We start from the raw sequence: 67,252 nt of genomic DNA, 5'->3' as shown, positions 1-67,252 counted from the left end.
TGGGGAGGGTTTGGATGCTGCAGATCCGCTCAGTTTTCACCCAGTTGGAGCTCTTCCTCCAACGTGGGAAGGGTCCTCTAGCACGAAAAGGGTCCATCCGCACCCAGTGCATAAAGGGATGCAGTCAGGCAGCCCTCAGTTCGTAGCTCACACAGTGACTTTGCAGCAGTTGTTTTGGGTTTTTTTTTTCTCTAGTTAATTATTCCAAGAATAATTATTAATTATCCTGGCTGCTCTAAAGCAGAACCATTTGCTGAGCTGCACAGGGGCCCAAGCAATCCCCACCAGGACCCCCACATCCAGGTCACCCCACGAGCCCCGGGGGGGAAGGATGAGGTCAGAGCTGCATCCCACACCATTGGGAATCCCAACCGTCAGCAAACACGGAGGAGAGGAGGGCACGGGAGGAGCTGAACCACCGAGCAGGAACAAGAGCTGATTTTTTCTTTATTTTTGTCAAAATGATGAATTGCCCTTGGCAGGCCAGGTGCTATTTTAAAGTCACCTGACTGCGCCAGCAATTTCTCCCCTAATTTCCTCTCCTTGCGCAGCCCAGCCAATTCCGTGGACTCTTCCATTGTCTCCTGCTTCCCGCTGGCAGAGACAAATGGCAGCACGGAGGAGAGTTCCCTACCAGGCGTATTTGTAGGGCCCTGCTAATTAGCAAACAGCAATCGGGTGCAATGGAGAGTGCTGCTCCCCTCCTTGCTTTGCTTCCCATGGAGCGATGCCCACAGCCCCGGAAGCATTTTGGGACAGTACAGGACCAGATCGGTCTCCATTCCAGAGGTCTTAATAAACTCAATGTGAGCATCCCAGCCAGTGTGGGCATCCCAACTTGATGTGGGCATCTCAACACGGATGATCGCAAGCACCCGCCTGCATTAACAGATCCCAATTAAAAGTCAAAGCACGACACCCTTCCCTTCGTTTTGCCCCATGCAAACTCCCAGTTCCTGCACCCCATAGGTAAACCCGTATGCACCCCCACCAGCATCCCTGAGCTGCTCTCAGGATGCCACCAAGTGTCACCTGTGTGATGAATGCCCCACATGGGAGCAGGGCGAGGAGCTCAACACGCGCAAAGTGAGTCCTTATGAGATATGATTTATAAGCAGATCTGCCTTGAAAAATAGTGCGAGAAGCAGGACGGTTGTCTGAGCTAAGAGAGACGTTTTAGTTGGAGAGGAGAGGAATAAAGCTGTGAGAGGGGGAGGAAGGAGCAAAGATGAGACACAGAGGGCTTTGCAGGCCCAGAACGGGGTTGGGGCCGGAATTTGACTGCAGGAGCCCGCCAACCCTGCCGTGCAATGGGTTCCCTCCAACTGAGGATGGAGGCAGCTCATGACGCTGATGCCAGCAGAACAGAAAGGGGAAAAGGATTTGAAGAGGATGGGGGAAACGTGGCCCTCCTTCCTGCTTCAGGTCAGCTCCTGCTCGGCTCTGGGATTCACGGAGCACCCGTGGGCTCTGTGCAAAGCGCCGATTTACTGCCTAATCCTCGCGAGCAGCTGCTGCCCTGCCCCGGATCTGCAGGGACCTGGCTGCATGCTAATGGAGCGGCTGCTCTGGAGCGCAGCGTTTCTGGGGAGCTCATTAATAAAGCACAAGCATGAAAATTTCATGAGGCAGAAAGGGAAGAAGGGCCGCGGAGTGCTGGGGGACGCGGTGCCACCGGCCGACCCCTGGGCATAGGATGGAGATGGGGGAAGGAGGAAGAGGGGTGAGGAAGGCAGCGCTGCTCCGTGATGCCCATTGCTTTTGTGGGACGACCCCAAAGCTTCCAAGCAAAGTTCTGATCCCGAATGGCAGCTGCGTGAAGCAGAGCCGTGCAAACCCTGGCACCGAGCCGCGCTCCCCACGCAGCCCTGGGCAAAGCACTTGATCCTGCTGCTCCAATTCCCCCTTCATGCCAGCAACCAGAGCTGAGGTTTTTCCCTCCTTCCCCGCTCCTGCTTTGCATGCAGGGCTGCCGCTTCTGCAGGGCGCTCTGCGAGCATCCTCACCTCATCCTCTGCCTCGCGGGACCCCCAGCCTCCCGCTCCCCCCCTTATGCCCACACAGAGCATCGCTCCCTGCTTCCCCAGCCCCTTCCTTCCAGCAGGGTAATGTAATCCCCCGCTATCCCCATAGGCAATTAGCAGCGTGCCGGCTCAGCCTTGTTATCCAGAAACAACAAGAGCAGCTCATTTGCTTCGAGCACACGGGCTGCAGGTCGGGGCTCCCGGCTGCCCTCACCCCCAGCCTTGCTTAAATCCTGCATGGGAGAGGGATGGAGAAGGGCTGGGATGGGAGCAGCAAGCCCACCCCCACGGCCATGGTGGAACATCCCATTCCCCTTCCCCAAAAGGCAGAGAGGTTTTCCTTCTGCTCTCGCTTTGCTTTTATGAATAAATCAGCCCGTGAGCATTTAATCCCCCGCTCCAGACGCTCCTCTTCTCATACTTTCCAGCAGCTAAAATATTTCCTTGATGGTAATGTAATCCAAAAAGGCGTGCGGGAGATGGGAGGAAGTGGCATCGCCTCCTGATCCAGTGCTGAGCACCCAAACCCTTCAGGCGATGGCAAAAAGGGTCCTCCAAGGCGTGGAGGGGTCCCAGGGATCATGCAGGGTCCTCAAAGCCCCCACCTGGCTCTGAAGAAAAGGGTTCAGAGGAGAAGGAGAAGCCACAGAGCTGCTGACCTAAATTTGAAAGAGGGTTGTCATGGAAATAGATGGCAAAAAGGAAATTCCTAATGGACCCGTGCGGGGTTTGGGTTCCCAAGAGCTCCGAGAGGCTCTGAGCAGCATCTCTGGGGCTGAGACAGCAAGCATGGCCCCTCAGCACCAGCTCTGCCAGCAGAGAGATGCCCAAAGCGTGAGGGAGATGCGAATGGGGGAGTGGGGAGGGCTGGAGATGCCGTGGACCCAACCACGGCTGCGGGTCTCATTGCCACGGAGCTCAGCTGCAAGATGCATTCATGGGTGAGGGAGGATAAAGCAGGGGCTGGATGGATTACCTGAGAAAATTGAAGCGAGTCTGAATATATCAGAGAGACGAGAGGTGATCGGCTCGTAGGGGGAAGCTTCGTAAAACTCTTCTCCTGGAGTGGGGCGGGGAGGAAGAGAAAAGGGAGAGAAAGCAAATGAAAGACCCCAAAAGGCAAATGAAAGACCCCAAAAGGCAAACGAAAGACCCCAAAAGGCAAACGAAAGAGAAGGAGCGCAGCCACTCCGAGCATCTCCCTCCTGCAGGAAGGGCAGAGCAAATAAAGGGGCTTGGGGGCTCTGCAGGGGCGGGGGGCCCTTGTGGGGCTGCTCAGGTCAGCTTGGTGCAGGCAGCTGCCTGGTGTCCGGGTTTGGGTTTGGCAGAGGCTCAGTGCATCCCTTCTGTTCAGAGCGAAAGGTCGGCGCTCCTGCTGCAGGATGGAGGTTTGGGGCCTGCGCTCGGTGCTGGATGAGTAATTCTTTTCCTTTTTTTTTTTTTTGTATGGGGAAAAAAATATATTAAAAACAAAAAAAAAAAGCACAAAAAAAGCATTTCCTTACTCAAAGCAAAGCACTGCCGTGAAATGCTTTCCACCCTGCTCTTGGTGCAGCCCCACATGAGGATGTCAGGAGAGCCGCCCGCAGCTGCAGCCAGAGGAAACGCTCTCCTCCGAGCCCATCGGCCACAAGGTTTAAAGAATAATCACATACACAAATATGCCTACCAAAAAGAAATCGATGGCCAGGCTGGGAAAGCCCGGCCTGAGGTTGACCTGCAGCCCAGAGCATTGATTTCCAGGAGGCCTTTGGGCAGAGTTCTGCCCCCTGTGGTGACGCTGGGCGCTGCTATGGGGCAGGGGACGATTCTGCTGTCGCTGCTGGTGGGGAAGCAGTGCGCTCTGAGCTCCGTTCTGCTGGGTTTCCCAATGCCCCGATGACAAATTGCACCTTTATTAAAGTGCATTTAGGAAACGCTGTAACCTCTCGCTATATTGCTTTGCCGATGCAATAAATAATTAAATACCAGCTGAACCCTGCTGCTCGCTAGGAAAATTAGCCAGCATTAGAAGGGCAGTGGACTTTTCTTGAGCTCACCGAGATGCAATTAACCTCCAGGAGTGGAAGCAGCACTCCTTAATGGCAGCGGCTGCCCGAGGGCTGGGATGCAGCACGCTTCTGAGAGGCACCAGGTTGGGCTCTGCCTTGGGCTCCATGCAGTTTTGCACCCCCTGCTCCGCGCACGCAGCCCCCACCTCTCCTCCAGAAACGGGACATCTCCCATTTTCCCGTCCCCATCGAGACCCCTCCGTTCCCTCTGACTCTCCTGAAGGAAGGGGCAGGGAGAAATTAGCAGCAATTCTTGCTCTGGGCCGTTTTTGGGATTGCCCAGCTCAGAGGGATGCTCTGCCCTCAACCAGGACGGGCTGCTCCTGTGCCAGAGTGCGTTTTGCCCCCCAAAATCGGAAGGAAGTGGCTCAGAACCACCCAGCACCCGCCAGCAGGGCAAAGCACGGCGATCACAGAGGGGTGAGGGCTGAGCCCCACTGCCTCCAGGCAGCAGATAACGCTGCCTTCTGTGAACAAACCAGCGCTGCTCTGGCAAAATTCAATTTCAATTACCTGCGCTGCTCTGGTCTCTGATTTATGCCTCCAATGGGCTGCAATCAGGACTGCCTCCGAGGGCTGCAATATCCCTCTGCTTCCACCCCTTCTGAGTGAGGTTAGAGGGGGATGGGGGCAACCATGGGGGTCAAATCCTTCCCCCAGGGGGGCCCATGGACCCCGCAGTGCTGCGAGGACCTCAGTCTCAGCACTGGGCTCTCTGAGAAGGGTGAGCAGCAGAGGAAGGGGAAATGATCTCAGGAAACCCTCACCTGCCCTTTACCTCTGCAGAACTCAGGGTGCTTTAAAATGGAAACGGCAGACACGGGGATTGCCCAAATCCACGGGAAAAAGCCCCATTTCCTCCAGCGTTTACAGCAAGAGAGATCTGGAGCAGCTGCCCTCATTCCAGGCAGCAGAGAAGGGCCCCCAACCTCTTGCAGGCTGGAATGAGGGAAGAGCATCCTCACATCCTCCCCCACCAGCATCCTCCGAGCGCTCTCCCCATGCAACCGCATGCAAATCCAACGTCCCATACCTTCGGCCAGCCCGAGGTGTATACTCCAGTAGATCTGAAGGCACTGAAGCTCCTTTTTCATGCCCCTCTTGCAATGGCAGTCGTACAGTGGGCTCTCCTGCAGCACCTCCAGGGCCGCCTGGCACTCCTTGTTGGCCAGCATGGTGTTGCGGTCTCGTCCCGCCAGGCACTGCCGCAGGGTTCGGTACCTGGAGCTGCAGCTGCCCTCGGATGCACACAGCTCACTGGCACGCACGCAGTCCACCGGCACCCGCCAGCCCTGTGGGTCCTGCCCTGGGGGGGACGGGGGGGCGGCCAGAGAGCGGAGGGTCTCATCTGAGCGTGGGGAGATGAGGGGAGAGATGAGGGCAAAGAGAGGTGAGGGGGAGCTGGGAGGGGAGGGCTTCGTTCCCGGTGCCCCTTCTCCAACCCCATCCATTGGCCTCCGTCCCGGTGCAGGAGGACGGGCTGATCCTTGTCCTCACACCTGAGGGATTTGGGAGCCTCTTTTGTGGGTGCTTCCCATCACACTCAGCCTTTTGGAAACCACGCGCTGCTCCGGAAACGGAGCGCATCCCATCGCTTTCTCCCCAATTCTGAGCATCCTTCCGCTTCTTCCCAACGCCGCTGTGTCCTCTGCAGACAGCAGCCTCAGGAGGCGGGGGGGGGATGGGAAGGGGGTCTGCAAAAGGGGTCTGCAAAACACGGCCGTATGTGACGGATGGGCCGGAGGGAGCAGCGGGGCTCTGTGCAACCGCTGTGCCCCTACAGCAAGGCCATGCCATAGCCATGGGAGCGGGGTGAGCGCGTTGCACCAGGACGTGGGGCCTCTCTGCTCGTATCGAAAGCCAACAGCAGCGAAACGCAGCGTGCTCCCAGCCCCGGTGATGGGGAGGCAACGCGCCGTGCTTGACCTCTGCAGAGTCAAGGGAAGCAGCGCGTGGATCTGACCCCCCCCCCCCCTGCTGTGTGCTGCTGTTTTTAGTTCGCAGCTCGGCGTTTGCAGCCCTGCCATGGGATTTTTAGGGCATCTGACTCATGGTTCTGAGCGCTCGGGTTTGGCAGGGCTGTGGCTTGGCGTGGTGCAAGCTGTGCCCCCAGCAAGGCCCCCCGCCTGCCTACGGGATGTGGCCGTGCTCCAGCCCCATCCTTGCACGGCCACTGCCTCCATTGGCCACCCTCCCTGTGCCCTCCCCTCACTAAAAGCCATTCCCTGTGCTCCCAGCTGGGTTTTGTTCTTTTGGTTTTGTTTTTTGCTTTCCAAATTATTCTCACTGTCTCGGCCCCAGGAAGGGCCGCGATCTGCTCACATCGTGCATCTCCAAAGCCACAGCGGAGACAGGGAGGAGAATGCAGAGCTTCCACCATTCCTGAGCCCACCTGCAACCTCGGGATGGACGCAGTGGGACCTGGAGGGTCCCCATGGAGGGACACCCCGCCTGGTGCCCCGCTGTGCCCTGCTTTGGGAACAGCCGACATCGGCCTCCAGCTCCAAGCCCCCGAGCTCGGCCGGGTACTGCGTGGGGACAGTGACACCTACAGGCATGTGACAAGGGCCACCTGTGTCCACTCGGCCACGCGGGTTGCTCCACGTCCCCAGCAGCGTGCCACAGAGCCAATGCAAGGCCATGGGGGGGGATAAGGGGCACTGAGGTCTACGTGGCTCTTGGAGCAAGGTGGGGGGTGGGCACGGGGCAGCGCCGCCCTGTGGGAGCACATCTGCTGCCCGCCATCCGGCCGTGGAATGATGCCATCCTGCTGGGCTCCATCCGACGTCCCCGAGAGAAATCCCACGTTACATCCAATGCAGGGCGGCACGCGGCCGGTCACGATTATATTCCACAGGGGAGGTGGGCAGGATCTGCACACCAAAGGGGGAGAAGGTGGCATCCCAAATGCTCCCTGAGGCAGAAACGCAGCGAGGTGGGCAGCCACACGAGCTCTTGGCCATGAGACGGGTGAGGTTGTGGCGCTCTGATCAACACGGGGCCGGCACCGCATCCTCGCAGATGGGGAAACTGCAGCTTGGCACTGAGCTGGGACACGCTGCTGCTGCTTCACGACGTGCAGAGCCATCCCACAGCTCAGCTTCTCCGGTTGCACGTCCTTCCAGCTCCTGTGCAAACCCACAGCTCAGCTGCACGTTTTTCTGCTGATGCCACGAAGCCTCTTTGCACGCCCTTGGTGTGAAGCCTCTCCTCCGGCCGCGCTCCCACCTCTTTGCTCCTCATGCTGGGATGATGCAGGAAAGACGACAGCATTGCTCCGGTGCAAAAGGCGCTGGGGCATCACGGAGCATCCTCACAAGGGTCGGTGGCACCCTGGGCAGCGAGGTGCTGGGGTGGGCATCCAGAGGTTCCAGGCGAGGAGCTCAGCAGTAAATCCACCCACTGACCGCACGCCGCGCTCCCAAGGCCCCAGGGCACAACCCCGGCAGCTTCCAATCGCCGTCCCCTTTTGGCAGCGCCTAAAACCCACTAATAAACCCACTGGATCAGAAGACACGGAGGCTTCTTTTTTTTCCCCTTGCACTTCACCTCCCGCCGCCTCACGGCACCACCGCCAAGCAGGGCAAAAGCCCCGAACCTCCCCCGAGCTGCGAGGTTGGGATGGAGGAGCACGCGCTCGCCAAACTCACATCAATAAAACCTAATCCCATCCGTCCCTGGGGTGCCGCTGGAGCACCACGCGGGGTTTGCAGGCGGATGCACGAGGCTCCAGCATTCAGCAAGCAGCGCGACCGCCCCGCTGTGCTCTGCAGCCTCTTTTCTCCCCTCTTTGCGATGCGCGTTTCCTTTTGGCGGCTGTGCCAGAGACCTCCGGGCGCAGGCAGCGTTAGGAGGTGAATGTTTATCCTCACAACTTGGCGATAAATAAAAGGCGCTGCTGAGGAGCACGCAGCCTCGCTCCTGTTATCGCCAACCAAAAGGGATTTTTTTTTGCCTCTCCGGGAAGAAAAGAAGCTGACGCTGAGAGCTGGGCTCCCTCCTGCCCACCCCAAGGCATGGGGATGGAGGCAGAGGGTCCGGCTTTCAGATACCCCGACGCCTCAAGGATGCACCCAGTGCTCCCCATCCCGCAGGTGCCCATCCTTTGGAAGCTCCTCATCCGACATCTCCGACTGAGCCCAAGGAGCATCCAAACCGCCGCCCCCCAGCAGCCCCCCATCTCACCCCACCTCTCACTGCCTGGCTGGGAAGCCTCACGCTCCCCCCACCCAACAGCCTTACAAGGGAAGGACGCCCCAAATCAGGGCTCTGATTTCTCCCACCCCACACAGCAGCACGGGACCCGCAGCCCCCCGGCAGCATGGCTCTCCTTCCCCGTCTCACAACGGGGACGGCGCATCCCCGCAGCCGCTCATCCCCGGCGATGCCGAGCACCGCGCACCCAAGGGCTCCCCGCACACACGGGGGGCTCCGCCGGGAGCTCTGTGTGCCGAAATCCACCTCTCCCATCCCTTCACCCCGCGCTCCGTTACAGCAGGGCGATGGGATGGCGGTTGAGTGCTGGAGCGCAGCTGGAGCGCAGCACGCAACCAAACCGCGTTCCTACGGATTTCAGGACAGAAACGCGCTCTCCTGATTCCCTCTTCCTGATTTTCTCCCTTCTCACCCCTCGGCCTCTGACTTTTCTCCCTTCCCTCCGCTTTCTTTTGGCTGTGCCGTCCTCGGCTCCGCGCTGGGCTGCCCTACAGCCCCTCCTGGCACAGCCGGAGCTCCGAACAACGCGGACACGGACGAAAGCAGAGCGCACGGATTGCAGCAGCGGGGACGGCAATTCCCTGCGCTCTCACACAAGCAATCGGCTCAACTTTCCCGAGCGACTCTGAACGCTGCTCTTGGAAGGCATTGCAAGGAACGGGGGGAACGAAGGCAGAGGGGGGAAAGCAGAACCCAAAATGCAAAGACAGCGCTGCGGGGAGAGGGGACGGGAGGCTGCCGCGCGCCGATGGCTGATCCCGCTGCTCGCTGGGGCACGGCCCTGCGAAGCCGGGCTTTATCCCCGCCTGAAGTTGGATGGAGATGGGGAAAATCGAGCTGCCCTCGGCTGAATTCCTGCTCCCGGTGCAGGCGCAGAGCGCGGAGGGGAGGAATCGCACCGCTGCCCTCCGTCCCCGGTGCCACTCACCTACAAAGAGGACGATGCAGAAGGCGTTGGCCAAAATCATGTTAGTACATCCACGAGTTCCTCCACGTGCGTTAAAAAAAAATAAGGGAAAAAAAGAAAAAAAAAAAAATGGGGAGGGGGGGAGGAGGGGGAAAGGGGGAGGAAAAAAAAAGGAAGAAAACGAAGACAATTCCCAACGCGATCCTCCAGGTAGATCCCAAATCCGGGTGAGGAGCGCTGCGGAGGAGCGCGGTGTGCGCTGAGCCCGTTGCGGGGCCGCTCAGCCCCGTCCCGCCGCCTCCCGCATCCCCATCGCCTCCCGCAGCCCCCGGCCCCGCTGCTCTCGCCGAGCGCCGGCGGCGGAGGAGAAGGGGCAGAGCCGGCAGTGCCGCCCGTCCCTCCCTCCCTCCCGCCCCGGCCCGGCCCTCCCCGCCGCTCTCCGCCCCTCCGCGGGGTTCGGGCGCAGCGCAGCGCGGGGGGAGCGCGGCCGCGGACGCCCTTCCGTCGCCCTTCTGTAGGGCTGGGGACGGGGCTGCGCCCAGAGCGCGACTGGGGGACGCCCGGCTCTCCTTCCCCCATCCCTGCACCGCCGTGTCCCTCCAACCTTTCCTCCCTCCGTCCCTCCATCCCCACTCCTTGTGATCCTCCATCCCCGTCCCTCCACCCCCCATCCCTCCATCCCTGTATCGCTCCATCCCTCAATCCCTGCGTCCCAGTGTTACTCTGGCCCCATATCTCCTCATCCATGTGCCCCCAACATTCCCCCCCCCTCCCAGCCCCCCATCCCTCCACCCCCCCTGCAGCTGCAAAGCCTGTGCACAGTGGGGGACCCGAGGTGACTCCTTTGTGGTGCAGACCCCCATCTCCCCCCGTTCCCCTTCTCCCTCCCCAGCCCCCGTCCCTGCACCATGGGGGTGGCGATGGGGGGACCTGGTGGGTCATGGGGTCTGATGGGATCGGGGTGGGATGGGGATGGGGATGGGGATGGGGATGGGGATGGGGATGGGGATGGGGATGGGGATGGGGTGGGATGGGGTGGGATGGGAGTGAGGATAGGATGGGGATAGGAATCAGGATGGGGACGGGGATGGGAATGAAGGTGGAATGGGGATGGGATGGGATGGGATGGGATGGGATGGGATGGGATGGGATGGGGTTGAGATGGAGATGATGGAGATGGGGGTGGGGTTGGGAGCACCTCTCTGCCTCTACCTGGAGCTGACAAGGGATCTCCCCACACAGCCTTGCCCCTGACAGCGAGGTGCTGGCACAGCTCACCGTGCTGGGTGAAGATGCAGAAAGGAAGACAAGGATGGCACGAACAACAGATAGAGCAATAATCGTTAGCGAGGCTTCCTGTTTAACATCCCTTCCTATTCTTCTCCTGTTCTTTGCTCTCCTTTGCTTGTCTTTGCTTTTTTCTTTTTTTTTAATTAAAAAAAAAAAGAAAGCCAAACACCAAAAAAGCGCACAGCAGCTTAGCAGGATGTGACTGCGCTTCACGGAGCCTAAATGCAGCCAGCAGTGCCAAGCAGTGTCCTTAACTGCCCGGCATCGCTTTGATTTTGTCAGCTCTGGTCTCACCGTGTTCTCACACTTGTCTTCCTGCTGCAGGGTTACCCCCAGCGCCAGTCCTGAGGAGACAAAACCACGTCTCTCTTCGTTCCTTGTCCCCGTATCCCTGCCCTAAATCCCCGAGCTGAAGGATGGCTGCTTTGTGTGCGGTTTGATGCAGGGACCTGTGGGGTTTAATCTCACCCCTCTCCTTGCCAGGGAGGATTTCAGGCCCTCGGAGCCCCTCCAGCCAAGGGGGGCCCTGAGTGTGAAGCTGCGACTGGGGGTCGGGCCGGGTGGCACCGTGCTGTAGAGGGAGATGCGACACACAAGGAGGCTTTTGGGGATGCGGGATGCAGGAGGGAGGCTGAGGCTTCAGGGAGGGCTGATTTGGGATCAGAGGAGCGTTCACTAATGCAGCCCTGCACACATTTGTGTATGGAAAGCAAACGAGCTCATTATGCCGCAGCGCAGAGCAAACGGAACGACAGCACAACGTCACCGAAAGGCCCCATCCTGGTGTCCCCTCCCACGGCCAGGACAGCCATCGAGTTACATCCACGCGTTGCCTCCTGCATGCCATGGGCTGCACCATGTGCTCTGCTCCTTTTCTGCTCCAAAGCTCCAGGATTTTTCCCATTCAGGGCAGGGGATGCAGACCCAGAAGTGCACGGATCGCCTTTGCCATCCGAAAGGCTGCAACCGACCATCAGAGCACCAAACTGCCCTCGGCCTTCTGCTGGGGCAGCACTTGGTCTCCATCTTCCTCCCCGCATCCGGGTGCCCTCCAAGAACAGATCCCAGGGCTGCACCGCAGCGTGGCACCGTCACCCCTCTCTCCCTTTGGGAATCTCATCTCCTTAGGGATCCTGTTTGCAGGGCTGCTGACAGCAGCTGCTCGTAGCCACTGGCTATGGGAGTCCTTGCTGCACCCCGACGCTGATGGACCCCGACAGCTCCATGCACACGCGGGCTATTTTTTCCCTCGCTGCTGTTTCCAGAGCTGATCCTCCCTCTTTAACCTCTGCCAGGGAAAACTTATCCCTCCCTCGTCCCCTCATTTGGGCGCAGAGCTGCAGGGGTTTGGGAGCAACGCAGGGCGAAGCCGTCCTCAAAATCCGAGCCCACGTGGACCAGGGGACCCCGCAAAGCTGGTTTCTGTGTGCCCATGGCGTTTTGCTCCCTCTGTGCCAGGATGGAGGGGAGGGTGGCAGGAAAAAGAAATGGGGCTTTGCAGATGGATGTAGGGGAGAGCAGGAGGGGGGGGGAGGTTGCAGCGTCGCAGCATCAGGCAGCGATGACATCAGGCTTCACTCAAAGCTCCCCCCACACACTGGTGCTGGGGAATGAGATTTCCAGCTCCTCGTCGGTCATTGCCATGGATTGCGTTGGGGCAGGGAGGGCTTGAGTGGATCTGACATAATCGAATGAAGCTTCCCGTTAGCAGGACGGGGCCCTGTGGCAGGAAGCAGCCTCGCGTTCCTACAGATCAAGGCGAGGGTGGGGAGGGGGGGCAGAGGGGCTCCGATGGGGTGGGGGGGCTCTGAGTGACCTCACTGCACCATGCAATGTGCCGGGGGGGGGGGGATGAGCAAAGCAGGAGGTGTCCAGGCAGCAGGAATGATGCACTGCAAACCCCCTGCAATTGGGTTCAGCCTCACAGCCCCGCTACGGAGCAGCGGCATCGCGAGAGATGCCCACAGCCGTGCAACGATCCCTGCCACGTCCCCACATCCCCCCATTCCTTTTCTTGTCTGCCTTGCACTCTGAGCCCTGCTTGCTGTGTCAGCACCGTATTTATAGCTGCTCTGCTCTCGGCCCGACGGCGGCTCATCCCTTCCCCATCTGATCCCTACCTGGCCCTGCAGGCAGCACCCACCTCCATCCCCCCCCCCAGAACAGCACCACATCTCTAACAAAACGCTCAGGACAACGTTTCTCGCTGAGCAGCTTCACTTTCTGTACCCCCATCCCGAGCTGGGGGGGCACACAGTGTTTGAGGGGTGCAAATCTCGCTGCCAATCCTTGCAGAGAGCGACAGGAATGCTGCGAATCATCAAAGCCCTCCGTGAGCTGCAGATGCTGCCAGCACAGAGCGAGCATCCTGTGGGAAAGGCATTGCAAAACCCCATCACAAAACCCAGCTCTGTGCCTGCCAGGAAACTTCCCCCCTTTCTCTCCCCCCCTCCCTCAGACCCCAACCCCTCAAATCCCTCCTCGTTTTTTGTTTATAAGCCAAATGCCAATGGCAAAATACGAATCAGCTGTGAAGGCAGAGTGCTTTCCCCTCTGAGATGTTCAGAGCCGGACGTGCATCCCCCCCTGCGCTGCTCTGCATCCCAAGCTCCAGCTGCAAAGCACCCCCCCATGCATGCGCTGCAGGAATGCTTTGCTCTCAGGCGCCCCCGCTGCATGCTGCATGCTGCATGCCCTGCCTTTGCTCTGGAGGAATGCAGCAGGCCGGATTTGGGAAGCCAGGCAAACTGTTGCATGGAGTTTGCAGTGGAGCAGATCAGCTCAGCAAAGCGCTGATCCCCACAGCCTGCTTTTGAGGCGGTGTTTGGCTGCTGCAGCATCCCTTGCAGTGCTGCAATGGGAGCGCTGGGATCTGCTGAGCCCTGACGGAGCTCCCCAAGGCTGCAAGCACAGATCGGATGTGTCCAGCTTGGAAACCAGGCAGCTCCCAGTTTCTCCCATGCATCCTGTATCTTCATTAGGCCAATTAGCACAGGGCCTCTCATTAGCACTACTCGACGTGCCGGGAGCTGCAAGGACCAAACCTGGAAGCTGAGGTGGCTCCTCCAAATCCCTCTGCAATGGGCTGGTGGGGGGCATCCCCCTCTTTGCAGCTTGATTTCCCTTCCCATCTTGAAGGGAGCTCCTTCTTCTCCCCCTAAATGAGCCCTGCCTGCTTTCACCCCTGACCCGGTGCTTTTTGGCCCCTGCTGTCCCCTCAGCCCCCCATGCAAGGGCAGCAGCAGAGCCCTGGATGGGCAGAGCAGCAGTGGGAGATGTGGATGCAGTCGACTTGCTCTGGGTAATATCTCCTGATTATTTGGCTGCCGCATGCTGAGGCTGCGGAGTAATCGAATTAGGCAAATATTATGGGGAAGAAATGGGCAGATAAGTAGCTTAAAGTGATCGAAATGACCTGGAGGTGGCCATGCAAATGGTCTGGATAATATCCTGTAATAACCCCGGCCAGGCAGCTGCTGGGAGATGGGATTCCAGTAACAGGGCGGCTGGGGGGGCTGATGGGAGCGAGGTGGGGGGCAGAGCAGGGTGCCCCCCATTCCCCTCCATGGCAGCAGCATCCAGGCTGAGATGCATTGGGTTGTGCTGCAAGGTCAGGGTCAGGGTTGGGGTCAGGGTTGGGGTCCTTCTCTTTGCCCCCCAGGGATGATAAATAGAGTCAGGCTCAGCCCAACACCCCTCGTGCCAAGCCTGGTACCTCCATGGAAGAGAGGATGAGATGGGGACAGGACACACTGATGCAGGATTGATGTGGGATTGATGTGGGGTGGATGGGGGGCTGATACGGGATTGCTACGCGATCCATATGGGATCGATAGGAGGTTGATGTGAGATTGATATGGGATCGATACGGGATCAATGTGGGATCGATGTGGGACGCCTGGGAGCTGCAGAGCCCTGCATCGTCCCAAAGCAATGCAGGATCACAGCGGGTGAAAATGGGGTGAAAAGCCCCCAAGCGCGTCCCAATGGGGCTGAGGGCTGTGCAGAAGGCAGCTCCCAGCCCTTCCCATCCCCTCCTGTCCCCCCATGCAGGTCGGGGAGCAGCAGCCACAACAGCAGAGGATAAAAATAAGGGCTGTGGTGCCAGATGAGGAAAGCAGCAAAGCTGTCAGCATTGAGCCTTCCTGGGAAGGATGGAGGGGAATGGAAGGGGAATGGGGATGGGAAAGGAGCTCACTGGGGGGGCCCTGAGTTCCTGCTCCGGGTTTCTGCATGCGGGAGTAATGAGAGTTAATGAAGGGGCTTCATTGCAGTGGGGTCAGGTGGTGTTTTCCCATCAGAGGAAGCAGAACATGATGGATACCCAAAGCCACGCGCGCTATAAAAGCACCACCCCAAATTGAGTTCCCCCACAGCAAAGGCATAAATGATGTATAATCCACTCCGCTCGGGGAAGCGGCTCCTGAAAGAGATTGAGTCTGACAGCCCAATAAATGTCAGCTCTGACGGCCCTGGCTCCGAGATGAATCCTCCAAACTTTAATTGGAGACACGATGCTCCCATTACCCAGCGCAGCAAACCCCACCTCCCCGTTTCTCCATTGATAACATTAACGGCCCTACGGCTCTCATTGATGGCAGCTGGGTGGGTGGGGGGGGCTGGGGGGAGCAGGGGGAACCCCAAGACTCAGAGCACGCTTAGTGAGGCTGCCTGCATCCTTGGGGAGGGGGAGGAAGAGGAGAGAGGGGAGGAAAAGGAGGAGGAGGAGGAGAGGGAGGAGGGAGAAGAAGAGGAGGAGGATGAGAGGGGAGAGGAGGATGAGGGGGGAGAGGAGGATGAGGAGGAATAGGGGGAAGAAGAAGATGAGGAGAGAGAGGAGGATGAGGAAGATGAGGAGGGAGAGGAGGATGAGGAGGATGAGGGGGGAGAGGAGGAGAGCAGAGAGAAGAAAATGAGGAGGATGAGGAGGGAGAAGAGGATGAGGAGAGAGAGGAGGATGAAGATGAGGAGGATGAGGGGGGAGAGGAGGGAGAAGAGGATGAAGAAGATGAGGAGGGAGAAGAAGATGAGGGGGGAGAGGAAGATGAGGAGGATGGGGGGGAGAGGAAGATGAGGAGGATGAGGAGGGAGAGAAGGGTGAGGAGGAAGAGGAGGAGAGCAGAGAGAAGAAAATTAGGAGGATGAGGGTGGAGAAGAGGATGAGGAGAGAGAGGAGGATGAGGAAGATGAGGAGGATGAGGAAGATGAGGAGGATGAGGGGGGAGAGGAGGATGAGGAGGATGAGGGTGATCTGCCCATCAGAACCATGTGATCTTTGGCACCAAAGCACCTTGGGATGTGGGAGATGTTGGCATCACCTGGCTGAGATAAGCTGGAAATCATCCCATAGCGATGAGCTGAGCTGGGGCTGCCTGGGGCTCTTCCACACCCGACCCCAAATATCCCAATCGCGGGTACAGCAATAGGGAAAAAGCACACAGAGAAATCCAAGGCAGCTCCTCCTCATCATCCGCCACCCTCGGACCGTCTGGCAAGAGGAGCACGGGAGGAACTTCCAGCTGAGGAGCAGTGGATGCCTTCATTTCCAAACAGCTGCTCTGATTCATTGCACAGAGGAGCCGCGTTTCTCCTTTCGGTGCTGATGAGCCCTTTGGGGAGCGGGGTCACATTGCAAGCGCTGCTCCCAGCTGCACGGCCACGTCGGTGCTTTTGCACAGCAAGGGATGCACCACCGTGCTGGTGCTTTGCACAGCAGAAATACACAGCAAGGGATGCACGACCACACTGGTGCTTTTGCACAGCAGAAATACACAGCAAGGGATGCACCACCACACTGGTGCTTTTGCACAGCGCAGATGCTTTGGCCACATCAGTGCTTTTGCACAGCAGAGTTGCACAACCGTGCTGGTGCTTTGCATGGCAGGGATGCACAGCCACACTGGTGCTTTTGCACAGTAGGGATGCACAACTGTGCTGGTGCTTTGCAGGAGGGGGCTGAATGGTCACAGCGGTGCCTTTGCACTGCAGGGATGCACAGCCATGCAGAGCAGCGGGGAGGCTGAAGGCACACGGTGACATCCTGGCCCCCAGCATGGTTTGCAAGGACACCACGTGTCCCCAAGCTGGCTGTGCAGCGGTGCTCAGGAGCCACTGTGCAGCTGGAGGCTGCAGGCTGCAGGCACAAAGAATCCAGCAGCAGCAAACAGAGAGAGGAACCCTGGCTTTTTGAGGCCATTAATGAACCCGCAGCACTTTCTGAAAGAGCCCCCATGCTCACTGCAAGGCTCTGGCCCCGCTCCAGCCACAGTAATTACATTCTGCCTCTGAGATCTCCCCTGAATTTGCCATCAGGACGGGAGAGAGCATCAGCAGGGCAAGGATGAGCGAACACCAAGTGGGGGCTGGGGGGTGGGGGTTGCTGGTGGGGGGATTGGGGACGCTGGGAGGTTCAGGGATGCTGAAGGGCCGTCGGGATACCGGGCGAGGAGTTGGGATGCTGAGAGCTGAGGGCTGTCAGGATGCCCTCCCTTCTCCTTGTCCCCGAAGCTCCCTGCCCTGAGCCTCGATCCGGCCTTCACCCCACAGCTCAGGATGCTCCATAGGGATAAATCCTCCTGGAAAGAGGTGAGGGACCCCAATCCTATGGGGGGAAAGGGGGGGGGATACGACAGTGTCCCCCACAGCCAGCCCTGCTCAGCATGCGGAGCCGTGCCTGCAGTGACAGGTTGATGCAAGATGACTTCTATAAAGCGCGTGGAACCCGAGTCAGCAGTAATGAGACGCTGGTGAAATCTTGCACCGATCTGTGTCAGCCCCCTAATCGCCGGCGACAGCCGGGCTCTGCGGCTGCTCGGGGATGATAATATTAATGTCAGGAAGCATCAAGAGAAGGATGTGCCTTTCAAAGGGGGGATTACGCTCCTCGTGGAAGAAAAGGAAACAGCCCTCAGCTTTGCTGCTGGATCCCGGGGGTTGGCAGGAGATGGGGGGGGGGGGGGTTGCACCAGCAGGGTGTGTGAGTGCATGGGCAGGGGGAGCGGAGAGGGGCTGAGCACTGCTGCACTCGTGGCGGTGTGCATTCCGCTGCCTGCTGCTGGTTCGCCTTGCATCCCATCCCCTGCTCCTGCCCACCATCCTGCATCCCCCCCCCTCCAGCCTTCCCGGGGCTCAGAACCAAACACAGGTGCGGCACGGATGCTCCCTTTGTAGCTCAAGCTGCTCTTCTCCCCCCTCTCTGGGTGCTGCTGCCAATCCAGAGTTGATTAGCATGCAATCTGCTCTCATCTGGGACGCTGCTGAGGGGGGAGCTGACAAGCGAGTGCAAACAAACAAACAAAGCAACTACAAAGCAAAGGAGCAGGGATGCTGTGGATCCTGACAAGGAGCTGCTCTGCAAGATCCCAATTTTCTGGAGGCTTGACGTGGATTCCCTTTAGGAGCTGCTTTGGGGCTGGGTGTGCAGGGGCACAGCAGCCACATCTCAGCTCGGAGCAGCTGGGGCTGATGAGGTGGGGGTAAATGAAGGGGAGGGGGCTGCAGTGGGGCTCTGCTGGGGAGGCATGGCACAGCAGTTTTGTTATGCAGAGGGGAAAAGCTCTGGTTTTGTTCTTCTGCTGAGTTAAGAGGAAGTGCTGTGCAGGTTGCAATGGTGTGCAGGTTGCAATGGTGTGCTGGTTGCAATGCAATGCTGTGCAGGTGCAATGCTGTGCAGTTTGCAGTGCAATGCTGTGCAGATCATAATGCTGTGCAGGTTGCAATGCAATGCTGTGCAGGTGCAATGCTGTGCAGGTTGCAATGCAATGCTGTGCAGGTTGCAATGCAATGCTGTGCATGTTGCAATGCTGTGCAGGTCGCAATGCTGTGCAGGTTGCAATGCAATGCTGTGCAGGTTGCAATGCTGTGCAGATGCAGTGCAGCTTTGCAACCTGCCCAGAAGTTCTTCCTGCTAATCCATCCCCCCTTGGCAACTTTAAGCTTTGCTTGTTGCTGTTTGCATGCGAAGTCTGCATGCAATGCACGCTCCTGCATTTGGGCAGCAGACAGGGAACTGCTTGGATGGGAGCGCGGTGCTGGGGTGTGTAGGAAGCAGGGATGGAGCAGCTGGAGCAGGACTGAGGGAAATACAGGGAAAGTCCCCGTGGGAGGGATTTAGGGATCAATAACCGAGAAAGCAAAGAGTGCAGCAACCCTGGAATTTGCTGACAGGAGCAAAATGGGGGAGCAGTGAGAGCGAAGGAGCAAAGGTCACAAAGTGCAGAAGGGGCCGGAGATGGTGGCTGATGGGGCTTTGGGGGACGGGAAACGGGAAACGGGCCGCAATAACGAGCGCGAGGTTACAGCGGGGGGAGCCGCAGGAGCCCCGTGCTTAATGGGGCAAAAAGCAATCAGGGGCTTTGCTAATGGGGCTGAAGGAGGAAGGGGTGCTGACCCGCGGGTGCTGTGTTGCTCCCTCAGCCCTGTGATGCCAAAGGAGGTTATTGGGGTGGGAGGAAGCCTTTGTTCGGCCTGGTGGTCCCACGGCGATGCAGGGGGTGCTGGCACTGGGAGGTGAGCGCCTCGCTTTCGGGGTCCTCCCTGCGCAGCCCCGTCCTGGTGTGCAGTGAGAGGGGCTCTGTGCAAAGCCTCCAGCGCCGGTCTGAGCGCAGACGTGGGGGTGGGAGGAGGAGGACGGGCGGCTCGGAAAGCATTGCAGGGCAGCAGAGCCGAAGAGGCTGCGTTAATTCAAAGCAGAACAGGAGTCTGGGGTGCTCAGAACTCGCGGCAAAGTGGATCTGCGGCTCAGTGATGGGCTGTAACTCAGTTAGCTCTGATGCTGGTGCACAGGCTCCACTTGGTTTTAAACCTCTTCCCAGCAGATGCTCTGCTGTGCGCTGCAGTGCCCAGTGTGGGACGTGGTGCAGCGTGCTGGGGGTGCAGCGAGCGCCGAGGGCATGGAGGGAGCTGCAGTGCCAGGATCCCTGCAAGAGGGGTTTGCTTTGTCTGCACTGTAACACCCGTATGGCATCCAGGGTATGGATGGGGTGTGAATCCCTGCACCGCATTCGCTGCATTGCTTTGCACTGGGGGAGGATTGGGGGTGCATTGCAGCCTGTTGCATTGCAGCCTGTTGCATTGCTTTGCAGTGGGTGAAGTTTGGGGTTGCATTGCATTCCACTGCATTGCTTTGCACTGGGTGAAGGTTAGGGTTGCATTGCAGCCTGTTGCATTGCAGAGTGTTGCATTGCTTTGCAGTGAGTGAAGGTTAGGGTTGCATTGCAGCCTGTTGCATTGCAGTGTGTTGCATTGCTTTGCACTGAGGGAGGGTTGGGGTTGCATTGCATTCCAATGCATTGCTTTGCACTGGGTGGAAATTAGGGTTGCATTGCAGCCTGTTGCATTGCAGCCTGTTGCATTGCTTTGCAGTGAGTGAAGGTTAGGGTTGCATTGCAGCCTGTTGCATTGCAGCCTGTTGCATTGCTTTGCAGTAGGTGGGGGCCAGGGTCGCACTGCATTCCACTGCATTGCTTTGCCATGCATTAGGGTTCGGGCTGCACTGCAGTCTGTTGCATTGCTTTGCTTTGCACTGGTGAGGGTCGGGGTCGCGTTCCATCGCACTGCTTTGGCTTGCACTGAACTGCATTGCACTGCATCGCACAGGGGTGACGGGAGCTGGCTTTGGGGCCGAGCTGAGCCTCCCCCCTAGCAGGGAACCCACGCCTCTGCCCATGCACAAAGCCCAGGCAGCCACAGGTTTTAATTAAAATTAACCGCTGGATGCAATTATTCAGCCATCAGGCAGCAGCCCTGCAGAAGGGCACGGAATTCAGACCTGTCCATTTCTCCCACCCTTACAATGCTCACGGCCTGCCTGGGGGCACAGAGCCCCCCCCCCCCCCCCCCCGGGGGTCCCCTCAGCCCCCTGCCCTTCCAGCAGTTCCCACCGCTGCCCGCCCCAATGCTGGGATGCATCTCTCAATCCCGCTGCTTCCATCAGCTCAACTCCTCATTAAGCTGCTCACCCCCACTGCAGTAATTACTCCTATTTATAACTGCCTGCCCTCACGGAGCCCCCGGCTGCCCCCCTTTCTTCCCCCCCCCCCCCCGCTGCTCTCACTGACACAGAGCTATTTTTACCCCTTTCCTCCCAGAGATGCTCCTCTCCCAATTCCGGGTGTGGGATTTTGGGCAGCTCTGTTGTCATCGTCACCCTTAGGGCCCCCGTCACAGCCCCTCTGTGTCCCCATGGGTCCCCATGGAGGGGGCAATGACATGAGGGGGGTGTTGCTGCCCAGGTTGTTCCCAACGATGGGAGGAAATCGAGCCGCCCTTTGTTTTGCTCCCTGCAGCTTTGGGTGAAGTGCTGCTCTGAGCTCTGCCTTAACGCCTCTCCGCGCCGCTCCTCTGTGAGTTCAGCTCTGCAGCTCCCCGTGTCTGCAGTGGGGAAGGGTTTGAGGGTGGGACAGGGTTGTGCAAACCCTCTGCCAGCAGGGCAGGTGTGGGAGGAAGAGGGACATCGTTGATCCCCTCCAACATCAACCCTGCGTGGCTTTCTGCTCATGAGAGCCTTCGCCATCCCTCCCCTTAGGACCATCAGTGTTCCTATGGGGTAACCAGTGTCCCCCCCCTTAGGATCACCTGCATCCCACCCCATAGGACCACCAGAAACCCTGTAGGATCCCAACATCCCTCCCATAAGACCACCAGCACCCTTACGGTGTCACCATCCTTCCTCTGCATAGGAACACCAGCATCCCTATGGGGTAACCAGCACAAATCCCCATAGGACCAGCAGCATTCCACCCCGTAGGGCTGTCGGCATCCCTCCCTATAGCACCACCAGAAACCCCATGGGATCCCAGGATCCCTCCCATGAGAGCACCAGCACACCTATGGTGTCACCAGCATACGTCCCCATGGGACCACCAGTATCCCTTCCTATGGGACCACCAGAAACCCTACAGGATCCCAGCATCCCTCCCTATAGGACCACCAGCATCCCTTCCCATGGGACCACCAGAAACCCTACAGGATCCCAGCATCCCTCCCTATAGGACCACCAGCATCCCTTCCTATGGGACCACCAGAAACCCTACAGCATCCCAGCATCCCTCCCATGGGACCACCAGCATCTCTTCCTATAGGACCACCAGAAACCCCATGGGATCCCAGCATCCCTCCCTATAGGACCACCAGCATCTCTTCCTATTGGACCACCAGAAACCCTACAGGATCCCAGCATCCCTCCCTATAGGACCACCAGCATCTCTTCCTATAGGACCACCAGAAACCCTACAGGATCCCAGCATCCCTCCCTATAGGACCACCAGCATCCCTTCCTATGGGACCACCAGAAACCCTACAGCATCCCAGTATCCCTCCCATGGGACCACCAGCATCTCTTCCTATAGGACCACCAGAAACCCCATGGGATCCCAGCATCCCTCCCTATAGGACCACCAGCATCCCTTCCTATGGGACCACCAGAAACCCTACAGCATCCCAGCATCCCTCCCATAAGACCACCAGCATCTCTTCCTATAGGACCACCAGAAACCCCATGGGATCCCAGCATCCCTCCCTATAGGACCACCAGCATCCCTTCCCATGGGACCACCAGAAACCCTACAGGATCCCAGCATCCCTCCCTATAGCACCACCAGAAACCCCATGGGATCCCAGCATCCCTCCCTATAGGACCACCAGCATCCCTTCCTATGGGACCACCAGCATCCCTACTGCGTAACCAGCATAAATCCCCACAGAACCACCAATATCCCACCCCATAGGGCTGCCAGCATCCCCATAGGACCGCCAGCATTCCTGCCCTGCATGATGCAGTGCCTGCAGGCCGCCAGCTGCCCCGCTCAGGGATTTTTTGGCCACCTGTGACCCCTCACCACGCTGCTCATCCCCCCCTCTCCCCATCCCCGCGCTGTGCGGTGGCAGAGCTGCACATTCCTCATTCCCGCAGCACGTCGAAGCCATCTGGATGGCGTTGGCCCTTCTGCCACACGGCGGAGGATTGTTAACACAAAGCATATGCTTTGTTTGAAATTAATAATAATTTGAGGCTCTCACCAGCTGCTGGTAATTGGCTCCCCTTTTGCTGCGATAACCGAGAGCAGCGGGGTGGAAATGCAGCCACTTCCCAGCTCCTGTTCCGATCAGCGCACGCCCCTGGGGAAGGTGGCCCTCGTGCAGGGTGACACAGGTGGGACGTGGCTTTCCATGAGCAGCTCCATGCATCCCAGCTGCAGGGTCTGCTGTGCATCCCTGCTCCGAGCATCAGGGTCACCAGGCAACGCCATGCAGCAGCAGGGTGGGCTCTGCAAGAAAGGGGCTTTGCAAAGGGCATTGCAGCTGAACAGAATTGCACCTGCACAGCGTTGCATCTGAACAGTATTGTGTCTGAACAGAATTGCACCTGCACAGCATTGCATCTGAACAACACAAAGCCTGCACAGCATTGCAGCAGCACAGCATTGCATCTGAACAGCATTGTACCTGCACAGCGTTGCAGCTGCACAGCGTTGCATCTGAACAGCTTTACGTCTGAGCAGCATTGCATCTGAGCAGCATTGCACCTGCACAGCATTGCACCTGAACAGCGTTGCAGCTGCACAGCGTTGCATCTGAACAACACAAAGCCTGCACAGCATTGCACCTGCACACCATTGCACCTGAACAGTGTTGCAGCTGCACAGCGTTGCATCTGAACAACACAAAGCCTGCACAGCATTGCACCTGCACACCATTGCACCTGAACAGCATTGCAGCTGCACAGCGTTGCATCTGAACAACACAAAGCCTGCACAGCACTGCAGCAGCACAGCATTGCATCTGAGCAGCATTGCACCCATAAAGCGTTGCACCTGCACAGCACGGTGCCTGCCCTGCCCTGCCCTGCACAGCGCTGTTCCTGCACAGGCAGAGGACGAGGCTCTGGGATCCAGCCCTGCTGCTCACGGAGTGCACAGGGCCGCGCTCTCGTTGTTTGCCCACATCCCACCGAAATCCCACGGGATCGATGAGGGTCGGCGGGGTGCAGCGCCCCGAGGCCGTGGGATCGATGAGGAGTGAAGGAAATGCGGCCGAGGACGCGCGGTTTTACGGCTTCCTCCCCAAGAAGGGCCGTGCTTTATGGCCTGCTGGTAATTGCCAATTAATTGCGCTGCAGCCGAGGGCAGGAAAGCGGCCCGCATCCCCCATGCTGGGTGGGCAAGTGAGAACAACCTCGTTTTTCCAGACCTTTTCTCCATGCAACCCCTCCAGCGATGTCTCAAGCCACCAAAAAGTGCTTAAACCCCCCCAAAACAGTCTGCAAAACCCACCTGCCCCCCCTCACTCCTTCCCCCCCACACCTTGCCATCCCTTTTCCTATTTCCCATCTCTTGGGTGTGCGCACGAGACAGCGGACAGAACCCAGACCCCTCCATTAAGCAATTTTTATGAATGAAGGGCTCTGCCCCGCCCTACCCAGGGGCTGGTTGCCATAAATCCCAGCACTGATTAGGGGTTTGTCAATTAGCACCTCTAATGCTGCCCCATAATTGTATTAGGGACTCCACGGCACGACGCTAATGCAGTTTGGAGCTGCACTGTGGCGCCTGGGATTCGGGCAGTGCTGCAGAGAGAGAGCAGCCCTAATGTGGGGAGATGGTCAGGGGGAGAGCTGGGGGAGCGTGGGGGTGGGTTGGGTTGGGTTGGGTTGGGGTGTTGGTTCAGTTGGGCTTCAGGTTGGTTCAGAGTTGGGTTGGGGTTGGGTTGGAGTTGGAATGGGGTTGAGGTTGGGTTGGGATGGAGTTGGGTTGGGGTTGGAATGGGGTTGGGATGGGGTTGGGTTGAGTTGAGTTGGGGTTGGGTTGGAGTTGGGGTTGGGATGGGGTTGGGTTGGGGTTGGAAGGGGGTTGAGGTTGGGTTGGGATGGAGTTGGGTTGGAGTTGGGTTGGGGTTGGAATGGGGTTGGGATGGGGTTGGGTTGAGTTGAGTTGGGGTTGGGTTGGAGTTGGGGTTGGGATGGGGTTGGGTTGGGGTTGGAAGGGGGTTGAGGTTGGGTTGGGATGGAGTTGGGTTGGGGTTGGGTTGGGGTTGGAATGGGGATGGGATGGGGTTGGGTTGAGTTGAGTTGGGGTTGGGTTGGAGTTGGGGTTGGGATGGGGTTGGGTTGGGGTTGGAAGGGGGTTGGGATGGGGTTGGGTTGAATTGAGTTGGAGTTGGGGCTGGGTTGGAATTGGGATGGGGTTGAGTTGAGTTGAGTTGGGGTTGGGGTTGGGTTTGGTTTGGAGTTGGGTTGGGGTTGGAATGGGGTTGGATTTGGGTTGGGTTGGGGTTGGGTTGGGTTGAGGTTGGGTTGGGATTTGTATCTCAGTTGGTTGGGTTGGGGCTTTAGTTGGGTTGGGGGTTGGGTTGGGGGTTGGGTTGGGGGTTGGGTTTGAGTTTTGATTTGAGCTGTTTGGATTTGGATCTGTGTTTGGCTTTGGCACCGAGTCCTGATTTGTGTTCTTTGGGTTTGAGTTTCGATTTCAGTTATTTGAGTCTGGATTTGGGTTTAGGTTCGTCTTCGGGTTTGGATTTGAGTTGGGATTCGAGTTTTGATTTATTAGGGTTTGGATTTGGGTTATTTGGGTTTGGATTTGATTTTGGGTTTGTGTTATTTGTTATTTGGGTTTGAGTTTTGATGTGAGTGACTTAGCTCTGGATTTGGGTTTGGGTTTGAGTTTGGCTTTGGATTTAGGTTTGGCTTCGGGTTTGAAGTTGAGTCGTGATTTATTTGAATTTGGCTTTGGATGTGGCTCTGTGTTATTTGGATCTGAGTTTAGGTTTGGATACGGGCTGGAGTTATTTGGGTCTGGGCTTGGCTCTGGATTTGGGCCTGCATTTATATTTGGGTTTGGACTCGGATTTGGCTTTGGTTAACTGGGTTTGACTTTTTGGACTCGGGGTTGAGTTTGCCCTCATTGGGGCTTTGCTGGAGGCAGCAACCCTTAAATCTCTGACCAAACCTCTGCTGCGATTAGCAGCGCTCCTAAATGATTTATAATCAGCATAACGCAATAACGACAGCTAATCAGATCACAGCTCTCCATTTGTCTGGGGCTCTGTGCTCTAATCTCTTCCCCCCTCTCTCCGCCATCAATTTGTGTTTTCTCATCTCACGCTCAACACGCTCCCATGCTGAGCACTGCAAAGGGGTTTTCCAGCCTTTGCATCCCATTTTTCCGGCCTTTCCATCCCAGCTCACATCTCTTCGTCCACCCCAAAAAAGGGGAACCCGTTGAGGAGGGAATCCGACCACCCCATGCTCGACCCCCTCGCAAAGTGATTAGCAGCTCCCTCGTTAGCACGGAGCCAATCCCGTCACACCCGTGGGACATCGGAGCCCAAAGTTGTCACCACTCCTTCAGTTAACGAAGAAAAATCACGGCCGGAGGCGACGCGATGGGATTGCGGCGGGGAGGAGAGGACTGTGTTAACACCCATTAATAATAAATAACCGCCATAATGAGCTCTAATTAATTTGGTCACACGTTAGAGATCGTTTCTTCCTGTTTTAAACTCGTAGGATTTTCTGTGCCGGAGCATCCCTGCGCCCTGGCTGTTCCCAGCCCCTTCCATTCAACGTGTGATAGATGGATTGATACGCGGCTTTAATCAGTGTAATATATAAAGCACTTAATTTGCCTTATTAAAAGTCTGCACTTTGGATTTTCAGGCTTCAGGAAATTAACTCAAGCACCTAACCATTTATTTGATTGAGAGAGAGCATAAATAATTCATGGCTTTCGCTTTGCCTTGGGTGGAAGAGCTGTGGGGTGACGGGGAACGTTCCCCAGCGCCGGGACGCGGCGGCTCTGCTTGGGGATCGACTTGGATGCTGTGCAACGTGCATCCCTGCAGCCTGCACAGCCTGCAAGCCGGCCCTTGTGCCATGCAAGGTGCATCCCTGCAGCCTGCACAGCCTGCAAGCCGGCCCTTGTGCCGTGCAACGTGCAACGTGCAGCGCCAGGGCTGTGCATCGCGGCCTCTGCGGCGCGGGGTGCGAGTGCTTGAGGCCGTGCTCTGCCAGCTGGTCCTTATGGTGCAGGATGTGCAGCCTTGGGACGTTCAACAGCACCCAGCTCTTAGAGGGAGGGATGTGCGTCAGGCATCCAGCCCTTATGGTGTGGGATGTGCATCCCTGGGATGTCCATCAGCGTCCAGCCCTTATGGTGTGGGATGTGCATCCCTGGGATGTCCATCAGCATCCACACTTTATGGTGCAGGCTGTGCATCCCTGGGATGTCCAACAGCACCCAGCTCTTAGAGTGAGGGATGTGCACCCCTGGGATGTGCCTCAGCATCCAGCCCTCACGGTGTGGGATGTGCATCCCTGCAATGTTCACCGCTACCCGGCTCTTAGAGTGAGGGATGCGCCTCCCTAGGATGTCCATCGGCATCCAGCCCTTACGGTGCAGGCTGTGCACCCCTGGGACGTTCACCACCCCCCCAGCTCTTTGAGGTACGCGCACCCCTGGCTCCGTGCTTCCTTACTCCGCCCCTATGCTGTGGGGCACGCACTCTTTGGGTCCACGCTCAGCCGGGCTCTGGAGCGCACCGTGCCCCGCTCCGAGTCCGGCGGTGCCGACCCCACAGCGCGGGCGCGCAGTGCCCTCCAGCGGCCGCAGCTGTCCAGATGTGCACCGCTGGCGATGGGGCCGAGCACCCCGCGCTCTCTCACTGCTTGTTCCTCTTCTTGGCCAACTGAAAGACCACGTTGTCGTACTCGGTGTCCCCGAGCCACTCCTTGCCCTGCCGCAGCGGGACGGCTCTCTTGGGCATGGCGTAGTCGTCCCGCTGTGGGTTGTAGGGATATTTGTGCCCCGAAGGCTCCTCGGGGGCAGCCTGCAGCCTCCACGCTTCGCCCTTCACCTCCTGGGGCTCATCGTAGACAGTGTGGGCGCACGCACCCTCAGGCTCATCGTAGATGTGCTCCGGTTTGGCGCGGGGACGAGGCAACGGCGGATGGCTGCTGGCCTCTTGTATGCTGTCATACAGCGGATCCGGAGCATCGGCGGGGCCCTGCAGGATGCTCCCGAATTTTCCAACCATCAGCGACTTGGCGATGGTATCGAAGGGAACGGCGTACTCCAATTCACCCACAGCATCCTTCCTCAAGCCTTTCTCCGGAGCTTTGGGCCCGGCCGACGGGGCGGTGTGGATCAGAGGGCCGCGGGGTTCGGTGTAGACGCTCTTCGCGCGGTGCTCCTCGTGCTCCTGAGCCCTGTCGGGGAGCTGGGTGGGTTGGCGAGGCCGTGTGCCCTCGTCCCCAGGGCCGCCCCGTTCCCGTTGCACGGCGATGGCCGATTCGATCACCTGGAAGATCTCGTTGCCTTGTCTGGTCTCAAACTCGAAGTTCCCTTCGCCGGAGGCGCAACGCCGGCCGGCCTCAAAGGAGAAAGTCACCTGGAGGAGGGGAACTGCATCATCTCTCCTGGGAAGGGAGGGGTGGAGCCTGGGGACGTGGAGGGTGGGGATGGTGGCGATGGGCTGCTTGGACTCGGTGATCTCAGGGGTCTTTTGCAACCTCAGTGATTGTGTGGGGACGGCGGTGATGGGTCAGCAGTTGGATGTGATGATCCTAGGGGTCTTTTTCAACCCTAATGACCTTATGGGCATGGTGGGGATGGGTCAACATTTGGCTTGATGACCTTAGAGGTCCTTTCCAACCTTATTGACCCTATGGGCACAATGGGGATGGGTCAACAGTTGGCTGGATGACCTTAGAGGACCTTTCCAACCTTAATGACCCTTATGGGCACAGTGGGGATGGGTCAACATTTAGCTTGATGACCTTAGAGGTGCTTTCCAACCTTATTGACCCTATGGGCACAATGGGGATGGGTCAACACTTGGCTTGATGACCTTAGAGGTGCTTTCCAACCTTATTGACCCTATGGGCACGGTGGAGATGGGTCAACACTTGGCTTGATGACCTTAGAGGTGCTTTCCAACCTTATTGACCCTATGGGCACGGTGGAGATGGGTCAACACTTGGCTTGATGAACTTAGAGGTCCTTTCCAACCTCAACGACTCCAAGAGCGCGGTGGGGACGGGACGACAGTTAGACTTGATGACCCTGGGGGTCTTTCCCAAGCCCAATCATTTTACAGTTCCACGATTCCCAGTCCTCCTCCCTCACCATCCCACCCTTTGAGCATCCCCAAACCTTGTCCCTCCCGAAGCGCCGCAGGAAGCGGTAGGGCCAGCTGTAAAGGACATCCCTGCTCTTCACGTCCCGCAGCTCCAAGGCTTCCTCGCCTGCCCGCAGCACAAAGCGGCCCCGCAGGCGGCAGCGCTCCGACGACTCGGTGGCCCTCAGCGTCACCTCGAAGTCGTGCTCCACGCCTGGGGACGGGAGGAGGAGGGGACGTTTGCACCGTGCTGCAGCTCACAGCCCCGGAGGGGAAGCGGAGTCCGGCTGATAAAGGCGAAAGCCGCAACGAAACCCAGCCCAGCGTAACCGCAGCGCAGGAAAAGCAGCCAAAGGCCACTTCTGCAAGTCGTGCTGCCTGCAGGACGCCGCTCACCCACAGACACGGCCTCCTCCCCACGCCCAGACACTCGCCTTTGTGGGAGCTGTACAGGGAATTTTCAGCCATGGAGAATTCGCTGTCGGAGCTCAGCTCTCTGTCCTTCCCCACTGCCTCTTCCTCCTGGCTCCTCTGCAAGGGAAGAGTCAGGGCTGAGCCATGGCTCCCACACTGCTGTCATCCCACCCATCTATACCCCAATGGGACCCAGCAGACCTCACAGCCCTGTTATCCCATCCATCCCTATCCCAATTTGATCCAGCCCACCCCACAGCCCAGTTACACCATCCACACCCTGCACGGATCCATTCCCCAAATGGAACCAGCATCCTCCATGCCAAACTTATCCCACCCATCCATACCCCAAACGGATCCATCCATACCCCAAATAGATCCATCCATCCCCCAAATGGACCCAGCATCCCCATGCCAAGGTTGTCCCACCCATCCATACCCCAAATTGACCCAACCATCCCCCAAATGGACCCAACATCCCTCATGCCAAGGTCATCCCACCCATCCATACCCCAAATGGACCCAACCATACCCCAAACGGATTCATCCATCCCCCAAATGGACCCAGCATCCCCATGCCAAGGTTATCCCACCCATCCATACCCCAAATAGATCCATCCATGCCCCAAATAGACCCAGCATCCCTCATGCCAAGGTCATCCCACCCATCCATCCCCCAAATGGACCCAACCATCCCCCAAACGGATCCATCCATACCCCACATGGACCCAGCATCCCCACACCAAGGTCATCCCACCCATCCATCCCCCAAATGGACCCAACATCCCTCATGCCAAGGTCATCCCACCCATCCATCCCCCAAATGGACCCAACCATCCCCCAAATGGATCCATCCATCCCCCACATGGACCCAGCATCCCCACACCAAGGTCATCCCACCCATCCATCCCCCAAATGGACCCAACCATCCCCCAAACGGATCCATCCATACCCCACATGGACCCAGCATCCCCACACCAAGGTCATCCCACCCATCCATCCCCCAAATGGATCCATCCACCCCCCACATGGACCCAGCATCCCCACGCCAAGTTCATCCCACCCGTCCACCCCCCAGAAGGACCCGTCGCCCCCAATACCCCGATCCCCCCACCCACCCATGCCCACATCCCCCAGCTCTCACCGGGAACGCCAGCTGGCACAGCCTCCTCACCCACCCCTCCGCCTCGCCGCCCTCGGCCGCCATCAGGTAGCGCTTCTCGGTGGTCTCCAGCAGGAACGGGGCCGTGGCTTTGGGGCAGCCCGCCTCGCCGCCCGCCTCGGCCACGTGCACGCAGTCGCTCAGCTTCACCAGGCGCCGGCTGCTTTCGCCTTTGCGCGGTTTGTGGGCGCTTTCGAAGAGCTCCAGGCGGGCGGTGGAGCGGGGGGTTTCGCGGTACAGAACGCCCCAATACTTCTTCCATTTCTGATGCGGAGCAGAGAAAGGAGGCAGGGTCAGCAGCGCTGCTTTCGCCCTTCCAGGGAATTTCAATCGGCCATTGGTGCAAAACGCTCCGTGATCAGGGCGGCTCGTCCCCAAAATGCCCGCGTGGGCCCTGGGGGTCTGGGCAGGGTGGGGAAAGCATCTCCAAGCCCAAGCGCAGCATAAGGGAGACGGGGTCCCTGTGCTGCAAAGGGGAACTGAAGGCTGCTCAGCATCACCCAGCCTGGGGGGGACGTGGGGAAACCATCTCCATGCCCATGGAAACCCCTTACCATGGAAACCTCTTGTTCATGACATCCCCCTACCCATGGAAACCCCTTATCCACGGAAACCCCTTATCATGGAAACCCCTTACCATGGAAACCCCTTACCCATGGAAACCCCTTACCCTGGAAACCCCTTACCATGGAAACCCCTTACCCATGGAAACCCCTTACCCTGGAAACCCCTTACCCTGGAAACCCCTTACCATGGAAACCCCTTACCCTGGAAACCCCTTACCATGGAAACCCCTTACCCTGGAAACCCCTTACCATGGAAACCCCTTACCATGGAAACCCCTTACCCTGGAAACCCCTTACCTGGAAACCCCTTACCATGGAAACCCCTTACCCTGGAAACCCCTTACCATGGAAACCCCTTACCCATGACATCCCCTTACCCATGGCACCCCCTAACCTATGGCATCTCCCTGACCATGGAAGCCCCTTATCCATGGCACCCCCTGCCCATTGCGTCCCTCTTCTCATTGCATCCCCCCACCCATGGCATCCCCTTACTCTCGGCACCCACTTATCCATGCCTTTCCCCTGCCCTCTGCACCCCTATTCTCATTGCATCCCCCCACCCTCCTACCCATGGCATCGCCCCAAGATCCATGCCCCCCAAAGGGCTTCCAGCTCCCCATTTACTCCCCTGTTCCTAAAACCACCACCTTCAGAGCAACCCCAGACTCACGCCCTCTCAGCAGGCACGGAAGTTCGTTGCATTTTGCATGGGAGGTGTGCAGCCCCAGAGGAAGCTTTGCACCCAAACTCACCTCCTGCAGGGCTCCAAGGGGAACCTGTGGGGCCCAGCAGCCCGAATTGCTGCACCTTTTGTTAAAGCCAAGCTCCAAACCCACCCCATTTGCTCTGCGGCTCCCACATCCTGCTGGCTGCTCATCCTCCCCACCCAGCGTGGTGAATGACTCCTTCCTCCTTGCACAAGAGCAGCAGCCACCGCCGCCGAACCGCAGCTCCCTCTGAAGCAACGGCGCATGGGGGCTGCATCGCTTTGCGCCTCACCCCATCCCGAGAGCAGCACAGGTGCTCTGCTTGCACTGCATCTCTTCACGCCGCATCCCAGCACCGAATCCTCCAGCTCAAGGATGCTCGGGGTGCCGCACATCCCGCTGCCATTGCTTACAGCCCCCCTGAACCCCAGCAGGAAGCCCCCCCCCAATGCTGCACCCTCACCTTGCCGAAGGTCTGCTGCAGCTGCAGGTGCAGCACGCCCTGCTTCACCACCGCCTCCTCCATCCTGCAGCCCAGAGCATCCGTCTGTGCTGCCCCTCTGTCACTCGCTGTTCCCCAGCGCCCCGTCTGCAGCGATGCCACGTGATGTGTGGTTGGGTGCTGCTGTTTCCTCCCCATGCTCAGCTTCCTGCCTCTGCACCGTTACCATAAAGGGCAGCCGGGTGCGCAGCTGCACGCGGGGCCCTGAGAAGCTGCTGGGGTGGGAATGGGGACCTGAAAAACGGGGGGGTGCGCTGGGGTTTGGGGGGGTGGGAGCCCGTGGTTCGTCTGCAGCGTGATGCTGCTGCTCATCCTGCGCTGCAGGCTGCCCTGGTGCATGGCGTGGGGTGGAGGTGGGCATGGGTTGGCAGGGGGTCTGTAGGATTGCTGCTCACGGTGCATGTGGGAAATGCAGCCTATGCATGGTGCCTGTCAGCACATGCAGGGAATGAAGCCATCTGGGTGTGCAGGAGGTGCAGCGAGCCGAGAATGCATCCCTTGGTGCATGCAAAGCGTAGCATCTGCTGGTGCACGAAGAGCATTACAGACCTTGCTGCATGCAGGGGATGCATTCTTCAGTGCAGGCAAAGCACCTCATTGGTTAGTGCACGTAGGAAGCATGCACATTAGTGCACGCATTGCGCCTCAGCGCTCAGCGCATGCATGGGATTCTCTGGTGCTTGCAGGGAATACATTCTGGGTGCATGAAAAGCACTGCATCCCTTGCTGCATGCAGAGGATCGCCCGATGCGTGCAGGAAACGCGTCCATTGGTGCACACGGAGCACTGCAGCCCTTCAGCGCATGCAGGGAATGCATCCCCCGGTCCCGCAGAGCTGCGCCCCAAGGCGCGCTGCACAGCAGCTCCGGGCGCTCCTCAGCCCTTGCGATTTCACCCTCGGGCCACGCGGGGGCAGCATCCCATGCACAGAACTTCCGCGGGGGGGGGAGAGAACGGGGCCTGGAGACACCCAGCAAAACCGCGCCCCGTGCTTTGCGGAGGAATTTGGGGGCGGCGGGGCGGCGGGAGCGGCGGGGGCACGGCGAGCACGGGAGCAGCACGCGGGGACGAAAAGGGAGCGCGGCCCCTTTAAGAGCGATGTCAACAAAGCGCGCCCCTCCCTCCGCGGCGCCGCCGGCGTCGTGACGTCACTCGGCCGCAGCGGGCGCCGCGCTGTTCCCGTCGCGCTCCGCTGGGGGTGGCTGAGGCGGGTGGGCGTGGCTTTGGCGAGTGGGCGTGGTCAAGGGGCGGCAGCGTTCAAGTGGTTGGGCGAGGTCAATGGAGTGGGCGCGGTAAGAGGGGGTGGGCGTGGTCAACGGCGGCAGTGGTAACGAGAGTTGGGCGTGGTCAAGTGAAGTGGGCGTGGTTAGACGGGGTGGGCGTGGTCAAAGGTGTGGGCGGGAACGGCGCAGGCGCCGAAAGGCGGGAGGGCGCGACGCGCACGCGCATTGAGGCGGCGGCGCTGGTGGCTGAGGAAGGGGTGGGGGGGGCGGAGGCGGGCGCGTGCCGGGCCCGGCGGAGGCGGAGGGAGCGGAGCATGAATGGAGCAAAATGGCGGATCATGTGCAGGTGAGGGGGGGCCGCGGACGGCCGGGGCGCTCGGGGAGGCTCCTCTCAGCCTTTCCGGGCCATCGGGGGACTCCGAGGACGGGCTCCGGGCCGGTTGCGGCCTAGCGCGGCCTGCTCTGGGCGGGCGGCGGTGAGGCTCGGTAGGCCGCGGCTGGGCCTGGGGCCGAGGGATGCGGCGGGGCCTGAGGGTCCCTAACGGCCGGGGCGGTGCCGCGGGGCGGAGCTCCTGCAGCTCGGCCCGGCTCCTGCAGCGCGGCCCGGTTCTGCAGCGCGGCTCCTGCTCGATGCCCGCCGCCCGGCCTCGCCGCTGCCGGGCCCGCCTCATCCCTAGGACAGAAGTGGAGCGGATCTGCCGTGTGTGAGCCCGGGGGTGGCCGCGTTGTTCGGTTGCCACGCAGCCGCTTTGCTGAAGAAAGGCCGCGTTTGGGTGCCGTGCCGTTAAAGCCGTTGAGCTGCGCGCTGCGGGAAGCTGCTGCTGTCGTGGTTTGAAATCCTGCCTCCTCGCTTTGCTTTTCTTTGTTAAATATTGCGTTCAGCAAGTGGGAGTTATGCCCCGTCCATCCCTGGAGGTGTTCCAGGTCGGGTTGAATGGGGCCCTGGGCAGCCTGGGCTGGTATGAAATGTGGAGGTTTGTGGCTCTGCGTGTGGCAGGGGGTTGGAGATTCATCATCCGTGGGGTCCCTTCCAACCCTGGCCGTTCTGTGAGTTACAAGCGGCCAAACGGGGTCGCGATGGCCGCGTTCGGCTCTATGGAGTTAAAGTTTAAAGGCTGCAATGTGGGAGATGCTCCGCTCGTGGGACTGGTTTGCAAATAGAGCTGGGGCAGCTGCGGCCCGGCGTGGTTCCTGCAGGGCAAACAGAGCTGGAGGAGTCGCTCAGCGTTACAGCTGTGTGTGCTCTGCACGCTGCTGATGGTCTGTTTCTTCTCTCTGCTCCAGGTGCAGCACCCAGGGAGCCTCGTGTAGTTCCTTTCGGCACAGAGGTTCCCTTCAAAACTGACTCTGGATGTGTTGGGCCTGCAGGAGGCGGTGCTTTGTGTGAATAGATTGAGTTTGGGGTGAGAGGTCTTTACAGAGAGAGCAGTGAGGTGCTGGAACAGCTGCCCAGAGAGGCTGTGATGCCCCGTCCATCCCTGGAGGTGTTCAAGGCCGGGTTGGATGGGGCCCTGGGCAGCCTGGGCTGCTGTGAAATGTGGAGTTTGGTGGCCCTGCCTGTGGTGGGGGTTGGAAATTCATCATCCTTGAGGTCCCTTCCAACCCTGGCCGTTCTGTGATTGTGTCAGACATCTTGCTGTCACCTCACAGCCCAGCCCCGCTCGGCATGGCTGGGTTTGATGAACTTAAATCTCTGTTGCATCCTTAATGATTTTATGGCCTGAACCGAGCTGCACCGCAGTCGCTGAGTTATCCTGCAACGTGTGCTGCCAGTGTGGATAATGGGGAGAGCTGTTTCAGTGGCACATGCTGTGGGAGTTGGCCTTGTTTTAATAGGGGCCGCCGCTGCCAATAAATGCTGGCGGCTGGGAGCTGTGCAGAGTTCCCAGGGTTTGTGAGAGCTTTGCTTTGGGCGTCGTGTGCTGGCAGGCTGGGCTTTAATCGGGCTGTAGGGGAAGGGTTACGGTGCCTGGTGGGCACACAGAGCCATCGCAGAGGTAATTGGCAGAGCAGTGAGAAGGAAGGTGAGCCTGTAGAGCTTTGCGAGGGAGAGATCGCAGCCTCACGGGGCTTTGGGAACTGGAGGTGATGCAAACTGAGCTGCGATGCCCTGGAGCTGCAGCTGGGCGCTGCTGAGCGGGAGGAGGCTGCTGGGTTTGTGCTGTGATGCTGAGGCAGCAGGAGTGCAGCCGGCTGTTGTGGTGGGGCTGAAGGGCCCCACCAGGTGAATTGCTGCACGCCAGCTTGCCCATCTGTCAGCTCACGGGTGCATATTGCTGATCCCAGGCTTGGAAGCACGGCCTAAACTTGTTCGCAGAGCAGAGCAAGCAGCCTTTAGCTCTGTGGGCAAATGCAGCCCTATTCCTTTATCCCACCGCACGGTGCAAACGGATCTGTTCATCTTTGCTTTCTGCTTTCCTTACGCTTGGATGTTTTCCCTGCTGTTGCCCTGAGATGGGATTTGTGCTTCCTGAGAGTGAATGTCCCCACAGGAGAATGTTTGCTGGTAATTAACGCTGTGGCTCTGAGTGACTGTTGTGAGCTCTGTTGTGACGAGTGACTGTGCCACGTGGAAGCCGTTCTCAGTTCTGTGCGAGCCCCTCTCGCCTGCTTGGGGTAACCTGGCTGTGAGCTGAGAGGAATGAGATGCAAGAAGAGAGGCACTGAGCTGCTGCTGCTATAGAAGAACGTGGAATCTGGCATCCCAAAGGATTTGACCGTGTGTTACCTGGCTGCGGGCTCGGTTTGGACGTTGCTGTGTGTTGGATCCTGCTTTGCAGAGGGTCGGCAGCAGGCAGGTTGCTGCTTTCGTCTCAAAGCCATCATGGAGGAAACCTTGATTTGCATTGGGATGGGCATCGTTTGGCTCCATCCCCACGCGTGGCAGAGATCTGCAGCACTGGGGGCACTGGCTGTGCTCAGAGGGACAGCAGGAGGGCTTGGAGGGGCCTCGGTTTGCTGCCGTGCTTAGAAAGCATCTCCCAGCCGGCGCTTCTGGAGGTGCTTTGCTCAGCTGGGTGCTTCCATCCCCAACAGGAGCTTTGTTCTCCCTTGTTTCCATATTTTAGAAGACTTTGGTCATTTTGGCTCAAGCACAAAATCAAATTTGGCTTTAGAAGCCCACAGCGCACAGAGGGAACCCTGGGCCGTGCGCTGCGTGGCTCCGTTTGCTCTCCTGTAACCCCGCACCTGCTTGGTACAACACAGGCGCAGCAATCGCTTGCAATGCTTTGGTTTAGCTCAAGGTTTTCCCTCCTGGTGTCCCTGCTCCATTGAGGGCTTGTATTGATCTCAGAATAGCCAGGGAGGGGAGGTGCGGGCTGCCTCCACTAAAAATAGAGCTGGCAGCAGTTGTGTTGCAAATTAGTTGTTGTTGTTTTAACCGGGCTCGGCACCCAGGCAGCAAAGGAACAGCAGTGGTGTTGGGTTGGGGCCGGAAAGCAGAGTAACTTTGTGATTGCTGGTAACGCCTCCTTGCCCTCAACGCTTTCCAGAAGCCTGCAGGGCTCAGGTCTGCTGGAACAGAGGCAAACTTCGATTTTTACCTCTTCCAATTGTCTTTTTGCTGGTAATTTTCTGCTTCTGGGGCTGTGCTTTCGTTCGCTGGTGGCGAATGCTCTGTGCTCTCCTGCCGTGTGACTCGGTTGTAAGAATCTGAGAGTCACGCTGTCATCTGGGAGTTCCCTCTCCTCGTCCAGCTTTGGTGCATCCCTCCCACAGCAGCTCTGGGCGCCCTCAGCCGAATGCAACCAAACGGGAGCCAGCGGAGCAGGCGCTGCACAGCAGACGCACGGCTGGATGCTGCCATGGCCCTACGGAGCAGCCAAGCAGTGCTTGGTGAGCAGCACTCGCCCCTCTGCTCCCATCTGCCGTGTTCCCACGGAGCGGGGCTGCGATTCCTGCATCATCCCCACGCTTTTCCTTGGGCTCCTGTTGGAAAACTCGGTGCCCTCGCAGCACCGACCGCGCGGTGTTTGTGAAAGCGCTGATTGCAGGAGTGAGAGTCCAAGGACGTCGTGCTGGGAAATAGGAATTGTGCTGTTTCTCTCGTAGCAGCAGATAAACGTCTGTAGCTCAAACAGGGCGCCGAAGGTAACCTGCAATGCTTTGCTGACTTTGAGCAGCGCCGGAGCGGCTTTAGAACTTGGTGTGGTGGAAAACACGCTGAGCTCTCGGATTCGTTTTGGTGCAGAGGGTTTTTGCTGCCTCCCTCGGCTCAGCGTGGTGGGAGATGTTTGTGGAAGAGCTTCTCCTCCTCCCTGCCTTCAGCGCCGTGTTGCTCCCACGTGTGCCCTGTGCTTGCTGTTTCCTCATTTCCTGGTTGCTGCTCGTTAGGAAACGGCCGACGTTTGCCAAGCGGGAAGCCTTCAGGTGAGCAGGGAACATTCAGTCCTCAAAAAGAGAGGAGGAATTGCTGCAATTTCTGAAGCAGCACACGAACGTGGCACATAAATAAGAAGGAAAAGAGATGGCAGTGACTCATTCTCCCATACAGAGGTGCTGCTGCCGCCCAGCCTCCCGTTCTGTTCCCAAATGGAAGGAGCCCTGCGTTGGGCTGCTGTTCTCTGCCTGGGCCCTGCTGGGGCAGAACCAATCCCTCAGCTGCTCTGGGACATGGGTTTGTATCTGCTGCTCCCGCAGCGTCGGTGGGCATCAGCAGAGCTGTGTGCAGCCGCACAGCCGTGCCTGGAGGGAGCAGAAATGCAGAGGTTGCTCTGACTCTTCGCCCGTCAGCCCCTGAAGAGCAGTCAGCTCTGGGGCTCTGCGTCCTGTTTGCTCCCTTTTGCTCTCGGTTCCTCAGCAGCTGAGCAAATCCTGCTGGAGCAAAGCCTTGGTGGAGCAGCGGTGTTTATTTGCAGCCAGCTGAAATATTGAAGGGTTTGTGCCGTGTCTCAGTGGTTTCTCCAGTTGCTCAGGGTATCAGATCCTCATTTTGAAGCTCCGTGGGATGGAATCCATCCCATTCTGGGCGCTTTGTTGGCAGTGCTGGCTTACAGGGGTGTCAGTGCTGCTGTGGGGCTGCACGGCGAATAGCAGGGCTGGGCCTGAGAGGAGTCCCCTTCAGCTCGACTTGAAGGCCATTCATCATAAGGAAATAAACGAGAGCTCTTTAGTGATGCCCTGGGAGATGCCTGGAAGCGTTGCTGCACTAAATAACTCTTTGAGATGTTCTGGAAGGGTGTGAGTGAAGTTTTCTTTCTCTTGTCAGCAGCATAAATGGAAACGGGCCGTTTCTAGTTGAGATTCCCTTAGCAGTGAGGGCGATGAGCCACGAGCCCTGGGTTTCACAACAGTGAGCGCTCAGGAGATGCATCACCGTGCTCCTCAGTGCTGAAGAGTTGAATTGCTCCCTTTAAAAGCTTTTTTATTCCTGGTTGAAAAAGCTCAGGTGCCCCGAGCCGCTTCTGTCACTGCTGCCATGAGTTTGGTAAAGCGCAGTGATTCCCAGCCCTGACCTCAGCATCATCATCACCATCATCTTCCTCCCAGGCCAGGTAATGCCTGCAGCTTGGGGGTCAGGCAGCTCTCACTGCGTGCCCTCTGCTTCCCAGGCCTCCTCTGCTGGTGACACACAGGAGGAATAAGTTGTGACAACGGGTGGATGTGCTCAGGGTGCTGATAACGCTGAGCACAAGGAAGGACCTGTGGCTCAGGGAGGCAGGAAGAAGGCAGGAGGAAGGAATGCCTGCCTTGAAACAGCATGTGAGCGCCTCCAGCCGTGCTCATCCTTCAGGGTGACACCCAGGCGGCAGCAAAGCTTGGGTGGCTGTGCTGAACCTGTTAGTGGTGTGCTGGGGGCTCCCCGTGCTGCTCCATCTTGGGCCTGCCGAGCACAGCCTTCCCTGCCTGAGATGGGAGCTGCCAGCGTGCTGAACTCAAACCCTACTGAACTGAACCTGCCTGCAGCTTATTGCAACCCCTGGATGTAAAGAGCGTTGCTTAAGCAACCGTGTAATATGGGATCGATTCCACAGCCAGCCCCCAGGGGCTCCTTTTTAGGTAGCTGTTGCATTCCTTGTAGTGTTTATCATTTTAAAGATGATCGCACGTTGTTTATCTTCACCGTGGGGAAAACCCGGCGCGGTGATGAGTTTTATTTGCAGCTCGTGGTAGAAATAAGATTGATGGGTTGCTTTTCTTCTGCGTTCTGAGCTTCAGAGCTGCTCTCGGCAGGCAGGAATCCAAGGCCAAGATCTCATCAAGAGGCTGCTGTGTGCGCAGGGCAACCGGCCCTTGTGGAAGATCCCTGTTGTGGATCCTGCCCGTGGGTTTGCTAAAGCCCCCAGCTTTGTTGTGCTCAGGGTGAGAAGAGATGCAAAACCAACCCCAGAACTGCGAAAGGAACCTTGCCAGGGTTCAGAAAGAGGCCGGTGCTGTCACAAATAGGTGAACACAGGGAAAGGGTGTGGGGCTGTAGGCAGCGACGCCACGAGGTGTCTGAGCTGAGGAGCCTTAGCACAGCAGTTGTGTGAACACAGCTCAGCGTTCCTATAAGTGCTCTGGGCTCACAGTTGAGCTCAGTGCTGCTGGCTGGGGCTCCAGCTTGTCGTTGAGCCTCGGTGCAGCACCAAGTGTGGGAGAGAACGTGGACCGAAGGGCCTGGGCTGCTGCAGGAGCTGCGGCTGTACCAGCATCCCACCAGAACCCCAGGCTCGCAGTGCTCTGCCAAAGGCAGCAGGGGAGGTTTGGGAGCCCGGGGCTTCCTGCTGTGACTCAGCACCTCAACGCCAACTCGCTGCTTCTCCTTCCACTGCTGTCCCCATGTCCCCAGCAGCCTGGGCCTGCTGCTGCTGTGCGCCCTCAGACCAGAAGCTGGCCGCCTTCTCAGGCGCCCTGCAGAATCTTGCTTTGTAAATCATGTTTTCAGATCCCCCTTGCTCTCGAAAGAGCAAAGAAAACACAGGTGTTGGTCAGCTGGAATTGCCCTCGGTGCCATTTTACCTTTGTGACCCTCAGCAAAGCCCCGCGTGCCGGAGCCTTTCCGTGCTTCACAGGCTCTGCTGTCTCATGCTTTAGTGCTTATCTGCAGCACGCAGGGCGCTCGCACTGCCTGGTCGTTACACTGAGTGCTGCCTTTTTATCTTGCCTGAAGGAGAGGCGTTGCTGAGGTGCTCCCTGCCTCCTTGCTGCCCCAGCGTCGCCGTGCAGGAGTGAAGCTGGCTTCATTGCTGCCCCTTTGGTGGGGAGGATGATGGTTTACCGTGGGCAGAATGAAAGCTCCCCACATGCAGCCTCGGCTCGCTCTTGGCGTCGCCCTCCCAGGCTTTGCTGTTTCTCTGTGTGCCACCTCTGCAGCTCTGCTTTTGGGGACAGTGTGCAAAAGAAGCATGGAGCGAAGATCAGCTGGAGGTCTGGGCTGCTGGGACGCTCAGGACGGCTCACGCAGCGCCACAGGAGGTGGGATGGGTGCCAGCAGCTGGCGTGGACACGGAGCTGCTGGGTAACTGGGGGCAGCTCTCCTGCATCGGTCACTTTTCACCTGGAAGCCGTGCTGCAGTGGCTGCAGCATCCCCTGACGGCGGCCCTGACTCCTGGGTGACCTGAGGAGGTTCTGCTGGAGCCCTGTGAGAGCTGTGAGGCTCTGATGGAGTGAAGGTGGTGTGTTCTGCACGTGGGCTGGCTCAGGTCCCAGCCGGTCCCAGCCAGGCTGAACAGAAGCCATGGGGCAGTGCTGCTGAGCCCCACAGCAGTGAGAACTGGAGTCTGTTGGAGCTGCGAGGGCCATTGCGAGGAAGCTCTGTGCCTGAGCTCGAGGAATTCCTGCAGGGGGTGCAAAACTGGCCAGAAAGAGCTCTTAAAAGGACGAGTGCTTCTTGCCAGAGGTGTCACACGCTCTCTGGAGCCCTTTTCCACTAGTGGCAGTGGATCCTTATGGGGCAGTGCTGGGGAGCTCTCTGCCAGCCACGGGTTTGCCAGAAAGCAGTGAAGTTGCACCCAGGACTCATCTCCTGGGTTTGAGTTCCTTGCCCTGCCTCCTTAGCAGGAGTAACAAAGGCTGCAGGGTGCTGGGGGCCTTCCTGCAAGTCTCTTGGGGAGCCCACCTGCAGGACTTAGCAGCAGATGTGTTCATTACCTGGGAAAGGGCAACCAGGGTCCCTCCTCGGGTCTCTTGTGATGCTGTCTCATCTGGTGGCCTTGGCAGCATCAAAAGCTTTGTGTGAAGTTGCTGCAGTTGTGCATGAGGAGCGTTGGGCTGCGCGCTGACCCTGGCACGGATGTGGTTTTGATGTGTCCAGGAATACAACAAGCAGCCAATGCTGTCCTGCTGTGCAAGCAGCCCTACAGCAGTGGGAAAAACCTGCTTGTCAATCCAGCAGGAAGAACCTGAGGGAGTATTGATGTCCATCCACGGAGCTGCTTTTTAGCTGGGACGCCTTGGGGGAAAACCATCTGCCTGGCTCAGGGTGAATATTCCCCAGCTGTTTGAGCACAGCCTGCCTGGTGCTTTTATTTCCCTTCACAGAGGCAGCCATCGCATCGTTGGTTCTCTTGTGCTTTAGGTAGCTCTGGCCTGCAGTGCTGAAGGCTTCCTCTCAGTCCTCCCAGCATCCTGGGGTGCTGAGGTCTGTCGCTCTGCCCCGCCAAGGGAATCCGAACAGAGATGGGGGGGTCGCCGCTGCTTGGCACAGAAACAGCTGTGACAGTGCTGTCAGTGAACTGCAAAACCTCATTTCTCATCTATTTTTCCTCTCTGTTCCAGAGCCTAGCCCAGCTAGAGAACCTGTGCAAGCAGCTGTATGAGACCACAGACACTGCGACACGGCTGCAGGCAGAGAAGGCCCTGGTTGAGTTCACCAACAGTCCCGACTGCCTGAGCAAGTGCCAGCTGCTTCTAGAAAGAGGGAGTGTATGTAAAGCAAAAACACCTCCAGCGGGTCTCAGTCTTCTGGACGTGGATGGGGCTGCTGGCCCCGCGTTCTGTTCAAGACGGACACGGCTCGCGTGTCTGTCCTGATCTGTAGGCATCCTCTGCCAAGGAGAGCGTTGGCACGCTGACGGCAGGCGCTGCAGCAGAACCAGCTGCACGTAGCTGTCAGTTGTTGTGAGCTTTGCTGCGTTCTTTGCAGGCTGCCACCCAGCCGTGCCAAGCTTCAGATCGAAGGTGTTACGAGGGCGGGGGGGGGGGGGACGGTGCGTGCACAGAGGTTCAGAGGACGTAAAACCAGTATCTGAAAGCCGGATTGCCAGCAGGCAGCTGGCTTAGCATCCAGCACTGCCGCTTGATGCTCCTGTTGTGAAATGTGCTCTCAGTGCCTCGTTTCTCTTCACAGTCGTCCTACTCCCAGCTCCTGGCAGCTACATGCCTTACGAAACTCGTGTCACGCACAAACAACCCGCTACCGTTGGAGCAGCGAATTGATATCCGTGAGTACAGGGCTTGGGTTTGCAGAGTGAATGTGAGAAGCTGTTGTGCACCTGGGAAGCTTTGTGCAGCCTCCTGTGCCTCACACTGAGGCGTGGGGGGGAAAGCAAGGATTGTCTTGCATGGAGTCTCCTGGTGGAGCTCCAGGTTGAAGTTGTAGGGCTGAGGAGACGGAGGGGATTGGTGACTGTGAGGCTCGTGAATGAATCCTGGACACTTTCCCTTTGACCTGAACGCACACGTGCTGTTTCCCCTTCGCAGGGCATGCTTTCCAAAGTGAATTTTTTCTGGCTCTCTGGAATACAGGCAGTGTTTCCTAAGGGAGCAGCCGTTGTGTCGCAGCGCTCTTCCCTGGATTGTGGCTGATGCTTCCTTTCCTCCAGGGAAGGGCTCTGAATCTGCTTTCCTTTGTAGAAGTGATGCAATAAACGATCGTCCCTGAGATCTCAGAAACCTTTCCAGCTTCCCTCCCTCCTCACACGTGGGCACAGAGGATGGGATTTAAGCTGGTGCCACACAGCGAGGCGCCTTTGGGGGAGGAGCTCACGCCTGTCTGCCTGCTTTCCAGATCTGTCCCACAGCTCTCGCGCCTCGAAGGCACAAACAAAACCCACCTTTTTATCCAAGCCACTGCTGTGCTCATCTTAGGGTTGATTTTTTATTTCCTTTAAGTGCTTTCACAAAGATACTTTGATCCTAACACAGCATCTCGGCTCCAGCTGCCGTGTTTTTGTCTCAAACCTCTTCTCTGTGTTCCAGGAAACTATGTGCTCAACTACCTTGCCACCAGGCCGAAGCTGGCCACGTTTGTCACACAAGCACTGATCCAGCTGTATGCCAGGATCACTAAGCTGGGCTGGTTTGACTGTCAGAAGGATGAATACGTCTTCAGGAACGTGATCACAGATGTCACAAGGTTCTTGCAGGTCAGAATTTAAGATGAATGCACGTCTTGTGGGATTTGAAAGTCTCTGCGTTGGCTCTGCGTTGCTCTGCAGCTCTGTTTGGTCTTTCATTTGATTTGCATTTGTTGACTGAACACATGAGGAGTGACTCCAAGGCTTAAAGCTAAAAAATCAACCTGCTCTGCCAGCTGTCCTCATTTAATCTTGATAGCAGGGAGGTTTCCCAGTGCCTTCTGTATAGATAGGGTGCAAACACTGAGCTGCTGGGCAGCAGGTGGCTCCCATAAAGAGGTGGTGAAGCCCCAGACCAAAACGTGCCTGGATTTGTGTCGCAGGTGAGTTTGGTCTTGGAAGTTGGAAGAGATCAGGGCAGTTTGAGCAGGATGTGCTGAGCAAAGTGTGGAGCCAGGGGAGGAAGCATCGCTGGTCAGCTTCAGAACAGGAACTGGGGCAAAGGAGCAATGCAGGTCACTTCTCTGGGGCCATCTGAGTGGGCTGCTGCTTCTAGTGAGGAGGCATCTACAGCAGGCTCCTTTCACAACGGGGCCCCTGTTGGCAGGCTGCAGTGCAACCAGAGGCCAAAAAGGCTGTGAAGAATGGGCTCCCTTCCCTGGGAGATGGGCCGTGGGGCTGCTGCTCCTGTTATTCCAGGTGTGCAGCTCAAAAAGAAGAATTCTTTTCCCATAGTTGCCACCTGACAGCTCTGGAGCCACCCTGATGTCGCAGAATGTCTGCACAGCTGCTGTTAAAACCAAGGGAACTGGTTTAAAAATAAACCATCGTCGTCACCAATCTTGTCAGGGTTGGGGTGTGAAACAAACACGGGGATTAAGCTGTTAAATAAAAGGAGCCTGTTATTTACGAGCTCACATCGCCACGTTCCTCATCAAACCTTGTTCATAAGATCAGGTCGTTCCTAACTGCATTTAAATTCTCATCTGATGCTGCTCCCAGGCTTCTTCCCTTATCCAGGGATAAAGCAGCTGTAGAGAAAGATGTCTAGGAGTCTTCCATCAGAAAGAGCTGTGAGTGGCAGTGATGCTTGCTGAAAGCAGCCCAGCAGTAACTCCTTTCCCTGTCCCCTCCTTCCTCAGGATAGTGTAGAGCACTGCATCATAGGAGTGACAATCCTGTCCCAACTAACTAATGAAATTAATCAAGTAAGTGCTACAGCCTTCCTCAGTGAAGTAAGTGTCCAATTTTCTCATTCATATTGCTGTGTCCTGCCGTGTCTGTGCCTTGGTGGGGGTTTTTGCTTGTCTTTCTGGGGGTTGTTTTTGCCTTGTTGGTGTGGGGAGCATCGCGTAGCGGGTGGGATTTTTTTTCTTTTCTTGTTTGTTTCTCACCCAGTCCCATAGCTGGGCATTAAGATGCTGCTTCCTCCCGGCCTGAGGAGCTGTGTTGTTTCACTGGCATCTTCCATCTTCTCATGCTTCCATGTAACCTTTTGAGATCAGAAAGGAGGGAGCAGCGAGTCCAGGCCCAGAGCATCAGGACATCGCTGCCGGCTCCCCTGCTCAGCCCCTGTGCGCTGTTACAGCTCGGTTCTTGTGCCAGGAGAGACAAAACAAAGAGGGTCTGTCAGGTTGTGGAGGCTTTGAAAGCAGCCTGGTCGCTCAGTGCTGGATTTTGGCCCCTTCCCAAACAGTTCAGGGTCATGGGGTTGAGGAGTGCTGTGGCTTTGCTTGGTGCAGTCTTGCATCGCTTCCCTGCCGAGTGGCACAGAATTTGCCGCAGCACCGTTGGTGGCTTCCACTGCCCATAGAACTCAGTGGGTTTTGCTGATTATTTTACTTTTAGTGTCTAACTAAGGAAAACTGTAACTTCTGCTAATGAATGGACAAATCCCAGCACCAGAATGCATTGATCCGCGTGTGGGGTTTGAGAGATGATGACGGGCAGTGTCCAGAACTAGAAATGGTGGAGGTGTTTTCCTGGCCAGGTCAAAGCACCAGTTTGGTTTGAAAACCAAAGCTGAAATTAAAGTTCAGCATCTCTGAGCTTCCCGAGCCCTTCTCTGTAATCTGAACAGCATCTGCAACCATTGCAGACCCAAATTCACTTTCTTAAGCCTGCCCAGGTCAGTAAATCCCAACCTGCAGCTCCTCCTGCCTCGCTGCTGCCGCAGTGTCCTGGCAGTGAGTTCATCTGCACGAAGGAAGGTGCTGCACCTCCTCACACCAGGGATGGAGGGGCTCTGCCTGCTCCCCCAGTCAGCATCCCTGCAGGGCTGCCCTTGTGCTCGCAGCAGCCATCAGCCACAATCTGGCACCCGTTCCACCTCCCCGCTCCCTACAGGTGGATGTAAAAACAAACAGAAAAGCAACGAACTCAGAGTCTGCGCTCAGAATTCCCTTCCTAAAACCTGGCGTTTCAAATCTGCCTCAGCTTGCTGGGCATTCCTGTGCTCTGTGCTGGCCCTGCGCAGGGCTGCATCCACCGACTCATCTTGGAATGTCTCAAAGTGCCACTGCTTGCACAATCGTCCTTCTGTCCTCATTCCCACTCGTCAGAGCGGGGTCAAACACACAGCAAACAAACAAGCAAAAAAAAAATATCCCACCTTGCCCTCAAGCTTTTCCTGGTAACTGTTTAAACTTCCATTTCTGTTATGCAAGAGCAGGAATTGCTGAAGCTCTGTTGACTAAAGCTGGTGTTCTAAAAGCTGGCAGCACAAATGGAATAGAGCGCTTAGGAACTGTGTAGAGCTCTCAGTTTTCATCCTGATTTGCCTGGAGGTGCTGCGTGCCTGCAGGAGCTCTCTGAGTTACACCCTGTGCTAAAGGAGAGGGAAACTCTTGTTTGCTGCAGGCAGGGAGGTTTGTAATGGCTGTGGGAAGCCCTGCTGCTCTGCCCATCGCCGAGCATCCCGCGCTCAGACGAAGCAGCCTGCAGAGCTGCAGTCTGTGCTCACTGAATCGGTGCCTTTGTCACCCCCTGCCCAGCAATCTGTGTTGATCTGCCTCCCAAACCACGCGTCACCTTTTATTCCAATACGATCCAGGCCTGCAGTTTGGGACAGACACTGAAGTGCAAGCTGTGTGCTGCTGGTTAACTCTGCTAGTCTTGTTCCCGTCTGTGCAGGTGCAGGAGGGGATGTTGTAAGTGGCCTTTTAATTGCTGGTAGTTGACCGAGTGTCTGCCCAGCGGCTTCAGGTAGGATCCAGCCCTCAGGGCTGCTTCACAAAGCAGCGCTCGAGTTGCTCCGTGATTCCGTCCCGTTGCAAATTCCACCTGCAGCCCTGCTTTGGAGGGGGTTCAGATGAACTGGAGCGTAACCCAGGGATCCAGCAGAACGGGGTTGTAGGTGAGGGGTTCCACTGTGAGCCAGCAGTGCAGAGGAGGGAGCGCAGAGGGCACTGTGTCCCCTGGTGCCGCGCTGGAGGGAAGCCTTGGTGTCCCCAGAGCTGCTGTGTGTTCTGCTGGCCTCGTGCCACCTCTGCCGGTTCTAAGCTCTGCTTTTCTCTCTGCCCAGGCTGACACGACTCATCCTCTGACCAAGCACAGGAAAATAGCCTCTTCCTTCCGGGATTCATCTTTATTTGATATTTTCACGCTGTCATGCAATTTGCTGAAACAGGTAAGGAAGCCATCGGTTCCTGGGGGCTGCGAGTCGGGGCGGCAGCCTTTGGGCTGACATTCCTTCCAACCCGTCCTTGGGACTCTGTGTGCTCTGTTCTGCTGTTTAGGAAAGCTTCCACTTGGGTTTATGTTATCTGTGCAGCAGTTGCACAGATTCGAGTGGTTCAGCTTTTATCCTTCCAGCTGAACGATGTGTCGGCGTTGACAAATAGCACAAAGAGCCAAAAGCAGGCTTTATTTTAAAGATGGTTTAAAACCAGCAGCTCTCGTTCTGCCAGTAACAAAGCGGGGATGTGGGAGTGATTTGAGCTTCTTTTTCTTACCCTGATTTCCAAAGGAAGCACGGCCTGCACAGTTACACTGGTTTTCATTCCTTGTGCCCCCTGAGCAGCTCTGGTAACAGCTGAATTCAGCTCTTTCAGCTGAGGATGTATTCGAGTGGGCTTCCTCCACTTTTGTGAAGAGAAGCACCCGGCCGGGTGGCTGAGCTGAGGGTTGGAGCGTAGTGCAGCCTTGCTGGTGTTTGTGGGAGGCGTTGAAGCAGGACTGGATTTATCTGAACGCCCAAATCCTTTTGAGAGTAACAGGAGATGCTCTGGGCTGCCAGAAAGCAGCGACGACGCTTCTGTCAGCATCCATAAAGCAGCAGGCAGTCAGGCAGCCCCAGAAGAATCCCCTCATTGTGGAGGGAGTGAAGAAGACATTGCAGCCCTGCTGGCACGGCTCTTGGCAGTGTCAGCACACTGCAGTGTTATTTGCAACGCGCTTAAGCTGGGAGAGGTTTGTTTTGTTTCGAGCACAGAGCAGTGATAGAAAGCAGAGAGAGGCCGGCCTGTCCCCGGAGCGCAGCCCCGACTGCTGCATTTCAGCTGCAGTGAAACCACCTGGCGTCTCAGACCCACCGAGTTCCTTGTGCCACTTGAGAGTGCGCCAGAGCTCTGCAACTGGAGCGGGGCTGATACAGATCAGCTGTGCAGCACAAGTGAATGCACTCCTTTCCATCCGAGGGCTGGGAGGAGCCACAGGATTCCCTGCTGCCCGGTGCTTGTCAGCACAACGCGGGTTCTTGAGCTGAACCTCAATAAGAGCTTCTGTATCTCGGGAATCTCACGTAGAATTGCACGCTGGCAGGCCTGGCTGCTTCTCTCCTGTGCAGCACAAAGCAGGTGGCAAAGGAAGCCCTGTGTTTACCCACCTCGTGTGAAGACTGAGTGTAGATGCTGTCAGTGGGGCAGCAGGGCTGGCTGCTGTGTGATCCTTGTGGCTGCTGCGTCCCCGTGAAGCTGAGTTGGGCTCCCAGCCTCAGCCGTCGCCTCGATTTTCTTACCTATGCTTTTCAAATCCTCCATCTCTTACAGGCTTCTGGGAAGAACCTGAACCTCAATGATGAGAGCCAGCACGGTCTGCTCATGCAGCTTCTAAAGCTCACTCATAATTGCCTGAACTTTGATTTCATCGGCACGTCGACGGATGAGTCCTCAGATGATCTTTGCACTGTGCAGATCCCAACCAGTTGGAGATCAGGTAATCCTGCTGGGGGAAGAGGCCTGCATGGAGGCGGACCAGACTTGAGGAAGCCTTTCTGCACTGGTACCCGCAGTGCCAGACGTAGAGGCCAAGTCAAGCAACAGTCCATTATTTAAGGGGAAAAAAAAGAAAAGGGAAAAAAAAAGCTATAAATAATAAGTCAGCTCGTCAGCTGTTCTTCACACCCTTCCTCTTCTCACCAGGCGTTTTGCAGGCAGTCCCTCTGGCTGCTTTCTTAAAACATTGCCCTGTAGTTTTGTCCCAGCGCCACAGAGCAGCTGGTTGATTTCTGGAAAAGCCAGAAAGCAAGCGATGTAAAAATGTAAAACCCTTTGGAGACGTTGAGCGCAGCGCCCTGTGTGACAGCACACAGCTCGTCTCGGTTTGGACACACAGGCCTTGGGCTTCTGGCAAGCAGTGACTGGAGCTGTTGCCAATGCAGCATTCTGTTCTGTTTCAGCATTCTTGGATTCTTCGACCCTTCAGCTGTTTTTTGATCTTTATCATTCCATCCCTCCTTCGTTTTCTCCTCTGGTAAGTGGGCTGTTGGTGTTCCTTACGGACTCCACAGCCATGGGGTCTGTGGGGCTCATCCTTGCTGTGGGTGGAAGGTGCCAGAAGGACCTCAGGAATTGTTTTGGTGGCGCTGCTGGGCGATTCCTGCCCCCGCTCACTGGGCGTTCGCTGCAGCAGCTGCACCTTTGGAATCCATTCGCAGAGAGATTCCAGAGGTTTGAGTTGAGGGTGGCTTCATTGCTCCTTCTGGTGCTCTGACCCCTCCTTTCTGCTCATCCCTGTCCGTTCAGGTGTTGTCCTGTTTAGTGCAGATCGCCTCTGTACGCAGATCCCTCTTCAACAATGCGGAACGAGCAAAGTTTCTGTCTCATCTCGTTGATGGAGTCAAGCGAATACTGGAAAACCCTCAGGTGAGAGTTTGAGCGCAGGCACTGGGATTCTGTGCTCCCTCTGCTTCAAGTTCCTCCTCCAGCAGTGCCTTCTAATGCACGCATCCCACCTTTGGCACTGGGGACAGCGGGGCGACGTTTTGCCGCTCCGTTCCGTCCCATCTCTGCCTCTTCCCCTTGCTGAGCGGTGCTGTTTCTCAGTTCTTTCTTTTTCCCCTCTCAGAGTTTATCAGACCCAAACAACTACCACGAGTTCTGCCGATTGCTGGCCCGATTGAAAAGCAATTACCAGCTGGGGGAGCTGGTGAAGGTGGAGAACTACCCCGAGGTCATCCGACTCATCGCTAACTTCACCGTGACCAGCCTGCAGGTACGAGGTGCTTCACCTGCCCTCGCTGGCTGTTGCACTTCCTGTGCTGCCGAAGTCAAAACGAGTGGATAAAATAATCACAGCTCACTGATTTCCTTTCCTTTCTGCTGGCTCTTCAGCACTGGGAGTTTGCACCAAACAGTGTTCACTATCTGCTGAGCTTGTGGCAGCGCCTGGCGGCGTCGGTGCCCTACGTGAAAGCCACCGAGCCTCACATGCTGGAAACGTACACACCTGAAGTCACAAAGGCCTACATCACGTCCAGACTGGAATCTGTGCACATCATACTGAGGTATGGAAAGCAGAGAGATGGCAGTGCTGCTGCTGCAGGCATTGGGATCTGGCACAGGAGGCTCTGGTGCTTCTGTCCCGAGTTTTCTGTTAGGAGCAGATGTGGCTGCAGGAAGTCCTGCGGGTCACCAGAGGGTTTTTGGGGGAAGCTTACCTTAATCTCACCTTCTGTCTACTGTCATGCTGTGTTAAACATGCATCTTCTCAGCTTTTTTTGTTCCTTTAGACCTCAGTCACTCTCGTGTTTGAGGTCGATCCGGGTGGTTTCAGAGGTGCTCTCACACCCCCCCAAATGGCATAATGCCATTTGCACTCCGAATTGCCCTCCTAACAGAGAGGGGGAAGCACATAAAAAGTGATTCTGTGAATTTTCCATCTGCTGTAGGATGGCACAAATCATGCCTGAAAGTCTCCCCTTTACTTTGAATGGGAAGGCAGCCTGGAGGACCCTGCTGCAGTGCCTTTGTTTGCCTGGGATGAGTTACACCTTGTGTTTGTATGGCAGGCATAGAAAAGTAATCTGTGAAGGGGAGACAGATCAGTTCATCCCTCCTGAGGTACCTGAGGAAGCACGGGTGGAACAGCAGGTCTATTTAATTTTGGTGTTGGCAGTGCTGAGGTTGATGCAGTTAGAGAGAAAGGGAGCTGAAGCATGAGGAAGGATGGAAAGCTTGATGTAATAAAGACAGCCAGACAGAGGAGTTGTTGTTGGCGCTCAGCTAACCATCTGTAAGCAGAAAGGTGTAAGAAGAGCTTGCTCTTCCCAGCTCCTCGGGGTCCCTGCACCCCAACCACTCCTGTTTTCCTGATCCGTGGCTGCAGCAGCGCTCAGGTCACCACATCAGTGGGGGCAGCTCTCTGCCCAGCGCAGCGCTTGTGCCCAGGGCAAGCGCCTCCGTGGGCTCATCTTCAGGTTGGGCCGCCGCTGCCTTTTCAGTCCTCATCCGAGCCGCTCTCTCGCCACGCAGGGACGGTCTGGAGGATCCCCTGGATGACACCGGCCTGGTGCAGCAGCAGCTGGATCAGCTCTCCACCATCGGCCGGTGTGAGTATGAGAAGACGTGCGCTCTGCTGGTGCAGCTCTTTGACCAGTCGGCCCAGTCCTACCAGGAGCTGCTGCAAAGCGCCACCGCCAGCCCCATGGACGTTGCCGTGCAGGAAGGTGAGCTGTGGGAGAGCAGCGCTGCCAGCAGCCTGCAGTCCTGCTCAAATCCACACAGGGCGGTTGGATTTTGCACGTGTTTCCCTTGGGGAGGTGTCGTGTGGTACGGAATATTCTTGGCTGTGGGCAGACGTTGCCAACAGGCACAGCAGTGCTTGCTGGAGGTGCTGCTGTCCTGTAATTTGACTGCACACCTTTCTGGGGGAACGATTTCATCCATCTGCCTGCCGCTCTCACACTGGTGGGTTTTAAGGACGTTCTCTGATCCACGTGATGGGTGATGAGCCGTACTGCTCTGCCTTTTGTGCGAGGGAGGGTGAGCAGCATTCGTCTGAACAACTCTGCCTGGGATGAATAACTGGGAGAAAGCTGCAAACCTCTGAAGGGGAGTCTGTGTGCAGCACAGGGTGCTCTGCCATTCTTTGGAATCCTTTCACATCAGCCACAGGAAAAGCAGCACCTTTCTTGAGATGCGGCTACGGCTGTGTTTCGCCCCTTTCTCTACAGCACAGCTGGCTTGCAGGCCCTCCTTGCAGAAATCGGGCACATCAGCATGAGTTTAGAGACCACAGCTTCCTTCCGAAGCAGTATTTGATCTCTTGCAGTGCCACTGTGTGGGCAGAGCTCAGTGATGCTGATTTCTGCAGCAGACACATGGATTTTGACAGGAGAAGTGCTGCCTGCTGGCGCTGCGCGTGTTTAAATAACACAGGATGCGCTTTTACGAGGCAGTGACTTTCTGCTCAGGAATAGCTTGAAATAACAAACACCTTCCGAGCAGACCTGGCACCCTCCATTCCCTCCCTCGTCAAGACGTGCTTGTTTTGGGGAACTGTACTGCTGGTGTACTTGGCACTAAAACAGACAGAGAACCCCATCTTTGCCAACCTGAAGTGCAGGGCTCCTCACTTCCTGCCTGTGATGTGAGGCTCCTGGTTCTGATGTCCTCTGTTGGTTGCAGGGCGCCTGACGTGGCTCGTCTACATCATCGGGGCAGTGATTGGTGGTAGGGTCTCATTTGCCAGCACAGATGAGCAGGATGCGATGGACGGCGAGCTGGTCTGTCGGTAGGGATGCTGCACCACTCTTCAAGTCTGTCCAAGAAGTGCTGTCACGAAGCTGTCACCATGTTCTTCCCCTCTCTTTGCTGGACAGAACGGTGTGGGATTGGCCATCCTGAAAGAAGGGACTGGCAGCTCAGATTTCTGCTGAGGCTTGGCTAAATTGGGAGGGCTGGGTTGGAAGGAAGAGGGTGAGAGGGGAAGAGCATGAAAGAGGGCGGCTCATCCTGGGCTTCAGTGCCTGCGTTGAAGTAGAACTAAATGAACGATGGTTCTCTGAGGTGGGGGGGGAATCTCTTGTTAAAAACCCAAAGTGGGTTTTGTGCTGGATACACTGCAGGTGTTGTAGCCCTTCTGCACGTGTTTAAGGCTTTGTGTTGTCCTCTGATGGATCCGGGGGATGGTAAACCCTCAGTGCAAGCAGTGCAACCACTCGTTGGATGTGAGAATTGCAAACAGCCCTGAGCCACACTGAATGCCTCGCAGTTCAGAGCTAATTGCTGTGCTCTGCAAGGGTGGGAAGAGGGAGCTCACCTGGCCAGGTGTGGAAGCTGGTCTGTTGGAGAGCCAAGGCTGATAAATTACACCAAGCATTGGCTTCCCAAGTAGTTACTGAAGGGGAAATGGTGAGACCTCGTGTATATGACAGTCACTCTCAGTGCCAGCGAGAATGCTGGGTGCTGATAAGAATCTGTGCTTTGTGGCACTGGCTGGGATGTCACTTCTGCCCCCTGTTTGCTGCACTGTGTCACCCTGCAGTCCCAGCCCTGGTTGCCCTGCACACAGCTTCCCACAGGGCTCACAACAGAAGCCAGGTGGAGCCTCACTGAGAGGGAGGAAGCAGTGCTTAACAGGCTGGATCCGTCCCTGGAGAAGCGGTGCTACAGCACCTGCAACTCCCTGCTTTAGCAAGTTGAATCCAGGGCCTGCCATCCCTGTTGGAAGGGACGTGGAGGCCTTAGAGTGGCCTTGCACAGAAAAGCAATGCATGCCAGTCGGTCTTGTTGTCACTTTGATTAACAGCTGACCCAAAGCAGCAATGCAGAAAGTAAAAAGCGCTGCTGGAAGCAGCCCTGGGTGCCTGAAGCCCCTCAGCGCTCCTGCATCCAGCAGCAGTGACCTCTGTTTCCCCCCTCCTTGCAGGGTGCTGCAGCTGATGAACCTGACGGACTCACGGCTGGCACAGGCTGGCAATGAGAAGCTGGAGCTTGCCATGCTGAGCTTCTTTGAGCAGTTCCGGAAGATCTATATTGGAGATCAGGTGCAGAAGTCTTCCAAGGTAATCCTTTGTGTCTTTTGCCATGCCAAGGGCAGTCGTAGCTTCACTTTTGGGGATGAAAGCAGCTCTGGATCTGCGTTAACGCTTCAAACCCTGAGCTGCCCTGTGTGCGTGGGGAAGGAGGCAGAAATGGTGACAGCAGCCCTAAACTTGAGATCTGGGCTCGGTTTTATCCACCAGCTTCCTTCTGTGACTTCACAGAGGCCCTTAAGGCTCCGTACACGTGAAAGTCACTTGATACAACACCCAGCAGGAAGCCAAGCTGTATCTGTGCCTGGTTTCCTCAGCTCTGAAGCCAATAGCCATTCTCTTAATTACAAGGCAGTGGTAGATGGGCCGGACTCTCGGTGCCTTGGTGCATCTTGACAGGCAGAAGAGAACTCTCAGAACACAAGGAACAGGAACACCCTTGTTTCAGAGCTGGGTTCTCTGCCAGCGGCCTGTGGCTGCGAAGGGAGGACAGATGGAAACGAAGCGATCCTGGGTGGCTCGTTGCTTTGTGGGCAGTTTCTGAGTCGGTGTTCTTTCCCTCCAGCTGTACCGCCGTCTCTCAGAGGTCCTGGGGCTGAACGATGAGACCATGGTCCTGAGCGTCTTCATAGGGAAAATGTAAGTGTTCCTGACTGCAGGCAGCGGAGGTTCCAGGGCTTGTTGGAAGGTGCAACCAGGAAGACTGGAATATGAGGGAGTGCTGCTGTGTAAAACCAGTAACATCTGGCTACTTGAGAGAATTGCAGGCTGCGATCAAGGGCTGACTTAAACGATCACGCAGGATTGATTGAGGCACCGTGGATTGTAGCTGGGCCGTGGAGGCACAGCAGGAACCCGTGCACCAGGATGACGGATTCTTTTTTCAGTGAAAGCACTCAGAGAGGGGGACGTTGGCAACCAGCAGCCACGGAAAGCTCTGTGGGGAGGGCGCTGCTCCTTCAGAGCCACTTGTGCTGCTCGCTGCCAGGGTAGCGCAGGTCCTTTCCCGAAAGCTCTTCCACTCCGGCGCGCAGCTCTGTGGCCCCAGCCCGTCTCTGGCTGCGCTCTGTTAGCATTCCCAAGCGGCTCCCCAGCTCCAGGCCGAATCCCAGTGCCGTGTGCCTGGGGCTGTGCAGCAGCTGGCTCCGAGCTCCCTTGGCTTCTGTAGCATGGCCCCCTCGTTAGGTGCACGGGCCTTTGCCCGCCCTCACGCGCCTGAGCTGCGCCTTGTCGAGGGGTGAAGTGGCTCTCCTGGAAAAGAAGCAAGGGCTACTAGAATTCTGCAGCTGACAGTGGATGGTGCAGGTGCAGAATTGCATACGTCTGCATGTAGTCACTGCCGCAGAATTCTCTTACCCTTGCTGCAGAAACCAGCCCTGGAGTGCCACAGAATTCCAAGGGCCTGGGTATGGGCCAGTGTAGCTTGGGACCCAAGTAGTGAAGATTATCTGAAGGATAATTTTCTAGTCAACCAAATGTAAGTACAGTGATTTTATACCAATATTTCGTGGCTTGTAATGTCTGTGGTTTTGGTGGAGGGTGGAGCTGCCGATGTCGGGTGACTTTGGACCGGAAGAATCCTCTGCGCAGCCAAGGGGCGGCCGAGCAAAGCCCTCTGACCTGTGCTGTCGTCCTCTTCCCTAGCATCACCAACCTGAAGTACTGGGGTCGATGTGAGCCCATCACCTCCAAGACGCTGCAGCTGCTCAACGACCTGTCCATCGGATATCCTTTTCCGAAGAGCTGTGGGGTGCAGGACGGAGGGCAGAGCAGCCAGGTGCTCGGCTGGAACAGCGGCGCCCCGCGTCTCCCTGATGGCCGAACGGCTTCACCTCGTGGCTGCTGAGAAGATAGGAGTGCAGGAGCTGCAGCGCCGCGTTACTGGGCTGCTGAGGTGTAACCAAAGGCTTCGGCGCCATCCCTCTCCAGCTTGGCATCATTTGCAGCTCACCGTCCTCAGTGCTGATTTGTTCACAGTCTGCTCGATGCTCTCCTATTTGTTCTTCCTGACAGAGTTCAGAAGCAAATCCCTTCAGCTCTCTGCAGCTTGGTGAGGGCTGCTCTCGAGACAGATGGGAGAGAACCTACAGTGCAGTTAATAAAACAGACACAAGTCTTCCCCCAGTCTCGCCCTAGAAAGCGCTTTGCAGGCATTGCAGGTGTTCTGCGTGCAGCTTCCTTAACCCCCCCTTACGTACAGCAGCGTCAGAAAGCTGGTGAAGCTGAGCGCTGTGCAGTTCATGCTGAACAATCACACGGTAAGCATCTCACCACCAACTCCTCTGTCTGCCCTCCGGAGCTGAGGTAACCCCCAATTTTAGCACTTGGACTCAAAGTTCTCCTCTCCTCCGTCGTACTTAAAAACGGGATCTCTTTGTCCGCCCTTCAATTTGGAGGGGCTGTAATTACACGGTGCCTTCCATCCCACAAGGGCTAACGTGGGGCTGTTTTACTCTGCCCCAAAAGACAGCTGTGTGCAGCGGGAGGCAGTCAGCACCGCTGCCATGCAGACAGAAGGGCAGCAGCACTGCTTCCAGAAGTTAAAGCCAATTTCAGTGCCCCATCTTCCACGGTGAAAGCGCTGATTCGGAGGAAGCTCTGGGGTAGCGGCGCTGCTCCTCGCTGCCCTGGGATGCTGATTGGAAATCCAGAGTGTCACAGCGAGCAGCAGAGTGCAGAGGATTTCTGCCTCTCCGCTGCGTGGCCGTTCAGTGCTGCAGCCATGGGAGCCGTGTCTACTGACCGCCTGAACGGGGCGCTTTGCTCCTCTGGCTGGGGGATGTTTTACAGGCAGAGCTCCGGTCCAGGAGCTGCATTTGGTTTGGCTCCGTAGGGCTGCCGCTTTCCCACGTGTGTGAAGGCAGAGCAAGCGGGGATCTGGCAGCAGGGACTGCTTTTGTACATGGGACACCTGAAGGAGCCCCACGAGGAAGGGGGGGAGCAAGGCTCCCTCTTGGCTCCGGGGCAGCTGAAGAGCGGCAGTGCAGGGATCTGCTGGCAGCCAGGGGGGCTGGGTGGGCAGCGCAGCTCCCTGCAACCTGCCGGCACGGTGCGCGTTGCCCTCTGCTGGTGCTCTGACGTCCCGCACAGCTTCCTCGGCATCGCTGCCCAGGCTCAGCGTTAGGCAGGAGAACGAGGGACCCGGGAGCCTCCTCCAGCAGGTGGTTCTCCTTTAACCTGCCTCTTCTGTTTGCAGAGTGAGCACTTTTCCTTCCTGGGCATTAACAATCAGTCCAACCTGACTGACATGAGATGTCGGACTACGTTCTACACGGCACTCGGGCGTCTTCTCATGGTGGATTTAGGTACCTGGGGCTTTGTCTGGGGTCCAGAGCTAAGCAGTAACTGTGTGGTTTGGGTGCTGGCCCCGCGCTGCGCTGAGCCCTGCTATTGAGAGAGCAGTAAACTCCTCCAGAAAGGATGCCGGGATGGGAAAAGCTAAATGGGGAGTGAGAAAGGAAGGGAAAGAGGCTGGAGACCGGGACCGAGTTGTTCCTTTGTCCTGGGATGGCAGGGTTTGCTCTGAGCCTGTCCTGTAGGTTGGACGTCGGCAGTGATGGAGCACCTGCCTGGCAGCACAGGGCCTCCCTGCCTCCGGCTGTGTGGGTGACCAGAGTCTGCATGGCTCAGAGGGGCCGAGCTGCAGGGATGGGCAGTCTGTTTCCTCCCGATTTCTGTCTCATTTCAGGAGAAGATGAGGATCAGTACGAGCAGTTCATGCTTCCCCTGACAGCTGCCTTTGAGACTGTGGCACAGATGTTCAGCACAAACACCTTCAACGAACAAGAGGCAAAAGTAAGTTGGTGCAACCTTGCCTGCTATCTGTGCTGCCCTCTGCTAAGACGTGGCTGGGGCGATGGGTGCTTTCCTGCCGTTACGTGGAGAAGCAGGGATGTCCTGTGTGCTCCTCCAGGTCGAGGTGCAGTTCACAATTAAAGGTGTGAGGCTTATCAGGCAGCTGGGAGCAAAATACCCCAGCGCTGTCGCTACCCTAACTCAGCTTAAAGCAGCTTTCTGGCACTTCAGAGGACAAACTGTCCGGCCTGGATGGGCAGCAGCCATGGGAACACGCTGCTGTGGGCTGGTGGACTGGAGGGGCCCGGATCCTTTTAACCTGGTTTTTCTTTTGCAACGCAGAGAACTTTGGTTGGTTTGGTGAGAGACTTGAGGGGAATCGCCTTTGCCTTCAACGCCAAGACCAGCTTCATGATGCTGTTTGAGTGGATGTATCCTTGTCTGTGCAGCCCTCCTGCTGGGAGCTCTGACTGCATCCCAGTGCCCTGCTCTTCCTGCTAAACTCAGGCTGGGGTTTTTCTTGGCTTCTGTAGCTCCTGGTGTCTGCAGGCCCTCAGACAGCTCTGAGTTGCTCTGTCTGCAGCCACGTCAACACAGACATCAGCTCAGAGCTGAACTGTTGGGCTTTTTCCAAACGGGCCTCCAGAGATTTGACCTGGAAAGCGCAAAGGCTCTTAATGGGCCTCGTGCATCCCAGCACCAACGAAAGCTTTCCTTGTGCTCACTGGGCACCTGCACTCCAAATGTCCCTCGGGTGCTGAAGGTCCGCTGCCTGTTTCACTCTGTTTTGTCCAAAGCCCTTTTGGTTCTGGTTTGTGCTGTTGAAAGGAGTGAGCACACAACTCCTTCTGTGCACCTGCAAGGTTTTTCTCTCCTCTCACCTGTAAGGTAAAGCAGACACCAGCAAGCAGCACCAGCTCTGCTTAGCCTTGTCCACAGGCCGCTTTACAAGGACGCAGCGCGCAAAACGAGGCTTTTGGTATAGAAATGCAGACCTTTCTCTTTCACACGAAGCAACAAAGCTCCTTAGCTCTCACCTCCCAGCTACCCATCCTACATGCCAATCCTACAGCGGGCCATTGAGCTCTGGTACCACGACCCAGCCTGCACGACGCCTGTGCTCAAACTGATGGCTGAGCTGGTGCATAACAGGTAGGAAGCCCAGAGATGGGCGCCCGTCTGCTGCTTCAGCCGTAGGCTGGCTGTTGACAGCCCTGTTTGCTTTGCTTTGCTCATACCACCAAGAGTGGGAGGGGGGGAAAACCTCAGCGGGGGGAGGACAGCTGATAGCTCATAGACAGCAGTCGTGGCTCAGCGAGACCAAGAGAAACCCGACGAAGCGCTGAGTTTCTGAGCGCGTCTGGAAGGAAGCAGGAGAGCTGTGTGGATTGGCAAAAGCTGCCCTTAAATTCCGCCTGGCAGCAGCTGATGGCTTCTGCTTCGACCCACGAGCTCCCTGCCAGCGCTCAGGGACCTCTGACGCCATTCAGGTCGTTCCCAGCCTGTCTGGTGTAGCAGTGGAAGGCTGCCAGGGTGCTGCTCGGGCCCGCGGCCAGCTGAACGCGGCCCTGCAGGAAGGGAGCATCGGCGCAGCCGAGTGCAAAGGACAGAAGGTTCAGACGTGGTCACTGCAGGGCTCTTGAGAATCCCTGCAGTCAGACTGACCGCGGCCCAATGGCGTCTTTGTGCCAGGACAAACCTTCCTGGAAAAGTCACTCGTTTATTTCAGAGGTGACCTGAACGGCTCGCTGCGCTTCAGCTGGGATTTCTATTCGCTGCAGGGCTAGAAATGCCAAGCTGTGAACTTTTGGTCACGGTATGAATAGGAGGCAGTCAGCAGCGCTGCCTTCCAAGATGCTCGCTGTGTTTGTGTACAGCAGCCTGGCGACCGTCGCCACGGCAGGATTCCCACCCTCAGCCTCGTCGTATCCCTGACGTGTGCAGCACGTAGGGCCCTTTCTTCTGCGAGCAGAGCCTGGGTGCCCACAGCCTGCTGGTGCTGAGCAGCAGAAGTCAAGCAGAGCAGAGGCGCTCAGGGAGGAGTTGGCTCTGCTGTGTGAGCTGCTTTCTGTTCCCACCTACGGCTCAGCCTCAGTTTCTCTGCTGTCTCTTAGGTCCCAACGGCTGCAGTTTGACGTGTCCTCGCCGAATGGCATCCTGCTCTTCAGAGAGACCAGTAAAATGATAACTACGTACGGTGCGTGCCCAGGGGGCTGCAGGCAGCTCGGCCTGCCCAGCTCCTCCGCATGGGGAGGGGGGGGCTGGGATGCAGGGAGCTGCTGCTGCTTCGAGTGCTGGGTAGTGGGGCTCATTCACCGGGAAAGCATGGAAGAAAGTGACAGCAGTGAGCAGGAAGCCTGGCTGAGCCCCTCAGGGTGTGCAAGCTGACAAGGGCAGGCCTGCACAGCAAGTGGAAGGCAGCCCTGTGCTCGTGCATCCTGCAGAGCCGTGCCTTCAGCTCAGTCCTGAACTGCTGGCTGGAAATCAATCTGCTGGTGGCGCCTCGGGGCTCTGCCTTTTCTCGTTGCTGTTTCGCCTTCGCCCTGGGGCAGAAGGGGATCGAATGCGGTCGCTGAAACACTGAGTGCTGTGCCGTGCTCCCACAGGAAATCGAATCCTAACGCTTGGGGAGGTCCCGAAGGATCAAGTCTACGCCTTGAAGCTGAAGGGCATTTCCATCTGCTTCTCCATGCTGAAGGCCGCGCTGAGCGGGAGCTACGTCAACTTCGGGGTGTTCCGTCTGTACGGGGACGACGCGCTGGACAACGCCTTGCAAACTTTTATCAAGCTCCTGCTCTCCATCCCTCACAGCGACCTCCTGGTGAGCAGCGTCAGCACGCAGATCGTACAGGAAAGCAATGCTTGAATCACAGAAGCCCGGTTTGGCGCAGCAGGAAATCGCAGCTCCTGCAACTGTGTGTGGCTGCAGGTCCTGCGCTGCGCTGAGGGCCGCCTGCCGCTCCTCCCCCAGCAGGGCAGGCTCCAAACCTCAGCAGAACAATCCCCAAAGCCCGTTGCTTCTCCTCCTTGCAGCGAAGGGTTTTTCCTCGCTGCGTTGCCTGTGGGCAGAGGTTGGCACCTGGTCTCTGTGTCTGCCACCATCAGCACTTAACGGTGCCACCCGCTTGCTGAAGGCTTCCACCTTTGCTCCTGTGCAACAATGTGTTTGGTGGCAGAGCTTTGAGGCTCCCAGCACGGCCCTGCTGCTCCAAACAGGGAGGAAGGCCGGCAGCCCATTGCTCGCCATCTCACTCTCAGCAGCAATTTGAAAGGAGCCACATTGGGTTCTGTGGGCAGACAGGAGAGCTGCCCTGCTCTGGGGTTTTGTGGCACCGACTGCAGGAAGAATGGCCAGCGCGGGCTGCTGGGCCTGGAGCTGCCGGTGGGTTTGGAGGTGAGGCAGGCAGCTGCTGCCCCTGCACCCCCAGCTTTGGTAGCAGGCAGCAAATGCTCCCCTTCAGAAGGGAAAGACGTTCAGATAGAGCAGCGTTGGAAGCTGGCTGTGTTGGTGGAGCCTGTTTGGAAGGCAGGCGGTGGGAGAGAAGGGAGAAAACGTTGCTGGCCCATGGGTTACACTGCAGGAAAGCTTTGTTCTCTTGTCCAGGAGCTGCAGTGAGCAGTTTTGAGGTGATAAACGGGTGGGATGGGTGTGCAGGAGGTCTCTGCTGGGTTGTAGGGCGGCCAGGAGGCCTGAGGCGTCCCTCTCTCTCCCTGCAGGACTATCCCAAGCTCAGCCAGTCCTACTATTCCTTGCTGGAAGTTCTGACCCAGGACCACATGAACTTTATAGCCAGTCTGGAGCCTCACGTAATCATGTATATTCTCTCTTCCATTTCAGAAGGCCTCACTGCACTGGGTAATTACCTCTGCTCTCTGTCGTTCACCTTGCAGGGCTTTGCTTTGGGAGTGGGGAAAAGATCCTGGCTGCTATTTGGAGCCGATGTAGGTTGGATGGGGAGGGGGGGGCCGATGGCTGTGGGTGATTCTCACCTCCCAGAGCAATGGCAGCGTTTCCCTGGGTCCTGCCCAGCTGCGTGTGAGCAGCATCCCAACCTCTGCCTCTTTCCTCTTCCTGCAGACACCATGGTTTGCACGGGCTGCTGCTCCTGTTTGGACCACATAGTCACCTATCTCTTCAAGCAGCTCTCTCGCAGCACCAAGAAGAGGACCACGCCTCTGACCCAGGAGAGCGACCGCTTTCTGCACATCATGCAGCAGCACCCCGAGATGATCCAGCAGGTGAGGACGGCCCTCGGCCCCCCTGAGCCCCGGCTGCTCCTGCTGTGAGCTCCTGCCGCGCCGCCCCGGGTTGAAACCGAGGCAGAGGCACTTTTGCCCACGGCAGCCCCTTCCTGCACCCCATCGAATGGCAGGGCTGCTTCAGAGCCACGGCTGGGGCTGTGGTTCTCCCCGTGCAAGGGAGGATTCTCCTTGTGGTGCTGGCGGTCGATAGAAGCGAAGCCACCCGCAGAGCGCAGCTTTCACACACCTTCCATCGCCTTGGAGCAGGGCAGGCTGCTCTGTGTGCTCACAGCAGCCCCTGCAGTGCTGCCCCAGGCCGTGCTCAGAGCTCACAGAACCTTGTGCTCCTCTGTGCCTCCAGCTGCTCCCCTCGCCATTTCCCACCCTCGGGTGCCAATGTCAGCACAGCCCCACCGAAGGCAGGGCGCCTTGCGCCATCCTTGCTAGGAGCTCAAGTTGAAGCCGTTGGGGCCAGAAGCTGCTTTTCAAGGGTAAAAGAGAATCTTGCAAAGCAGCTCGGTCAAATGCAGGCTTTAATTCCTCCTGCTTCATAACGAGGCCTCGAAGCACAAAGCTGTGCAGGCTGCAGGAGGATCCCAGAGCCGTCGGTGCATGGAGGCACTCACTGAGATGAGGATCCTGCTCTGCTCCGGCTGGGAGCAGGGCTGGGCTGGAAGGATCTCAGCTCCGTTTTCCTCCTGCAGATGCTGTCAACTGTGCTGAACATCATCATCTTCGAGGACTGCAGGAACCAGTGGTCCATGTCACGGCCTCTGCTCGGCCTCATTCTGCTCAACGAGAAGGTAATGAGCTCAACAGAAGGTGATGCTGCGCTGCTGGCCTGGGAGCGGGGGGGGGGGGGGGGGGGAGTCAGGACCGGGCGCTAATTACCCTCATTTTTAATGAATTCCTCATCTCTGAGGGCAACAGAGGAGCCGTGAGGCTTCCTGAGGGCATTCTGCATCCCAGAGCTGAGCTGGCCGGGCTCTGGAAGCTCACCCAGCCTTTGGAAGTTAACCCAGCCTTTCCATAGCAGCTGACCCAGCCTTTCAAAGTTAACCCAGCCTTTCCTTTCCAAACTCACCCAACTGTTCCCTAGCAGCTCACCCGGCCTTTGGAAGTTAACCCGGCCTTTCCAAGCTCACCCAGCCTTTCCTTGGCAGCTGATCCAGCCTTTCCAAGTTAACCCAGCCTTTCCCTAGCAGCTCACCCAGCCTTTCCAAGCTCACTCAGCCTGTGGAAGTTAACCCAGCCTTTCCATAGCAGCTCACCAAGTCTTTCAAAGTTAACCCAGCCTTTCTCCCCCCCCAGTACTTCTCCGACCTGAGGAACAGCATTGTGAACAGCCAGCCCCCGGAGAAGCAGCAGGCCATGCACCTCTGCTTCGAGAACCTGATGGAAGGCATCGAGCGCAACCTCCTCACCAAGAACAGGGACAGGTGGGTGCCGGCACGGGGCCGGGGGGGAGGAGGAGGAGGAGGAGGAGGAGGGGAGGCCGAGGAGCCCCAAGGAAACGCCGTGCCTCTCCTTCAGGTTCACGCAGAACCTGTCGGCCTTCAGACGGGAGGTGAACGACTCCATGAAGAACTCCACCTACGGGGTCAACAGCAACGACATGATGAGCTGACGGCTCGCGGCTCCTCCCGCACGGCGCGGCGTCTCTCCGGCCCGGCCCACGGGGCTTCCCGTTTTCCGATGGAAAGCAAAGCAGGGGCGATTTCCAATCCTTGCTCTCCCCCCTCCGAGGGGCTGAGAGAGGCGGCGCCGCTTTGGCCCCGCGCTCCGCGGCCGTAGGGAGGAAAGGGAGCGAGGAGGGGGGCGGGCGGCGGGGCGCTCGTGGTGCCGTGGGAGGGGGGGGGGGTGGTGGAAGAAGGGTGGAAGGGCGGCGATGGGCGCCGGCACGGCGGCCCCCCCCCCCCCCCCTCAGCCCCGCACGCCGTCGGCCGCAGCCCCCCCCCCCCCCCAGCCTTGTATAAAAACCTGTACATTTTTTCATAAACGTTTTGAACAAGGGTTTGTATCGAGTCGAGGTTTAAAAAAAAGGAGAGAAAACAAAAAAAAAAAAAAAAAGATCGAAAAAAAAAAAACCACAAAAAAACACGAAAAAAAAAAAACACAAAAAAAAAAAAACCACGCAGAGACACAGAAAAATAGACAAAAAAAAAAAGTGTGATTGCAAAACGTTTCTCTATGGAGTCCTGGTGCACCGGTGAGGGTTGTGTGCGCGAGTGAGGAAAGCGTGCAGGGCCGGAGGGGGCGAAGGGAGCGAGCGGCAGAAAGGGGGCGGGGGGAAGAAAAGGAAACGGACACAAAACCCACGAACCCAACCCCCCCCCCCCAGGCGCCCCGCGACCCCCAGCGCGTTTTTTTCCCCCTTCTTCAGCCCGTAAAGCAAAAGATCCACGGCCGGCTGTCAGCAGCTCCCAGCCGCGCTGTTTGCTCGCATTCCTGCTTGCTCCTGGGCCCCCCCCCCCTTTTCCTCCCTCCCCCCTCCGTGCAGCGCTGTCAGCCCGCTTTGGCAACGCCCCCCCCCCGACCCCAGCCGTGCCCCCAGCGCAGCCCTGCAGCCCCTCGGGGCGGCGGCGAGGCTCTGCCCGATCCAAGCATCCGCAGCCCTGCAAAACTGAGCCCCTTTCCTCGGGTTGTTTTTGTCCAAGTCTCCACGTCGACGTTCTGGACTGAAATCTGACAGAGGAAAGCAAACGGGGGGGGGGGGGGGGGGGACGCGTTGGCCTCCACGTTGGCCTCTACTTTTCCCACTGTTGTTGCTGCTATCGGTGTGCGCCCTGCGCTCAGCTCCCACCGCTCCGTCCCCAGGGTCTCAGTTCTCACCCCACACCTCTTCCTCTTCTTCTTCTTCTTCCCCTTCGTTCGTTCGGTTGGTTTTTCTCCCTTCTTTCCTCCGGCGATGGCGTGTTGGGTCCTTTTTTTCCGCGTGAGCCGATTGCTGGTTGACTTGTAAGGGTGTTTGCTGCATACAGTGTAAGCATTGTGACTGCAAATAAACTTCAATGGTTTCTACCCAGCCGCCTCCGCTGCTCTGGGGGGGGTTTGGGGGGGGGGTCACAGACAGAACGACTCCGGGTGCAGCTCTAACAAGGTTTATTTGCTGTCCCCCCGCTGCCGCCGGGCACTGCTGTAGATGATGCTGTTGCAGCCCTCCCTGTTGCGAGCGATTTCGATGGCGAAGAACTGAATCCTGGTGGCTGGGAGAGGGGGAGGGAAGCGTCAGTGGGGGGCAGCGGGAGCCCCAGCTCAGGGGTAAAGGGGAAGGGGGATGTGGGCACCCAGCTGGGCCCATGGGTAAAGGGTGGGGGGCGCTGGAACCCAAATGGGCACTTGGATAAAGAGTGGGGGGCACTGGAACCCAACTGGGCCCAAGGGTGGGGGGCACTGGAACCCAACTGGGCCCATGGGTAAAGGGTGGGGGGCGCTGGAACCCAACTGGGCCCATGGATAAAGGGTGGGGGGCACTGGAACCCAACTGGGCCCATGGATAAAGGGTGGGGGGCGCTGGAACCCAACAGGACCCATGGATAAAAGGTGGGGGGCACTGGAACCCAACTGGGCCCATGGATAAAGGGTGGGGGGCACCGGAACCCAACTGGGCCCATGGATAAAAGGTGGGGGGCGCTGGAACCCAACTGGACCCATAGATAAAAAGTGGGGGCACTGGAACCCAACTGGGCCCATGGATAAAGGGTGGGGGGCACCGGAACCCAACTGGGCCCATGGATAAAAGGTGGGGGGCGCTGGAACCCAACTGGACCCATAGATAAAAAGTGGGGGCACTGGAACCCAACTGGGCCCATGGATAAAGGATGGGGGGCACCCATGGAAAACGATGGGGAACTGTGGGACCCAACTGGGCCCATAGTTAAAGGAGGGGGGGGCACCCATGGGTAATGATGGGGGACGCTGGTACCCAACTGCCCCACAAATGAAGATGGAGGAGACGGGTGCCCCACTGGGCCCATGGATGAGGGGAGGGGGGCTGACGGTACCCAACAGCCCCGTGGATGGGGGGAGGCGCAGGCCGCGTTCTCCGTACCGAAGATGGTGTTCTCAGGGCTGTACCCCCCCCGGCTGTCCAGGCGCAGCAGGGTCCCGTAGTTGAAGTCCTCCACCACCCCCTCGAATTGCAGGCAGAACGGCCTCCACTTCTATGGGAGCAGCAGCGCCAAGGGGGGGCTCACAGCCCCCAATCCCACCCATGGGTAGGGATGAGTGTGGGACCCCCCCCCTCCCCAGCACCCACCTCCTTTGCCGGCTCTGATTTGAGCTCCTCGGGGTCCAACACGTCGACCCGCAGCCCCCCAAAGGCCTTCCTGAACTCCCCGTAGATCTGCTCGTCCACCTTGGTGAGCCTCAGGAATTTGGGATCCACCGAGGAGATGAGCTGCAGGGATGGGGGGGGGGGACACGGGAGATAGGGCCCCCCCAGATCTATAGGGGGAGGGGGGGGGGGGTCCCCAGGATGGAGGCGCAGCCCCTATGAAGCCTTACATTGAAGTAAACCTCGGCGTGCTGGGAGGCTCGCATGGCCCACAGCATCTCCACGTTGGGCTGCAGGGATGGCGCAGGGTCAGCGGGGCCCCCCAGAAACCCCCATCCCCTGTACACCCCCCCAGTACCCCCCCCATCCCCAGTACCCCCCCCCTCCATCCTCCCCAGTACCCCCCCCATCCCCAGAACCCCCCTCCCATCCCCAGCACCCCCCCCATCCTCAGTACCCCCCCCATCCCCTCCCAGCACTGGGACCCCCCCCCCAATACCCCCCAATGCTCCCCCAATGCCCCCCCCCCCACCTCCCTTGCTGTCTTCCCCCCCTCCCCGATACCCCACAGGTACCTCCCCCCCCCCCACGTGCCCCCCACGTGCTCCACTCGGTACCCTCCCATTCCCCCACCCCCCCTTGCAGCCCCCTCCCCAATACCCCCCATGTGTTCCCCTACGTGCCCCCCCCACCTCCCTCCCCCTCTGGACCCCCCCGTGCCCCCCACTCCACTCACATCGTTCCCATAGGCTTCAGCTGGCAGCGACAACGCGTGAGCGGCCGCGGCGGCCTCACCGGGTCCCTACGAAGGGGGGGAGGGGGGGAAGAGGCGGCTCAGGGACCCGCAGCCCCCCGTCAACCCACACCAGACCCCCCCCACCCCCCCAAAACCTCCCCCCGCCCCACCAGCGCCGCCGCCATCGCTCCTTGCTGGAGTGCGCATGCGCGCGAAGGGAGGGGGGCGGGTCATGGCTGTGTTGGGGGGGGGGGGGGCAGGGAGAAGGGGGGGAGATGGGGGGCAGGGAGGGGGAGGATGGAGATGGGGAGGGATGGGGAGGACTCAGCTGTGCTCAATGATCACCTGTTGAGAGCCAGGTGGAGGGGCACTAATTAACGGGGGAGGGGCACTAATTAACGGGGGAAGGGGTCCGTGCCCCTATAAGCGGCCGGCTGGGCGCTGGGCGGTGATGCTGCTTCTGTTGCTGCTGTTGCTGCTGTTGCTGCGGTGCTTGTGGTGAGTCCCGGTGCGATGTGTGGGGCTGGGGGGGTCTCGGATAAGGCTGAGCCCACCCCATGTCCTTTCCCCCCCCCCCCCTTCCAATCCAGGAGCGATGTCCCTCTCTGAAAG

General features: G+C 57.8%; 4 protein-coding genes across 9 annotated transcripts in view; 1 reads left to right on the top strand and 3 right to left on the bottom strand.

The window, feature by feature from the left end:
* The window catches only part of GFRA2 (GDNF family receptor alpha 2), a 20,345-nt gene extending 10,798 nt beyond the window's left edge, over positions 1-9,547 (bottom strand). The window contains exons 1-3 of one of the 2 annotated variants that reach the window (XM_052701895.1): positions 9,219-9,547; positions 5,109-5,423; positions 3,001-3,084 (exon numbers count right to left, since the gene is read on the bottom strand). In XM_052701895.1, coding sequence (XP_052557855.1) covers positions 3,001-3,084; positions 5,109-5,423; positions 9,219-9,258 — 439 coding nt within the window. In that variant the 5' untranslated portion in view covers positions 9,259-9,547. Of the gene's footprint in view, positions 1-3,000; positions 3,085-5,108; positions 5,682-9,218 lie in introns of those variants that run through there. The other variant, XM_052701894.1, reaches the window with a different exon arrangement.
* A 16,816-nt stretch (positions 9,548-26,363) lies between these two features.
* DOK2 (docking protein 2) lies at positions 26,364-32,141 on the bottom strand. 4 transcript variants are annotated; one of them, XR_008210748.1, is made up of 6 exons: positions 31,914-32,141; positions 30,157-30,438; positions 29,033-29,129; positions 28,634-28,812; positions 26,678-27,869; positions 26,364-26,629 (listed from the first exon to the last, which is right to left on the bottom strand). XR_008210748.1 is itself a non-coding variant. In XM_052701897.1 (5 exons), exons 1-5 carry the CDS (start codon positions 32,088-32,090, stop codon positions 27,141-27,143), a joined length of 1,464 nt encoding a protein of 487 aa, XP_052557857.1. In that variant the 5' UTR covers positions 32,091-32,141; the 3' UTR covers positions 26,364-27,140. The 4 variants fall into 4 exon arrangements, 1 of the variants encoding a protein (XP_052557857.1); XR_008210749.1 differs by having other exon boundaries at positions 26,364-26,581; XR_008210750.1 differs by having other exon boundaries at positions 26,364-26,499.
* A 1,269-nt stretch (positions 32,142-33,410) lies between these two features.
* XPO7 (exportin 7) lies at positions 33,411-63,558 on the top strand. 2 transcript variants are annotated; one of them, XM_052701839.1, is made up of 28 exons: positions 33,411-33,521; positions 41,877-42,023; positions 42,448-42,541; positions 43,299-43,465; positions 44,539-44,604; positions 46,920-47,024; positions 48,385-48,550; positions 49,014-49,087; positions 49,360-49,479; positions 49,682-49,828; positions 49,948-50,120; positions 51,088-51,281; positions 52,243-52,348; positions 53,486-53,621; positions 54,157-54,230; positions 55,236-55,316; positions 55,786-55,849; positions 56,788-56,896; positions 57,280-57,386; positions 57,729-57,817; positions 58,431-58,538; positions 59,501-59,583; positions 59,993-60,207; positions 61,104-61,242; positions 61,465-61,625; positions 62,333-62,431; positions 62,940-63,067; positions 63,162-63,558. In XM_052701839.1, the coding sequence occupies exons 1-28, from the start codon at positions 33,504-33,506 to the stop codon at positions 63,253-63,255; spliced, it is 3,264 nt and encodes a 1,087-aa protein (XP_052557799.1). In that variant the 5' UTR covers positions 33,411-33,503; the 3' UTR covers positions 63,256-63,558. The 2 variants fall into 2 exon arrangements, with proteins under 2 accessions (XP_052557799.1, XP_052557798.1); XM_052701838.1 differs by having other exon boundaries at positions 44,539-44,631.
* Positions 63,559-64,713: 1,155 nt separating this feature from the next.
* Positions 64,714-66,881, bottom strand: PBDC1 (polysaccharide biosynthesis domain containing 1). Its single transcript, XM_052701836.1, has 6 exons — positions 66,811-66,881; positions 66,641-66,706; positions 66,135-66,194; positions 65,887-66,027; positions 65,680-65,791; positions 64,714-64,834 (listed from the first exon to the last, which is right to left on the bottom strand). The coding sequence occupies exons 1-6, from the start codon at positions 66,823-66,825 to the stop codon at positions 64,731-64,733; spliced, it is 498 nt and encodes a 165-aa protein (XP_052557796.1). The 5' UTR covers positions 66,826-66,881; the 3' UTR covers positions 64,714-64,730.
* Between the last annotated feature and the right edge of the window lie 371 nt (positions 66,882-67,252).

This window comes from Tympanuchus pallidicinctus, unplaced genomic scaffold (genome assembly GCF_026119805.1).
Source record: "Tympanuchus pallidicinctus isolate F22 unplaced genomic scaffold, pur_lepc_1.0 scaffold41, whole genome shotgun sequence".
NCBI classification, from domain to species: domain Eukaryota; kingdom Metazoa; phylum Chordata; class Aves; order Galliformes; family Phasianidae; genus Tympanuchus; species Tympanuchus pallidicinctus.
The sequence above is the reverse complement of the archived record's forward strand: the minus strand, read 5'-3'. Positions and strand labels throughout refer to the sequence as shown.

What these genes read in the sequence shown, in the direction of transcription:
- PBDC1 (XM_052701836.1), bottom strand. An exon ending in CTGAAGCCTATGGGAACGAT is followed by an intron (nt 66,195 to 66,640) that starts GTGAGTGGAGTG and finishes CCATCCCTGCAG; the next exon opens with CCCAACGTGGAGATGCTGTG. An exon ending in CCCTGAGAACACCATCTTCG is followed by an intron (nt 64,835 to 65,679) that starts GTACGGAGAACG and finishes CCCCTCTCCCAG; the next exon opens with CCACCAGGATTCAGTTCTTC.
- DOK2 (XM_052701897.1), bottom strand. Translation starts at nt 32,090, where the DNA reads ATGGGGAGGAAACAGCAGCACCCAACCACACATCACGTGGCATCGCTG. An exon ending in TGCAGCAGACCTTCGGCAAG is followed by an intron (nt 30,439 to 31,913) that starts GTGAGGGTGCAG and finishes GCTCCGCATCAG; the next exon opens with AAATGGAAGAAGTATTGGGG. An exon ending in CCTGTACAGCTCCCACAAAG is followed by an intron (nt 28,813 to 29,032) that starts GCGAGTGTCTGG and finishes TCCCGTCCCCAG; the next exon opens with GCGTGGAGCACGACTTCGAG.
- XPO7 (XM_052701838.1), top strand. An exon ending in TGCTTCTAGAAAGAGGGAGT is followed by an intron (nt 42,024 to 42,447) that starts GTATGTAAAGCA and finishes TTCTCTTCACAG; the next exon opens with TCGTCCTACTCCCAGCTCCT. An exon ending in CATGCAATTTGCTGAAACAG is followed by an intron (nt 47,025 to 48,384) that starts GTAAGGAAGCCA and finishes CATCTCTTACAG; the next exon opens with GCTTCTGGGAAGAACCTGAA.